General features: G+C 30.3%; 1 protein-coding gene across 1 annotated transcript; it reads right to left on the bottom strand.

Annotated features, from left to right (window-relative positions):
- Positions 1-37,586: 37,586 nt before the first annotated feature.
- Positions 37,587-65,021, bottom strand: Smp_162760 (prospero-like protein; the record flags this gene model as incomplete). The annotated part of the gene is made up of 7 exons (XM_018790022.1): positions 37,587-37,772; positions 39,297-39,441; positions 53,177-53,331; positions 57,982-58,228; positions 58,352-60,278; positions 63,001-63,981; positions 65,003-65,021. 7 exons carry the CDS (start codon positions 65,019-65,021, stop codon positions 37,587-37,589), a joined length of 3,660 nt encoding a protein of 1,219 aa, XP_018655406.1.
- Between the last annotated feature and the right edge of the window lie 7,068 nt (positions 65,022-72,089).

The raw sequence follows: 72,089 nt of genomic DNA, 5'->3' as shown, positions 1-72,089 counted from the left end.
ATATGTTAATGTTAGGTGACTGGAGGAAATTAAATGGTACCCTTGAACCTAGATTTCGTACTACTTGGGATTTGTCATCAGGAAGGACCTGCTGTCTTGACCGAACTGATATTTTCTATGATATTCGAGACTGTTATCTAACTACTCTGTGCTGACATCTCGGATTATGAATCTGGGTGATAGGATGTTTAGTCACATGAGGATAATCAGGTACCTCAAGACCACATACAGACCTTGATTACAAGTACAAACTAGCAAGAAACCTAAACATAAAGGCTCTTACTGATTTCCTTTAACCATGTAACCAAAAAGTACAATCATGAATAATAAGTGGTGTAGTGACTGAAGTCTCCTGATCAAAAACTGTAATATAGTCATAGTTCCAATTAATTTTCTTAGGAATAAAAACAAAGTACATTGCATTGAAATTTCATTTCAGTTATAATCATGATCGAATTGCGCCATGTGGTAGGTAGACTTTGATCAGGACTGAAAAATATAGAATGCTCAACACCCGATTATTATGCGTTTGGAATTATTTTACCGAAGTTCTATATTCCAGTCTTTTTTAATTCAACTCGAATTGCTTATAAAAATACTTCAATCAGATATTCATTCACCATGGTTAAATCATGGAGCTGCCTACAATCAACATTTAAATTAAAGTGTTTTAAGAAATCAATAATAATCAAGCAGAAATTAAGAAAAAGGAAAATAAGCCACACAAAGCGATCACTTTCCAAACGCATCTCAGAACACCATCCAGCATGGCTTTTAAAAGGAGAATGTAAAGCAATTACTAGTTCTATACAGGAGCACTTAATCAACTGTGGACAATTAGCTCCGAAAGAGTCTTCTTTTAAAGTAATCTACACAGTCAAAGGAATTGGATCGAAAGAAATTCGAATCAATATTTTATGCACTGTTGAGGCATTGGCAATCCACGAACTGAAGCTCGAACGATTCGTTCAATCTCTCATTCTTCCTTGGCCTTAATTCCCTTTATTGATATGTTTCGGTTTTTTTTACCTTTTCTTCATTTTTATTTGATTATTATGGATTTATATAAGACGGGATTTTTGTGGATATTATAGTAATTTTGATAGCTTTAATAGGATGAAACGGCCGTCCAGTGCGTCCAGGTTTTCCATGTGGTCTAGCTTCAATTGACTCATGATCCCAACTATTAAAATTACTAAAAATCACAAAAATCCCTGCTGATATTAATCAATATATGCCACTGGTGACTGCATTCAAGAGGTTTTTTCTGAAGTTCTAGTGAGAAGCAGTGAGCAATAGAGTTCAACCAGGTCTGTTGTGAGATATCAACTCACTGAAGACATTGATGGATGTGTCGCTCAATTTCATGAATTAGTTGGAGTTAGAAATTAACGTCGTTGGATGCCGGCTCAGTGGTCGCGAGGTTAATCGTTCGAGTGCGAGACCGATAGGTCATGGGTTCAAATCTCGCGAGGCGGGATTGTGGGTGCGTACTGCTAAGGAGTTCCACAATAGGACGAAATGGCCGTCCACTGCTTCCAAATTCTATATGGTTGTCTAGATTCAATTGACTCATAATCTCAACTGTTGGAATTATTATTGATTTCTCAAATTGTTGTTTTGTAATTTTGAACTCTGATCAGTTATTATTATTAACTTATACAAGTTTTCTTGATTATCATTCATTTTTTATTATTATGACCTTTATGTTTGTCATTTTTCTTCGTGTCGATCAACTGCACAACTATCTGACCCATGAATTATTTCCAGCCTTATATTCTTCTCTTACCCTTTGATTAATGCGTAACCTCATTTGATAATAAGAGTCTTGAATCAATTTATGATGCAATATTTTCTATCCTTCATTAGCTATATATTTTTCACATAGTTATAAATACAAATGTACAGCTTAAGTAAATGATTTCGTCGAAAAGAAAATTTTTCCTTCGCTGAATTCTCTTTATTCTTATTCACTGATACAATGGGTTATTGTAATTATCTTGTACTATTTGTATTGACCAAATACAGAGAAGTAAATACATACTTGAAATACATAGTAATCTAGTTAGAAAAACATGAATCTAACAACGCTAATACATAATATTTTACATGTTACAAAGTGCACAGATTAACTAGGATGTACCTTTTATCACTGATAAGAATTACCGACAATCGACAGAGTTTATCTGTAGAAATCAGTTCAAGTTTCATTAGAAATTTAAATAAATTTTATGCGTTATTTCTATATGACGTGAACAAAAATATTCATGAACCAGTAAATCTCCAGCTTATATTGATTTTTATAAAATAGAATGTAGCTAGCAATGGAATTCATGACGCGTGTTTCATAAGTTATTGTTCACTTTGGGATTCGAAACCACCATATCTGGCTGACGAGTTTCATATAAGACGAAACGTGCCTTTGGGATTCCACCACTAGTCAACTTCCATCTATTCTGTACCAAATTGTATCTTAATCGACTATATCGAGGCAATTAGCACAGGAAGCACATATACCAGCTGAGAGTGATCACAATCCAATCAATGTATCAGAAATACGGTAATCCACTTCGCTTTGAATGGGATATTCGTTTTGTTTGTTCTTTCATGTTATTGAGTATATAATAACTTCGAATTAGCGATGATTTCTAACTAATTTCAGAGTGACTGTTTACTTGTAAAAGTACTAGACCGACAATCATCTGGATGTATGTTTTCACAAAACTATTAGGAAGAAAACAAATAATTTTATTACATCGAAGATAAAGATGCTGTAGATACATGTATTCAATGACATTGTACAGCTTCCCATAAAGATAACTAATTCAAACAATACAGAACTTTATAAGCATCACTTCTGAGATGGTGCAAAAGATTTATTTCTCAAATAGTTGGTTTTTCTGTCTTTCTGTTCTCTGAGCCGGATTGTTTAATTGAGAAGCTTCCATTGTTTTTCTGAACAACATCATCAGCGCAAAATTCAGGCCAGACGAACAATGACAGCTTCGCAATTAAGCCAACCAGTTTAGAGAAAGAAACTCCACCAAAAACAATGCTTCCGTCTAACCTGATGAAAATTTTAACAGCACACTGAAATAAACAAGGTGAAAAGAAATATGTCAAATGATGAAAATAATCATAGTACCATTCTATTCATTATTAGGGTTAAATCCAAAAGTTAATACTGCCAAGGTCAACCAATTATGGGGTGAAAATCACCGAACCGCGTTGATAACAATGATTTCACTTCTGAAATGTCTGAATTTCAACAGTGAAGACTTCATGTTAAAATATCAGGCACTTCATATTTCATAGAAATTCATAAATAAATTTATAAACAAATGATAGTTTTAAGTTTATAATAAATTTTCAAATGTTCAGTCATTTGTTCAGTGGCTTGTCTTTCAGAATCTATTTGATTGGAATTTAGAGACCGATCCTATGGATGAACCATCCGGCCACCTCAGACAATTCATTTTAATAAATCTATTGGCCAGTCACAAAAACCTTCAAAATACTAATAGTAAACATTTATCAAATTGAAAAAACGCATAGTATGTGAAATTTAAATACTGTGTCATTGTTCGCTTTCGAGAACTTTCTGAATCTTATAGCTTCAATAAAAGACTAAAACTCACATTATATCACTTGTTATGGCTTTCATTATCATGTATATGCTAGACAGTGCTGGTATGTCAGTATTTTAAGCAGGTTTCGTGAATCTACAGAATGTCCTTTCGAGTCGGTAGTTGTATCAAATTCATAGTGTTAAGTACGAATATTTTCTCAAACTGATTCAAAAACATATGAATGAATACCTTCTGAAGATGTATGAAATATTCTCATCCATTTCGAAAATAATTTTGATAATGTCCATAGAAGACAACATGAAAGGTTTTTAGCACAATATAGCGTTCACTAATTTGATAATCGCTTCATCGAACCCCTAGGGTTATATGTTACTAATAGTATACAGTTTTAGAATAGCCTGTTGTTATCTTTGTGGATGTATTTATGACCCCTTCACTGCCCACCAAGTGTTTGAACAACGCCACATGTATCGTAAGCATACAATCGTCGCACTTCTTAATATCAGGGACATCTTCGACTTGTTGAATTGGAATGTGATCTGCGCTTATCTCCTGAAGAGGAGTGTGCCTGAGAAGTTTTCTGATGTCTTAAAGGCTGTGTATCCAAACATTTCAGATAGTAAGAAGGTACAACTTCATCTCTTCGAGTCCACCAGTGCAGATAGACACAGTTCTCCAAACTCTTCATCCTTCTTTAACTTTTCAGACGATAGCATTGTGAAAACATCCTTGAAGGAAGCACTTACTTGTGTAAATCTGTTTCCTGAGGGATAGCTTTTCGATGTTGAGTACATGGATGATATTGAATTTCCAAGGGACGATACGCAGTCTATCTAGATCACACTTATTTACTTGGCAATTAGTGTCCTTAAGTATGGCACTTACTTTGTTCCTTCGAAATTCAAATTCTTTCTGGAAGACTGAGAGGATCCAGTCACCCCGCTCACTCTTTATGGTAAAACGTTGAAAGTAGTCAAAAAATTAGTATACCTTTGTTCCTTCGAAATTCAAATTCTTTCTGGAAGACTGAGAGGATCTAGTCACCCCGTTCACTCTTTATGGTAAAACGAACTAAAATATTGATGATTAACAAATGTGAACGTGTGTACGGATTTACTTGGGGTACGATTCACAGTTCTTCCAGTGTGTGTTTATAGATACAGCAAAACAAGCTTTAATCGTCTGCTTTCTCTCAGTGTCCTATTTTTATATGATCTGATATAATTGATCATTAAAATAACCTGTTTTATAATCAATAATACAACTGCTTCGTCTGATGAAATTTTAGCAGAGGTATAGAAGAGTTCATTAATATCGACGTACTTAAGTCGTCAAGATGTCCTGACATAAGTCAGACGCTTACTATAACGTTTAACAATTTATTATCTAAAAAGTTAGAGCTATAGCATATAACTGCTGAAAATCATAGACTTCAAGAGACTGGATATGATATTACTACACCATGTATCCATTCGAAGTGTTGTTCATGTATGATGGAATTATTTAACTAAAGATATTACATTTAGATGTAAACTCTCTTACTAAAAAAAGATAAACTATTCATCGTAGTCGACAAGCTTCACAGCCTCCAGTGTCTGATTCATGAATAACTCATATAGGCTTAACTTCCAACCTAACTTTTAATTTAGGGTGAAGAATGTACGAGGTAGACTATGGTAAGAGTAACGAGAACAATAAATCCCAAGATCTTTTGATAATCTGTTTTAGTGATATCTTTTTATCTAATACCTTTTATTCAGTTGTCTTTATAGATTTTGTCCTTTTTATTGAGAAGTATAATAATTCATAGTGAAGAAAATATCCAACAGTATGGGGTTGTGGAGATTGTTGAATTTTTGACGGAAATCATGAATTAATCAATGTTAGACCACTAGTGAAAACCAGAAAGCACTGGACGACCGTTTAGTCCTAGTATAGGACTCCTCAAGTTTAACTGACGTTCTACTGTTGATATGATAGAATAACAGACAAACTGACGCTTTTAATTTAGTATGACTACTGTGTCATTTTAATTTTGTTTTCAGTATAACACTAATTCAGTAATAACAATGATTCATTTCAATGAGATGTATATTCAGGATACGATCCATTTTTATTCATTCAGTGTGAAATTTGTTCAGTAGTTGTAATTCTGTATATTTCACTTGTTTATTAAATGTTAACTAATAATCGGGGGTTGAGTAAAGTCAATATATGAATGAGTATTTGTTTATTATTTCGATTTATTTTCGGGGTCATGTAAATCCATATCATTAATATTTATGATCTCAATAAACGTAATCGGATTCGGAGTTTCATTGTCAAGCAGAAGTCAGTTAAGCATTCTTTAGACTTCAAAATGGCCTCTACTTTCTGCTAGGTATATATATATATACATTTGCATAAGCTGATTTGTAGTAAAATTTCGTAAAGTAGTTTAAGAATAATCAAAACATTGACAAACTGTTTAGATGCAATACAGTCTCATACGGTTATAATTTCGACACTATCACCTCAGCAAATTTCAAGCTTAGTAATATATCATTTATCAAAGTATTTAAACCTCTCTATAGGTTAGGTGTTTAATGGAATTAGGTACCTAAATCGTGTTACACTATAGCACTAACCGTGCAAAAACTAAAATCTTTACCATATTCCGAAAGAGTGTATCAGACAAATGTGAACAGTTATATCTGACTAAATGGTTTATTATCAGGCTGATCAAACACCATAGAACAATTATGTTCTGAGGCCAATTAATGAAATATTTCAATACTTAGAAATGTTTTTTATAGCTAATGTTTCATTGGGTTTGTTGTTCCTCAGGTGAAAATTAATAAGTATTGAATTTCACAATTAAATGTTAGTCCATTGAACATCCTTTCAAACACTACAGTACTATTTATTAACTCAATTAAGTAAAAAACAAGTCGTTTATTCTACCATCTACCGATACAACCTTAACAACAAAAGGCGTAGAAAACCCAACTCATTTGAGGAATACTTTAAGTGCATTTGAAGAGTTTATAAGAATTAGTTGGGAATCACTAATCTAAATTGACACATATCTTATTTGGGACTCTAACCTCGACTTCCTAGTTTAATCGCTAAGCCTTAAAATGTTTTATTTTCAAAGTTCGAACTAATCACTTTGTTAATACTTCAAGAATTTTCTGAAGTTCAATTTGGATATCCTTAAATTAATCTTCTACTAAGAGGAGAGTTGTATAAATAATCTAACAAATTAATTTATTTTTTTGATTGAGATCATAAATTGATTGATGTTAGATCATTATTGCAAACCTGGAAGTACTGTACGGCCATTTCGTCCTTAACTTGACAATCTCCATAATCCCATACTGATAATCAATTTATAAATGAACTCAGGTAGTTTAAACTCTATTATCAAACCAAGTTAACCACTTCTAAAGTATCATCAAAATATGAAATCTTCAAGACCATTCATAGTACTTCCAGTTGATTACCAGTGTTCAAATAATCTGAATTTCCATAAGTATCATCTTTTAATGGTGGTTAGAATTTCAATGTCAACTAAAGGTCCTCAAACAGATGAAAAATACTTGGAGATCAGTCTATCATCAGTATTTTTGCCGTTACTACGCTAATGATCAATTAGGGAAATAAAAGACATTTCAGAACTTTGTGTTTGTCACCGTTTATCAAAGAGAGGTATTTTGGACAATGAAAATGTTCATGCTTCTATAGAGCTGTTTTTCATGAGATGTTATTGACGAATCAACAGTTTTAATTAGCTGATCATAAATGTGCGGACAGGTAGACGTGTTTGAAGTTCTGGTCGAAGAATAAGGTTCGGTAACAATGATAAGTCTATTAGAAACATATTATATTTCAAGGTTAGAATTTTTAAATTAAAAATGATTTGAATGGTCGTTTTCATAACCTCTAATGAAATGACAGAATCTAATAAGTAAGCTTCGTAACAAAACATAAATGTGTTTTTGATGGAGTTTTGTTCTCTGGGCACAAACTTCGGGTTTGTGCTGATGATGTCGTTCAGAAGAACGATAAAAGCTCCACGACCAAACCATCCAGCTCAGAAAACAAAACTCCATCAAAATCATCCACCTGAACTACAAATCTTCTCCACATCTCATAAATGTTGTTTATTAAATTATAAATGTCAGTGAGTTTGAAGCATCATAAGGTAGTCTGTTTCCTTTGTAAGTTAATATTTTACTTAGGACCGAATCTCCTCACAAACTTGCATTAGGTGGTGAACTAGGAAGCAATATCTCGTCCTAGTTTGAAATGTTTTCAATGTTTACACACATAACTGCATACTAGAATGAACTACGAATCATCAGATTTCACTGCTAGTTTGATTACTATAAATCAGTGAGTCGGCATTAAGTAGTAGATATTTTAAAACGAGTTAACACGATATCTTATCCAATATCACTGATGAGCTACTGTTTCTCCCTTGCCGTAATTAATATAATAAGTCATGAGTTCCCTTTAGAAATTTATTCTAAAGTTGGTTACTAATGGGTGTAGAATTACTAACTATTAAGCTGGTTTCATCGAGACTTTGTGCAAACTGTAGGTGATGACAGTGTATTATAAGAAAAATAATCGGATTATATTCAAATCTCATGAAACTACTTAAACTGATATTAACGTTATTGATTTTAAAACATTAATCCATTCTACTGGACAACATAAATTATTAAACGTATTGTAGTGTTATACCGACAGCATTCAATAGTTTGGAAACAAATCTTTCATTCTGTTCAATATGAACTTAGCATAGAATCTATGGTGAATATGTAATGATCAATACAATACATCTTATCACCAAAAAAAAAAAAGAAAAATCCAGTTTTAGTGCTATAAAATCCTTTTTTGGTGAGACATTGTCTGAATGATGGATGGATGATCATTGAATCATGAATTTTTCATTACCTTTCTAAGCACTTCCAATACCTCTAACAACAAATTCATTCAATTAACTTCACAACTACGATATTTGATAAGTTCCTTTAATCAATTCTAAAATTCATATGATTTTCAGATTATTCAATATCATGTTGATCAAAGTAACAAGTTAGTAAATTTCAGATGATTATTCTGTTGTTTTTTTCTTTCTTCAATAATAAAAAAACAATGAAATATTAGTGATTAGTATAGTTACATATATGTGAATATCAAAGGTGATTTTTTGTGAACTGTGATAAGAATGTCCATCAATGGAAGGGGCAGTCAGTAGTACAGTAAGCAATTATATATATGTATATAATATTTAACTCTTAACTTAATATGAAAACTTGAAGGAGATTTAGAATAATATGAACTTTGAAATCTTTATTTTCTAGTGAACTTTAGTCCTACTTCAAATATCATTAGTGATTGAATATAATCAAATTAATAATAACTAATTGCATGTTGATAATAGTTGTAAAATAATAATTATTATAATTATAATAATAATTATTATTGTTATTATTATTTTTCGATGTATGTAGATCCTAATTGTTATATTTAGAGCTTTGATTCTTTCTATGCCACGTACTACTAGACTACTTGAACGATTGAACCCGCAACGTCGCAAGAGAGAAGACAGAAGACTAGTAAGTAGGAATTTTATTCCCCAAAACAGTGTCAAATATAGTACAAAAATCTCATATATTTATAGTTTTTTGGCTGAAAGTAAATCATCATTTCGGATAGCCAACAGGCATATAGGAGGCCCATCTTATTCATCCAATAGGGAAGCTAAATGTCGACATTCTAGAATGTTCCCCTAGTGGTGATTGGATGGAATGCCTTTGACTCTTTCTGGGCTTCTTGAGGCTTCCTTGAGTTTGTCAACGATCCATCCTTACACTAATGTTAACTTTTTCTCTATTCCTCTCTCTCACTAAAATTATAGCTTTAAAAATCAGTAAGATAATGGCTAATATTATTTACTTAGATGTCCACTCAAAAGCTTGAAGGTTTTTGCTTCTTGTTGTGATCACGAAACTTCTGTAATACTTAACACTGAAAACCACTGCAGTTCCAATAACGAAAACAGGGATATGAAGACTGATATAGATAAAGATTTATTTTACCCTTCAAAACACGTCGATAGTTATTGTAACAGTAGATAACTAGCACTGAATAGTCACATGATACAACTCAAGACATATAGGAGTTCGATGAAGACTTAGTTGACACCCGAAACGAATCAAAATGAAATCTGAGTACACTAGTTTTTGTATTACTTATTTATCGTCAAATTTGTACAAATTGAACAGATCAGTATTTAAAATCGATTAATGAACAATTTACTGCATAAACATAGATATTCAATATTATACAGTTAATCGTCTATAGTCAAAAGATATAAGTGATTGATATTTCAATCAATTAAATTATTGTTCACCTTTTCAGTTTTATGTAATGTGAGGTCGTAGGTGTACAGTACTGAGAAATGTCATACAAGAGAAAGTTGTCCCGTGCTTACTGGTTTTCAATGTTGAGGTTATATTCATGTGAACGTTTTCTTAAAATTTAATGGTGGAATTTCTTTTAAAAAAAAGCATCAATAAATAAATCACCTAGATGACTAAAGCTACAGAAGAATCTTGTCTGTTCGGTGAAAACCATCACTTATATTTTGGTGAGATGATTATTTTTAATTCATAGCCAATAGTGAGTATGAAATGTATTCAGTGAAATTAATACACATGAGCTTCAAGTATCAAATAAAACCAATTGTTGCTAATTTTAATCATTATTTGAAGATAAATCTAGTATGTTCTAAAGACCAACCGGTGTAGGATACTTGAAATGTAACTATAATTATAATAATAAACCAATGAAGTTAACTTTAAGAAATTTAAGGCAATTAGCCCCTTTGATAAATTTGGATGGTTGAAGTATGTCATAAGATTGATCTTACTTGACACGGCCTTTGCAGTGTTGTACAAAAGTTTTAAAGGGCACATGCTAAAGTTTATTGAAGCCTTGGCCATACGAATATTCAAACCCCCTTTATGTATTCAAAAACAGTTTGTTCTCACCTGAAATTTACCCTGATAATATTGGCTTATTATTCAGAGTGATGAGGTTTTCAATTGTTTTCATTTTATTTTCTTTATTATCTTCGTTTTCTCTTACCCTCCATTTCTAGTCTAGTTGACCTTTTATTTTTATATATAAATGTTCTCAGCAATTACATGTGTGATCAGATTGATCGAAATGTATTGAGCTAATATATCGCTTAGTTCTGATAATCTTCGTCTTCCTAATACATTATCCAATAAAACTCAACTGTTTGGAGATTTTCCAAAAGATTCACAACTATCGAGGTCATCTGTGACAAATATAATGTGATCAATAATCGAACTTAGTAGATAGATTAAATTAAACAACGTATTCCGACGGAGAAATCTGGATAGTTTAAGGAAATATATTATCTTAATATCCAGTATTTTTGTGCAGTGTTAGAATTTTCAACCATAAAGCAAGTCACAATGCAAAATATAAACCATAATTAGAATGTAGATAGGATATGGAAATAAATGTACAAGTAAAGAAAGGAAATGATATTGAGTTAGAAAATAATCGATTTTGGATGTAATAATATCTTCATGCAACGAATGAAGGTAAATGATTAACAAATGCAACTCCACATCAGTCAGCAATGAATGAAAGATTTCGATTGATATTTGTTCTGAACTGGTAAACTTTGATTTTCATAGTTGAAAGCATTAGTCAATTTGAGTCAACTTTGATTTATTCAAAGAAAATGGATATATTGTTAATGATATGCAAGCTGAATTACCGTAATTAACGATCATGGATTATTTTATTCATAATCTAAGTATGATTACATTGATTGTGGTGTGGGTTACTTATATCCACACAAGTAGTATATAGCGATGGTCGGGCATTGAATGTATTTCAGTAGAAGATCGACAAGAAGAGAACGAGAACGGGACGCAGATTTTAGTAATATAGTCTGTAATTGTCATGACACATACATCAGGTTGTCCCCACTTGTCTCCTTGTTTACTATATGACGAATTTAAATTAATCAACGATGGAGATGAGGCCGAATCTTCGTATCGATTATGATAATAACCGTCTTCTTATTGTTTATAATCCCATAAATATTTTCACAGTTTAAATTATGAACTGATCTTGGCTAGACCAACATTAAAAATATGAAAATACTGAATAGCCGTTTTATTCTAGTATAAGACCTCTTAGCAGTCAATGAATGATAAAAATCAAGAATGGAAAAGTCATTGAAGTGAATGAAGACTTCGTGGGGAGAACCTATTTGTTGATCAATGTGAAATAACAGAGTGGTTTAGTAAAATATGAAAATCATACATGAAATACATCATTCGCACATCTTTCGTTGTCCATTATTCCATTAATTTGCTTGATCTCCGATTTCTTTCCTCATGGTGTGGATAAGAGGACCTTACGGAAATCTCTTCGACACTATGGTGTACTTGAGAAGAACGGTTACATCATCCGGAATTCACACGACAGACTACAGTGCAAATGATGCATGGAGGAAAGCTGATAGACGCATTTTGAGTAAGGACCAGAGTAAGATAAGGCTGATTGCTCTCCCACTTCCTCTTTCTTCTGGTGGTCGACTGTATTATGAAGATCTCGACATCTGAGGGAAAGCACGGAATACAATCGACAGCTCAGAATCAATTAGAAGATTTTGACTTCCAGATGACCTGGTCCTTCTATCCAATACACACCAACAAATGCAGGTCAAGACAACCAGTGTAGCAACAGTCTCTGCATCAGTGGGTAACAACATACACAAGGGGAAAATCAAGATCCTCAAATGCAACACGGAAGCACCAACCCATTCGCACTTGACGGAGAAACTCTGGTGGAATCTTTCACACACCTCGTCAACATCATCGACGAACAAGGAGGATCTGATGCAGACGTAAAGGCGAGGACTGCCAAAGCTAGGACAGCATTCCTACAGTTGAAGAACAACTGGAACTCAAAACAACTGTCAACCAATATCAAAGTGAAATTCTTCAATACGAACATCAAGACAGTTAATTCTACTGTACGGAGCTGAAACATGGAGAACTACAACTATCATCAAAGCAGCACAAGTATTTGTAAGCAGTTGTCTGCACAAGATACTCAATGTTCGTTGACCGGGTACCATCAGCAACAGCCTTTTGTGGGAGAGGACAAATCAGCTTCCATTTGAGGGCGAAGTTAGGTGAATACACTGGAGGTGGATAGGACATATAATGCGTAAATCATCAAACTGCATCATGAGGCAAGCGATGACTTGGAATCATGAAGGGAAATGGAAAAGAGGAAGATCGAAGAACACACTACATCGGGAATCGGAAGTAGACATGAAAAGGATGAATGTCAACTGGAAAGAACTGGAAAGGATTGTTCAGGACAGGATTGGATGGAGAATGCTGGTGGTCGGCCTTTGCTCCTCCACGAGGTGCAACAGGCGTGAGTAAGTAAGTAAGTAAGTAGGTAAGTTAATTACCATTCTATTTTAAGTCTAGTTTATGTATACTGACCAGATACTAGATAATAATCATTATTACTTAATTCAATCAGTTAGTTCATAAGTTCTCATGCAACTGTAAGTTGTTTCATAATAATGATTTGTATTATCAGTAATATATATTCATTAAGTATGTTGGCAATAATTCAACAAATTTATTAGTATTTTCTTCTTAAAAAACTTATTCAACCATGAATAGTGGAACATCAATAAATCAAAGTACATTTATTATCATTTTAAAGTCAATAGTATTTTTTGGATTATGACAAATAAGAATGAACAAAAAACAGTTTTAGATTTGACCGAGAATTAAAGGACTTTCAGTAATATTTTATTCCATATGATACAATGATCGTTAGATGTTTTTCAAAATAAAAAAACTGAAAAATTATTTCATGACAAACTTTAATAGTATCAATTAGTAGACTTTAAGTATAATGTGGTAGATCTTGATGATAGAAATACAATTAGATGCTTAACTAAATATATGCATAATTGAAAGCATGAGTCAATTGAAGCCAGACCACCATGGAAAACCTGGAAGCACTGGACGGCCGTTTCATCCTATTGTGGAACTCCTCAGCAGTGCGCATCCACGACCTCGCCTCGCGAGATCGTTGGTGACTGACATCAAGAGATAATTCTTAGAGTTCTAGTGAGAAGCAGTGACCAGTGGAGTTCAAACCACGTCTGTTGTGAGATAGGAACTTACTAAAGATAATTGGTGAACGGTTGCTCAACTTCGTGGATTGGTTAGAATTTAGATGCCGGCCTAGTGGTCTAACAGTTAAGTGCTCTGGCGGGAGACTGGTAGGTCCTGGGTTCGAATCACGCGAGGCGAGGTTGTGGATGCGCACTGCTGAGGAGTCCCATAATGGTATGAAACGGTCGTCCAGTGCTTCCAGGTTTTCCTTGGTGGTCTAGCTTCAATTGACTCATGCTTTCAACTATGCAAATACTAAATCTCCACAAAAACCCCCTCTGATTAACTAAATATCATAATGAATTATTGAAAGACTTCATACTTAACCCATTTCTAATATAAAAAGAAATGTGGCTTTGTTCAATTGCCGATATTTGTAGATTAGGGAATTTGAGATTAAGTTTTGTGAATCTAAAAGTAATTTGGGTTTAAAATCCAACATATTTGTACTATGGAATAAATTATATTATTAGATATATGGTTGAGTTTTGAGAAATAATTGACTTTTACTGAAAAACGAGTTTCTCAATCAAGCTTATTTCTCAAATACTCTTATCAAGAATCATTTAGCTAACTAGTTTATCTAATTAGAGTAGATTTAGATTGAAATAAGAGGATGGGGTTGTACAGTTAGTTATCTTGGATTTTTATAAAACAATCTCATAATACAGTCATTCAAACATTTGCCAACTGAAATGAAACTTAAATGTGGTTATTCGTGATATTAAACTGGCGTAAGTAAAGATTTACTCAGTAAGATAAAAGAGAAAGTACTTTGATGAATTTCTTAGTTATCATGGTTTCTACTTAAACATTTATCTAATGAAAGAATTCTTGTAGGATAAACTAGCACGTATCCACGGGGTATTTTAGTTTATACATGAACAGTAGTTAACTAATTATTATCTAGTTAAGATTGTAACCAGAAAAATTTTTTTAAGAATAACATTTAATGTATGATAATTCTACTAATCAGGGAACATCGGAGGATCACCCTGACATTGGTCAAAACTTTTCATGTATTGAAAGTGGTATAATTATTTTACTTTGGCGATCAAAACGATAAAGCAAAAGTAGAAGACAATGAGGGCTTCGTTCAGTAAGTTTTAACATTGACAGTGGATTCTTCATCACTAGGCTTTTCATGGAGGTAGGGAGCTTCGGAAAACATTCAATATTTATATACTCGTCAAACTTGCAGTGTCGAAATTATCAGATTGTAGGCGAAAGACAATGAGTAATAATCTCTCATTTTGTTTGTTAAGCATGAGTTGCTTTATTTTACTCCTCCAAATTGTTTGACATGTGATATACAATAAAAGACAACTGAATAGTTGACTAGTAACAGTGATTTTGTAGATCTCAAATTCGCTAAGCAGAATATTTGTGCAGCAATAGGCTTGTGTCGCTGAACACTCTATCAATTGGGGCACGTTTGGTAGTACGAAATTTTTATCTGGATAAGAAAAGTATTTACACATTTTAAATAATCCAGAATTAACTGATTGGGTATTCTCATCCTACACTGAACATATTACGTGCAGACTGATTGATTTATACTAATGATATGAATTGATTTTTGATTTTGACAGTGTAATAAATCTAAGTTAAGATTTGATGCAGTGGTCATATGAAGGAATAAAATCTGTTAGAATGTTGCCTAAGAGTTCTGATCAGATGATTAATTTTCTAGGTTGGTACAGTAATTTGATCTTGAATCGATATTGACTAAAATGATTTTGTGGTTGTATAATGCTCAACTTTCCCACTTCACGAATGTTTAACAATAGTTGCCAGATTAAGTGGCAAAATCTATTTTACTACTTATAAATCCTGAGTAGTTAGAAAAATATCTAAAAATAACTCAGTAAACAAGTTATTTTTCAGTATATCTACAAAAATGTCCTGTTTAAGATGCATTAAAGTTTTTGTGATAGGTCACTTGAGTCAAATCTAGATGAATAATGTATTTCTCCTTCTATGTGCACAAACTCAAATGAACCTGGTTTGCTACGTCCGTTCTAATACTGAGTCTTTACTTTAAAAGGTATGAATGCTATAATTTCTCTTAGATTTATATCAATTCGAACAACGCTGACCCCTTGTTTAAACAAATGACCTATTGAACAGTTGTCCAGATAATTTACGTCAATGAGGCCAGTGTTTATGAATATTGACTACATTTATATTCTACGGTATTTAATTATTTTTTCAAACTTAACCAAAATTTTTGGTGGAGCTCCTCGTGAATAAATGAACTTTTGTTTCTTCAGTTTAGTTTCAGCTGGTGTCTTTCATTGAAGTCAGCAATAGTTAGATACATTCAACGAACATACAAAGCTCTACAAGGGGTCAGCGTACCAGTGCACTCTACACTTTGACTGGAAGCATGACACAGACTGTAACAGAGAAGAAAGAGGCATTGCGAGAAGAACAACCGCGAGAGTGACTTTCGTTTAAAGGAGGAACGAGTGTGGTGTATACTACTAGAGACGATAGATATAAGTGCTATGTAGCATCAATTGGAAGTGAAATACCTGTTAGCAGAAGACTACAATGAAGAGAACAGAAAGGAAAACTGAGAGCAATCGAAATAACAGAATGAAGGGAATAATGGAGTGTGTAAAGGACAACAGAAAGATGTGCAAATGATGTATTTAATGTATGATTTTCATATTTTACTGAGCCATTCTACAATTTCGCATTAATCAATTATTTGGCTTCCCCCACCTGAGTTCACGTTCACTACACTATTCTATGCTGGTTACAGAAAAGTGTCTTTCGAAATCAAATATCGCTATTAAAATATTTAGATCTTCTAGTCTTTTATCATTTTCACCTAACAAGTTTGTATACTTCGTCTTTTCGAAGTTACTCATTAACTAACAAAGGTCCTTGTGGAAATTGATTATTTTGATGTAGAATAAAAACATGATCGATACAAAATCTACCTAGTCTCTTCATTCCTCTAGTCCTCATTACTGTTGATAAACGGCCAAGACAATAGATTTTTGTTCTTATTTTTAGAAGAACCATAGGGAGTGATCTAGTTCCCTCATGAGGCGAAATATTACAAAAATCGTGGAGTGATGCCCAGCTTTCCGTCTTTTCAAAATCCTTGGATTATTAATTTATTTTCTGCATTTACAACACTATGTTAAAAACCAATTAAATAGCTTTTAAAATTACCAAGTTATAACAACTTTTAATAGCTGCTTTTTGCAAATGAGGAGATCGGGGAATAGGATATAGCAGTAACATCTTGGTGCCAATCCGATCCGTCTTTACACATATGTTCGTTGCTTATGCATTTAAGTTGTGTAAATATATATTATGGTTGTATTTACACATTCCTTTAAAGTTACACAAATGCATGCTTATATCCATGAAACGTTTGATTTGAATTCAGTAAGGGTAGGAAGCTTTACAGTGTTCAACTTTCATAAGGATCAAGGCCACAGCAAATCTGGGTCTTTTTGTGTGACCTGTAATCTGAAGTATTCTGAATGAGTAATTAGAAGTGATAATTCATGTCCAGTTTTATGTACCTTCGATGAATTTTAAAAGTCAACAACTGAATCATAGAGGATCCAATATCATCAATATGACTTTCTTGAGCTTTAAATCATATTCACCATGCTTAATGTATAGTTTATTTAACTCATAACCCGTGAAGTGACTAAAAATTGATAAGTTGTCATAATTTGTATTTAGTTAACTTAATATAGAAAACAATCGACACACTTGAAAAGGTTTTTTTAATTTTGTATTCTATGAATTTCAAAGAAATAGAAAGACTGTCAAGTTAGCCCATAATATAGAAACCTGCATATATATATGTGAATGAGTTGGAATGTACAAGTGAAAGGATTGTATCGAACTACAACACGAACAGATCCACTTATCTACACAAAAATAACAATATGCAAAGAATAAGAGATAAATTTTCAACTCAATGTAACAAATAATGAAAAAGTGGTCATCAAAACAAAAAAACAAACTTTTAAGTGGTTTAAACTATTAAAAAAAATGTAAACAAAACACTGAGAACAATATGAAAACTCAAAGAAAAGAGAAAAATAGTTGTGACAATAGTATGCGATAATTGGAACCCAAAGTAAAAAGAGACTTGTTATCCATGAGAATTTCAAAATCATAAAGATGAACGTACACTTTTTTGTCTACGGATAATAGTTTTGTCAAAGTTGAATAGTAGCATTTTTACAAGGAGTTCTTATTCAAGCAATTATAAAAATTTAAATCTATCGGTTACTCAGCAAACTTCAGATACTATATGAAGCCTTCTTTTAGTTTACTAACTAATTTCTAATGATTACAGTTTTTATTTTCCATTCTCAAACGTATATAGAGCATTTAATATTAGGTTTTGGGATTATCATCATAGATATGTTCGCGAGTATATCATAGTACTGAATCAGTAAGTTTAAATTAATAGTTGGTTCTTAGTTGGCTAAATCATATCATTTCTTGTCATCATTCAGTGAAGATACTATCAGTACTTTGTCAAGTTGAAATAGAGAACCCGAGGTTCAATTGAATTCTTGTTAAAAATTATCAACAGTTTTTAGTAAACTTAACTGGATCACACAGTTTTATATCCACATGTATTATTCATAGAAATTTAATTAAAAAAATGAAGTTTAAATTGAAAACAATACAAATGTATACCTGATATTTTTAGTAAAGTTGGATAGTGGTTAACAGCTTAATCAAGGATGCGCGTACCATCCTGTTTGTGACTCGTCAGTCATATGAATTTGTATCTCATTGTAGTGCTCATACTTTGCCTCAAACCCGATTCCTTTTACTACAAACGCCCAACACGTCATTCACTAAGCTATTGAGACTATTTACCCACTGGTTTGTGGAACAAGGATATATTTCACTTGTAAGTATTTGTATCTTCCCGTTAATGATAAGGAATAATCAAGTGATCAATTAGATTCTTGAATATCAGCGAGAAAATATGAACACTTACAGATTAGGTACATGATTGCACTGAAAATTTATATTTTTGAGATGGTGGAGAGCATTCGTCACTTTTTCACAGACATTCTCAATATTGAAACAGATATTTTTTAAAAAACTGATGAATAAATTACAGCCAGTTCTTTGCTATGTACTATTAATTGACTATATTGACTAATTGAACATTGTTTTTGTTATAATTACCTATCAGTAAAAATTTAAAACTCGAATTTAAAGTACATTTTAACATTTTGTTAAAAATAGTTTATTACCTCTTATTACTAAGACCTTTCAATCATTTATTTAACTGATCATAAAAAAGAATACATATCATTATATCATAGCCTTTTATTCATATGGAAGTTACGCAACAAATACAATATTCATATTTATTTATACTGAATACCTTGAGTAAATTGTAATTCTTCTTAAAAAAAAAATTTCGTGAGCATAACAACAACAACAGAATCCAGTTCCATTTCGGCGCCAAAAATATCTATAACCCATTTCATTATTTGAATATATTCATAATTATCTCATTTCTCTATCATCTTTCATACAAACCTTTCCCCCCCCTTTATGTTTTAAAAAAAAATTCATCTTTTTTTAAAATTTATGAACCAATGAAGTTTATTCAATATTCAATATGTAATGAATTCTAATAAACTAATATTGAATAATCTTTAATGATAATCATTTTCCAAAATAAAATAAAAAAGAAATTAATTTTCCTCCTTAACTAATTATATTTATGAAATCAAGCCCTTTATATAATAATAATAATATTATTAGTAGTATTAGCAGTAGTACTTTAAATTATATTTGAGAATATGTATTCTAATCTGAAAGTAAATTAAAATACTAAGGTGATATTAATATAGTCATATGATACTATATCACTAAGTGATTCAGTTATATTTAAATGAAAAAATATTTATTATCAGAAAGGGTTTTGTGGAGATTTCAACTAGGAAAAAATATTTAAAATGAATTAAAAATTTATTAATTTTTCCAATATATATTTCATCTCTATAGACAATTTGTTTATAGTCTACAATTCATTATTGTTTTCCTCTTTTTTTTGGCCTACCCTCCTACTTACCTACCTCCCTATATAGTTGTTGATAATTGTTATTTTAGAAAATTATCTATTAATCTGGGTTGTTCTTTTTCAACATGTACATTTATACACGTGAATTTTAGAACATTTAAATTCTATTTATGATTATTATCTAGAAAACTTAATAATCTCTTATAGTGTCTGTCTATCTATCTATCTGTCTGTCTATCCATATCTTTTCTGTTTTTCCTTCTATCTTTTGAGAAAATAAGTAATAATAGCAACAACAACAACAACAACAAAAAAGCACATCCAATCTATTTCTCATCATTTTCCTAGTAAAATTTCTCTAAAAAGTATTCTTTTTTGCAAACAACCTAGGACTTAGTTACTTCTCATTAACTAAGTTATAGTTAATGAATCGAAAAAAAAATTTTTAGGGAGTAATTTTTTTAGTTGATAATTTAAAGATAGAAAACGATTTTGTTTTTTCATGGCGTCACCATGAAACTAATAATAATAATAATAATAATGGCAATAATAATAATAGTAATTGAATTGTTATCAGTAACTATAAACTATTTCTTTTATTAGTACAATTTACTTAGTTAATTGGATTTTATTTTAACCCTCATGAATATTGTTTTTTTTTTCACTAACTTTTGTTTTACTCCTAAGATTGCAATGAAAATGAATGTCATTCTTATTTTTTTGTATATTGGCTATTGATACTACTACTACTACTACTCATTACTAGTAGTTGTATTTGTTATTTTATTTATTTTTTGTCTTTTTTTATTTCGACGAAGAATCACGCAAATTTAAACTATCTTCTAAGATAAGATAATAACAGGAGAAAACAAGGAAGAGTGACAGAGGATAAGCATTGTTAAGTAAGATGGATTTATATATATATATACTTTTTTTTCAAAAAATGCATATTTTTCTGTACACTTAAAGCATATGTCATTATATTCAAATTCTATTTTATATCTTACTAAATAGTTTATGTATTGTGTATTTCTATCACGGTTAGAAAAATGAGGGATGCAAGTTCTCTGTCCTAGATTTTAGTAAAACAACTTCACTAACTTTATTTTTGTGATTGTCCAGTTTATGAATTAAAATAAAATATATAACAATCTTTATATGAAGTAGTAGTAGTAGTAGTAGTAGTAGTAGTAGTGTAGTATAGTGTATATATTTTAATAAATTTCATTTCTATTGCTTAAGTGTAGCTCGTCTCTTATGAAAATCTATCTAAATTGTATTGGCTGAAACACTTGTTCCTTCAATTTATACTATCGATATAATTCAGGTGGAGATATGTCACAGTAAAAGAAGTGTAGTGTTTAATAATAAAGTTTTATTATCACATGTATTTGGTTATTACCTCAATGTTTTCCACAGATAAATAGCATATCAATCAAAGCTGTCCTTTTAAGGACTTAAGAAGCGGTTGGAAGTGATTGACTCTTAATTTTTTGCCACCTGCCTTTGTTTCACATATCTTAGGTAGGACTTAAAAGTACAGAACGGTTACAATAGTAAAACTTCTGGTATAATCGTGAAGCGTGTGAACTTGTGACGATGATATTTTTCAAATCAAATCACATTTAGAAGATAACCTCGATACTAAATTAGACTTGACATTTGGCTAATCACTGATTGGTGACCAATGATATGTTTGTCTGATCATTTTAATATTGATTGAAGTTTATCCATTAAGTTGCAATATGGTTACTATTATAGGTGGCCTGGAATCGTCTCCATTACGTTAAGATTTTGGGTGGTTGTACGTTGTCTACAGGAAACCCTGGATCTAGGTTTTGTGTTAGTTGGAGGTAATGAGCAAGGTTTTACCAGGAAACTTCAGGGAACAAACGAAATAAAGGACTGGACAAACATGCCATTGGTCACTATCCAATGGTCAATCAATGTAAATATTTCAGTCCTACAAGTAGTCGCTAGCTGTCTGAAAAGCTCAATGGTGACGCTTCAGACTGCGAGACTGGCACAATATTGAACCCACCAGAGAGCACCAGTTTCCTTAAGATTTCAGGTACACTTTTCTGAAGAGTGCAAGGTAGCACAAATCCTGGATCCAGAGTATCCCAATGGCTACTTTATACTACCTATTGCTGAAAAAATTCACGGAGCACCTTTAATCATTTATAATGTACTTCACTACACTGTCAAAGTAGTGATCACTGACAAAGACCAAACAACTGGTATAGGGTTATAAAATCTCTCAGGAGTTCTCTTGATGTAACCAGTGAATACTATATTTTGTGTCTTATTCAAACAGGTAGGCGAACAATTATGTAAAGAGGTTGTCAGTCTTAACTTTCGCTCTTAAAAAAAGTCTATTTGCCTTTCAACTTTTATCTGTCACTATCTATATTTCTAAACTAAGAAACATGGCATAAATAAATTTTGAACATTTAATTAATTTTGGACACTGCATTTTCACTTGAAAACAAAAGGTTTCGAAGCTGTGTATAAAGTTTCAGAATCTTTAAAGAAAATTGTGGGAATGATAAAAGTTTCTGGCTATTGACCCTCGATGACATAGTTTAAAATTACTGATAGTGGGATAAATTAGCTTAATCTTTCTCTTTTATTCTCTAAAACAGTATTTACGGAAAGTATTCTAGGATCACATTTGCCGATTAGATTTCCTCAATGCAAATATGACTTTTTCTGTCTACTCGTTTGCTTTATTAATTGTTCTGACCGTCCATTTCCGTTGTTAGTGTGAGAAACTCTTAGCTGACCGCATCGAGCAGTAATATGTCAAATATATCGAATTGTCTTTGAAATTAAGAGAAGGATCCCTTGATGCATTTAAAACATAAGTAAATGAAGTAATAGCTACTGACATAATACACATGTAGAGCTTCATGTGACAGAACGTAAGACTTATGCACTTCTGGAGTATACTTTATAAAATTACAATAAATCAGCTAATTAACACAAGTACAACTTATCAATAAGTAGGCTGTAGTGTCGGTTGATATGTTAAGCCCGTATACCTTATTTTAGCTTCAGGACAAGCCAATTTACTTATCCATCATAAGTCCCGTTTTGACCTTGTTAATTATTCACTTATTTACCCTGACTACTTTTTATACGTGTGTGTACACTTCTTATCCTATTTATCACATGTCTGTCATTTATTTTTATTTGACTATAAATATTGATTAATGCTTGATAAAAGTGAGTTGGCTTACCCGTCATCTCTAATGTGTGTCATTTTTGCTTCGCTCGCTGATATTTGCTCATGTGCTCACAGCTTTCTGGCCTGCGTCATTTGTCAATAAAACTGTAGTTACCGCTTCTCTTTGCCTCCTGATTTTATGCACCGTTAAGATTTGTATTATAACGATTATCGTGGTAAACGATTAACGAATCACGGCACTACAAGGCCTTTATCACATCTGTAATTCGAAGTTATAAATAATTAAGGAAAATGCTATGAACCGACTGTATAAAATTAAAATGATTACAAAAATACGAAGTTAACAGTTCATCAAATCATTAATTGAAATATGAGTGTTCAAATTCACCTGAAATCAGCTTATAACATATTATTGACAATTTAACAATTTATTATTCTGTTCACTAATGTAATATTAATAATTCGTAGAAAAAGATACCGAATGCATTGAGAATCATCATTGTAGTAACTATGTCATATGTGATAAATGATGAGTGACAGTTAGTTACACAATGAACAAATAACACAATTACAACTTAACACGAAACACTAAGGTGATTTAAACATTCATATCATGTTTAACTGGAGGTATGATATATATATATATATTATCTGATGAAAGATTTTTGACAAATTGAACTAGGTGTTAACACGTGATCAAAGATAACCGGAGGATATGTAGCTGATCTACATATTACGTAATAAATAAGGATACACATTTCTACTGATTGTTGCTCAAAACAGACAAACACAGATTAAAGGAAGCTGAAATAATGTCAAAAGGAAGTGAATTAGTGTTATTCCTATAACAATAATAATAACACGATTATTATTGTCATTATTACTACCAATGAATAGTAATATCTAGACAATTAGTTAAAACAAGCGTATTCAAATGATAAAACTATGACAACATAGGAACACAACTGACATTGTAGGTATTTTGTAAGAAAATAGTAACCGTTTTTCCTGTGTGGTTTGAGTTCAAGTTGATGAATTAGTTCTTATCAAAAATAAATGTTCACTGAATAATTGTTGAAAGTAAAAAAAAGAATAGTATAACGTGTTTTTAATCTGTTCTAGGATCGATCACAAGCAGGAATGTGTTGTAGTCTCCATGTAAACCCGCTATGGCGTAATGCTGACAGTGAAAATATAAAGCTGTGTCTATAATGTTGTAGTGATGTGCATTCTTTAGGAGTCCTATACCAGGACGAAACTTCTATTCATTACTTGCTGGATTTTAACAGTTATCTAACTATGATCAGTTCATGATATAGACTATAGAAATTGCTTCATTATTTTGACCTTAATCATCATCTACATACAGTTTTATCCACCTTCAGTTGACATCAGTCTACAAACTTAAACCACACAATTTTAGTGTATTCTATCTTTTTCAGTTTAGAATGTCAGCTAATACTAATAGTCTTTGTGGAGTAGATGACTTAAAGACTTAAAAAACATAGAACGAATACTTTTATGTCGTAAATTGAAGCAATTCATATTTGTAATCTTAAAGATCTACAAAACACTAAAGTAAATAAAAGATATACTAGTATTTCTAAGCAAATCTAATGGAATGTTTTTCTATAGTCTGAATAAATTAACCATTCAAGTAAATTGAAGGGTTTACTTAAATAAACAAATATCTACATAAGCAAAGATGGATAGCGGTTAGCAGTGGAATCCAGGACGCACGTTTCGTCCTATTTGGGAATCGTCAACTGGATGTGCCTGCATCTCAGAGTTGATGTTCACTCTGGGACTCGAACCCAGTACCTTTCGTTTCAAACTCCATCTCGTTATCCACTCGGCTACTGAGTCCTGATAGCCGCTTGCTTGTGCAAGTATATGATCATATCATTATAGTTTTATACATACTATAGTCGTGGTTTTAAACGATAAGAAGTAGTTCAATGTTTTATGTTTGCTTTCTGTCCAATGCATCCAGGTTTTCAATGATGGTTTAGCTTAGAGCGAATCGTGAGTTTAACTGTTAAAATACTACAGCCTTCACAAACCCCTATACTGATTCTAAGAAATAATCAATCATTTATGTTAAATATATAAATATACGAAATAGTAATTAGAATAAAAATAGCTAGAAAGAAAGAAAGGAAATAAATGTATTTCCTTTATATAGAGATCATTGTAATTTCTGAAAAGCAAAATTGATCAGTGTTGCTTCATGTTTATTGAAGCTGAAGTTATTAGGAATATACTTGAATGGACGTGACTAAATATTAATTTTATAAGTATATAATTAAGTTATTCATATATTCGAATGACACACTAGTTAAGTTTATAAGTCAGCTTCATAATCGTACTTTATTCATTTATCATTGTACTACTTAAATACAAATCTGATGAATGATATTTATTAAGTAACACATTATATTGGTTATTATGATTATGAATGTAAACAAAGTACCCACCAGACGAACATTTAAAATACATAACATTTTGAATATATAGATATCAACTTGCTAACTTGAAGTTACTGATTACCGATTAGTAATGAAATAAGATGTTTTCAGTTGTTTAAATTAGCTCACTAGATAATGACAATGTGTTTAGGAGAAGCCTGAATTGAATACTAATTCTTTTGATACTAGTTTTCTGTCTTCTATAGGAAACTCAACAATGTGCTTCCAATTAAATACGCCTACGCATGAGATTTAAAAGAAATATATCGTGTTTTGAATTTGTATTAATAAGTTTAGTATCTATATAATTTTAAAATTGCTTTCAAAGTTAGCTGGTTGTTATTCATCTTCCCCAATCGGTTAGTGCACTTCATATCATATTTCGTTTGATATTTGTTATGTTCTTATGGCCTGTCAATATATCACGTGCCTAAATCATTCGTTAGAACACCGACTTATACACCCTTGGTATTGTGCCAAACCAATGACACGTTAACCGGCACGAACAGTCTAGAGTCAGCTCTGAGTTCATATTGGCACTTTTCGTCTAGCCCGGCCTTTTTGAGTCCATAACACAATCCCAGCTTCCACTATGTGAATCATATATTTCAGACATAATTGGTTTATATACAAGCAAACCAGACTGCATAATGCCATAAAATAGAAAATAACCATTATACAAGATCAGACCAGACGTGACTGTGAGTGTGAGATATTGTAACTAATAGATTGAGGATAACTTAAGAATAGTAAATCATATAATGGTAGTCAATAGGTCAAATGAAAGCTTATGATTGAGAAATACAAATATATATTCATCATCTAGTTACTTAATAATTATCCAGTAAGAATTTATGTAATAATAGTTCATAAATAATTCCTAGTAGTTGCCACTCATTTATTCTTCTTTTGAAGATAACAATACTAGCTACTTTGCTATTTTGTGGTTTCCTCTACTTTTTTCTGAATTATTTTTGTAGGTCAGATGTTTTTGAATAACAACAAAAATTTCATTCATTATACTTCTACTATTCAAGGTTATCGAATCATTATTCAATGTTTACTGGTAGAACATTCAGTCTTTTAGAAGAAATGTAACTTAAGATTTACCTAGACTTAAAGTTCATCACAGACAGATATTTGTTGCAGAATCAATAAAAACTCAATGAACTAAAGATCTTTGGGATTTCATAGCAATGAACACTGTTATTTCCACTAAAGAAATAAATGAGGTGTTCGAGATTAAGATAAATCAACTGACCGTGCACTCTCTCCTCACGGAAAACTTTTTAATGAGCATTTCAGGTAATGACAGATTTTTGATGGCAATGATTTTTAGAATGATCGGTGTACTGCATATTATTTAGTTAACTGTAATCAGAGACTTACATTTTCAAAAGGTTATTTCTGTATATGGAAATCAAGTACATAAAAAGTGAACATATATAATAGATCATGGATTGATTAGAGTTATACATTAACGCCGTTGAATGCCTACTCAGTGGTCTAGTGGTTAAACTTTCACGCGCGAGACCGAAGGTCCTGGGTCCCATTCCCGCGTGTGAGATTGTGGATGCACACCGCTGAAAAGTCCTACGCTAGGGCGAAAAGACCGTCCAATGCTTCCAAGTTTCCAACGGTAGTCTGGCCAAAACCGACTCGTGATTTTAACTGTCAAAATACTACAATCTCCATGAATTCCCACGCAGATAAAGTAGATATTTATAATTTCATTAGAATTTTTTAAACCGTAAAGACATTTTGTAGAACAAAAGGCGTTGATTCGACCTTAGGTTTTTCAATTTAATCCGTAAGAAAAATCCGTAAGTAAAGCATATCTACTATTTCGGAGAAACTGGTTTAAACATGAATTACCCAATTTTGTAGTCAGTGACGTTATTACTGCACTATTTGGAAAGCGATTACAATAATAAATCATATAATGTCTTATCCTTGGAGCTCTTGTAAATCCCTCAATCAACTTTCAATGTGGCAGCTGGTTTAAATTACTCAACATTTCGTACACTGTACCTAGATGTTGTCTGATAAAACCTTATGATTATTAATTGTGGTATTTACTCAATAATCAATGTTGGTCATGCTATTTCTGTATATTAAGTCAATTTTGATGTGATAATTCTTTTAGCTACGATGGTGATTTATGTAGATTGAAATCTAAAAGACCATTTTAATATTACTCGTAATAACACAAACTTCACTCTGTGAGTTCAAGCGTAAAACTTGAAAACGGTGCTTTTACAATCTTATTTCCGACTATTCAGTACAAAGTTCAACTTATTCGAATATTGAATTATTCATTTTTGATGGGATATCATGTAGGCTGACTTTTCTTAACCATTATGATTACTAAAGTTGGACAGTGACTAGCAGTGGAATGAAAGACAGGTATTCTGTTCTATTCTAGTCTTGTCAGCTTTTTGCATCAGGATTCTAATGCTAATATCTACTCCGAGACTTGAGTCCAGTGCCTACCGCTTTAAATGCCCAATTAGCCATCTATCGAGCTTCTGGGTCAAGATAACCACTGACTTGTGAAAATCAGATGAATGTTGCTTTGATTTGTAAAGGTTTGAACTTTCCTGTTGTTGATGTTACGCATTGAAATTGACCTGTCTCTTTTGGTATATTCAATTCTCAAGTGGATTGCCTAGACATTGTCGTACAGTCACATGTTTTAGTGAGTTAAATGTTAATACATATAGCTAATTAGTCCAATCCATTATTGGTCATTAAAAAACCTTGCTAAAACTTTCAACTGTGAGCTAATATCGATGCAAACCTTTAAGGATGCATATATACCAAAAGCCATTGATCATTTGCATTTCTTCATAACAATAACGACAAGATTCGAAATCTGTACAAATGAAAACAATGGAGAATACCGTTTGATACTGATTATCATTTGATAAATCATATGAATTTTAAAAGTATTTCGAAGTTAATAATAAAAATGAAATTACTATGTATCTATGTATAAGTTGTTTACTTTGAAAAAATTGTAATACCTTACATGTTTTTTTTTTGGAAAATTTCATCTGAAGGGTTTTTTGTGGAGATTTAGTATTTTCATAGTTGAAAGCGTGAGTCAATTAAAGCTAGATCACCAGGGAAAACCTGGAAGCACTGGACGGCCGTTTTGTCCTATTGTGGGACTCCTCAGCAGTGTGCATCCACGACCTCACCTCGCGAGATTCGAACACAGGACCCAGGATTGGTTGGAATTAGACATAAATTTTATCTGTTTGTAAAACTACTTAATTGTAATTCCTTCTCAAGACGAGGAGAAGAAGAAATGGAAAATAATCGAAGTGTTCATTTTGTTGTCAGTTTTTTCTCTTATCTTAATTTCACTTTAACATAAAAATAAAAATATATCCTAATAGTTGTCATTTCAAAATACAGAGAAAGTATCCTAATTGTATCCTGTCGTATAGATTGTTTTAATTAATCAAATTTTAATAATGGTAAGTGGTAAATGACAATTAATAAATCTTTCTATTAAATGATACACTTTTTTGTTAGTTAAAAGAAATTAATTAATGTGGTTTATTTCATGTGTGTGTGTGCGTGTTTATATACAAATAGAAGTTAGTGGAGGATAGATTTATTTGAAATTAGCATTAGTAACAAGGGAACCTAGTTAAAATCTAGGATAATTTAACTAATCTACCATTATAGAAGTCATGACCAATATCAACAATTAAACATACACAGAAAAACAACATTCACACATAGTAACGCTAATGTTTTGTTGTTCATTTGTTCCAATATGTTGACTTATTACAAAAGAAACTATATTTAATATATCATTCCTTGTAATAGAAAAGTATCCATTTGACTTAACGCCAACAAAAAAAAAAGATAAAATATAACACAAGGGGGTAATTCTCTTAAAAGGCGGCTTATCATCAGTCATTTATTGAACAGAAAAAAAATGTCGAAAATCATTTCTCTGACCATTTATTTTCACTTATATATGATCAATTATTTTCAATCATTCACATCTTTGTGTAAAAAAAAGTTGTTTCAAAATGATTCCTTTATGTATTGAGTAGTGTAGTAGTAGTAGTAGTAGTAGTAGTAGTAGTAGTAGTATATATGTATTCGTTGTGTATGTATGTGTGGTATTTTGAAATGTCAATAAATAGAATACAACCACTTTCTATCACCTTCGTCTCGAAGTATTCATTTTGCACTAGTTTTCTTCACGTAAGACAAATTTTCAAGAAGGAAAACAAACAAACTCATTTATCTAAAACTGTCACATTCTTTACGTTATTTCGATTTCTTAGTTATCTGACTTTCATGTAATTTTTTTTTGTAATATTGTTTCATCTATTATACAGTGTATAGGTGTGTATGTGTACTCATGTGTATAAGTGTATTTTTAATTCCTTGATCTATTGTCTTTCATTCTTTTCTTATTTGTTTCACATTTTTTTTCTTTTGACAACATGATCAAAAGAGGAATAGGAGAGGAAAGAAATTTTCTTTCAGAAAAAGATGAGTACATATACCTGTCTGGTGTAAAATAAAAAGAGAAGTAAAAGCAAAAGTAGATATTATGACAGAATTAAAACAAAATAACAATCTTCCTTTTTTGACGATGATAATGATGATATTGATGAAGGATCGGCTTAAAAAAAAATAAAATAAATTGAAAATTGAATTAATTTGACAAGATTTTGATGAAAAGCACACAGTTTTAAAGAAGAAGAAGAAGAAGAAGGTATTAAACAAGAAGAAGTAAAGTATCTGTCCTAACTGACAAACGATGATATTGTTGTCATGGATGCTGATACATTTAACATTAGTTGTTTACAGCCTTTTGTATATCTTCATAAAATAGTTTCGAAGATTCTAATCTATAATTTTCATCTCCTTTTTTTGTTTGTCATTATAGATTGTTTTTAACTCTAATTTAATATTGAATAGTAATAAGTATTTGTATTAAATTAGATTTTAATAAAGATTAATAATCAAATAATAGTTGATATGGAATAAATCTATATTGTTATTGTTTCCATCCTAAAGATTTCCGAAATCAATTCATACTGGTAATGTTTATTTGATTAGTAACTGAAGTAAACAATCTTTTAGTTAAAATTGAACAAGTGATAAAGGAAAATAATAATAACAAGAGGAAATAAATAAACTAGAATGAATCATAGTTGTATGATAATCAAATATTATAAACATTCACACCTTTAAAAGAAATCTTTGCTTAAATTAACAAATATATACTTAAGGAGCCTAGTATTTGACCATGAACTAACACTGATTCAGGTCTCAATTCACATTTTTAAATTTATACAAATATTCACAAACATATAAAAATCTCAGTGCTTCCAGGTTTTCAGCACTACTCTGGCTTACATTAACTCATAAATTCAACTATTAAAAAATCACTACAATATCCACAAACCTCTATTCGAATAATAATCATTGTGTGCTCGCTGGTGACTGACGCCAAGATGGATTTCCTGGAGTTCTAGTGAGAAGCCATGACCAGTAGAGTCCAATTTGTGTCGGGCAGAGATAGGCATCTACCTCAGACAATGAAGAAATAGTTGTGCACGATCATAGATCGATTGAAATTAGACATAATCAGCGTTGGATGCCGGTTCAGTAGTCTAGAGGTTAAATGTTCGCGTGCGAGGACGAAGGTCCGGGGTTCGAGCCCCATATGCGGGATTGTGGATGCTCACTGCTGAGAAATCCCGTACTAGGATGAAATGATCGTCCAGTGTTTCCACGTTTTCCATGATGGTCTAGTTTCAATTGACTCATGAACTCAACTATTAAATTACTACAATATTTTGTTTTAGTCTATGGCTTTCAATAAATTTGCATCATACGTTTATGATAATATTGCATTGCATATTTCTATATAATATTAGATGATGTTAACAACTTATTGGTAATTTGCCATCTATTGTTTATCCCAACTTTATTAATGGTAATTTTTAATGATTTATTATGATTTTATTCTCCTATATTATTACATAACCTAATCATAAAGAAAATACGATATTTCAAAGTTTGGGATTATTATCGGCAAAATGCATGAGTTGATTCGCTCTAAATATTGATGACATAAATTGCCTGGAAAAAGTAATAACTATACTTTTAATTACTTTTCCAGAAGAATATTGACTGATGTAATAGATCATATAGGTAGCGATTAATCATTTCTCAACTCTTTTTGAGTTGTTTTATCTGTTTTACTTTCATTTCAACAATTTTACTCTGCTGATCGAATTTCATGTAGATATAATCATGTATTCTGTAAAAAGAATTGTTCTATCTTGGAAACTCCTAGTTTACAAGCTTTTCAGCTTCAAGTTTTTTCTCTGAGCTGTATCATACTTATCCTCTGAACAATCAGATTTGTATGAATCCCGTCAAATACAATATCTTTAATTAAAATACAGTTATGCCATTTACTTCGATCAATCCTCCTCTGTACATCAGTGTTTTTAAATAATTCACAGACATGTTTTAGACTGTTAACGATTAAAGGGTATATAAAAACAAACAATCACGAACATCTTGCTAAAAACTATCCTCCTTCGTCAGGGAAGATACTGTACTACCTATCCATTCAAATATTCACCAATGTATATTGAAGTAAAAGAACTCTAATGTTTTATTGTTTGATGTGATGTTAACATGAGTGATATGATGTAATGTGATGTTTGGAATATAAAGAATATTACAATTTGGTAATGCAAAGGTCATTTAGTTATATCAGGTCAGGTCAAATGATTAATTTATAAGAAATATTTGAAACTGTATTTATGAAAATACATAATTTTTAACACTGTAAATGTAATTAATTTTTAAAATATGCATGTTATCAGTCTGTTGTTTTTGAGTTAAACAGTTGAAAAGAGAATATTTCAGTGTTACATAATTTGAACATACAATTTAATAGAAACATTCTACATTAACAAGAATATTTATCTGATGCTTATCGGTCAGTGATTAGTAACCAATATGATGTTGTCTAGTCTTTAAAACATTTTACCTGATGAACAGTAATTTTGAGCCAACTGGCCGAATTGCAACTTGATCGATAGCATTCAATTAGTGCACTGGTCTAGGAAACATGATATTTGTCTCTATTCAGTGATCAGTTAGTTTTAATATCTTAGTTGTCACACGAATAGATCAGTGGTAACTCCTCTAACGGTTATAATGCGTTACGTTTATTGATGGAGAAGAACCGATTTCTTTAGGATCACAGATGCACCCAGCTGGCTACTGCTAAATAGCATGAAACCACAACAAAGAGCTTCGTGTAGACTGCATCTGTTCATCTGGCATTTCTGTTTATGGACAGATAAAAATGTTGATAAGTTGACTTCAATTTTTACAGATTATTCTTTCGTAGTAGGCTTATACGTTGTGAGATAAATGCATCTTAAAGCCAAAATGTACTGTAGCACTCTCTCTACGATAAAAATTAGAAGTATCTATTCCTTGTTTTTCTTCCGTAAAAATAACTACTCCAACAATTTTGTTAGGAAGTGGCTGGTGGATCAGCTCACCATCTCAAAATCAGTCTCAGAAAATAGAAGATGGGTAATCTAAGGGTATGTGAAAAGCATTTCAATAATTAAAGCGAAGATTTTAAAAACTTCTGGAACCAACGTAACTTATGAGATAATGAAACCATCTCACTCTATTTCATCCAGTCAAAAGCTACGGTGACAGAAGTCGAATGTAACTTTATCTACAAAATAAATTTTTGCGACTGCGACTAAAACTATATTAGACAAAGTGGACTCCCTCTTCACTTACGCATACATTAAGGCAAGCTATAAGCCAAGCAAAACAATATGTTATCATTTACATTACCGAATATAGATGACTGTGAACACAGATGCGACCGAGAAGATGTCTAAATTCTAGATCAAGGATACTCCAAGAATGTCAAAAAGTTTCCGAGAGCTTGAAATGCAGATCAGTCAGCGATGAATAGACATGGGATTATACACGGTATGTCAAATAATATGAAAAAGGTTGATCAGCAACATAGTCAGAGATCAATGGAGCTAAACAGTCAACTAGAATACAAAGAAAAACGAAAATAGTGACGGAGTTATAATCAACCTTCTCTCAATGTTCAATTAAGTGAAATGTCTAATATTTTGAGTGTTTTTTTTCATTCATCTGATGGATCAGCACTGTATATAAGTGTAATTTTCATCGGGGATTTTATTTCGGTCATTTAAAGCTATTTGTACATATACTCAGTAAACGGGACTTTATAGTGCATCCCAACTTGCTGAGTGAGTAAAGTGAATAAAATTTACTGGGTTTTGAAAAGCAGATGAGCTACAAATTCATGGACATGTATCTTATCACTTGAAATCAATTTCCCATCTTCAAAAAACTAACTGAATTTATTATCGAAGTACTAATGTTGAAAAGAAGAAATGACAAAACATGTAACCAGTTGTGTTAGATTCATTATGGTCATCAGAATAATCATAACTAATTATGTAAATTATCATAGCTTTCAGAAGGAGATTTGTGTAGATTTCAGTATTTTTCAAAGTTGAAATCATGAGTCAATTGAAGCTAGACCACCATCGAAAACCTGGAAGCACTGGACAGCCGTTTCGTCCTATTATGGGACTCCTCAGCAGTGCGCATCCACGATCCCGCACTCGCGGGATTCGAACCCAGGACCTAACAGTCTCGAGCCACAGCCCTTAACCGATAGCTTTCTTGTACAGATTAGTATAAGTCAATAAATAATTTCTTACTCAATGATCTTTTAAAAATAATATGCTCACATTTATTTTACTATTTTATCTTAGACGTTTATATGTAATGTCTGTAGTGAAACATATAGTAAGAATGCAAAATGCACTGTCCGAATTAACTGGTTTTATATTACTGATATTTGTTTATAAATGATTAAGAGAATACATATTTATAGGTACTGAACGTACTCATATAATCACATATTTACATGCATGAACTTGCATACATGCACGTGAGACCCGCATTTGATGACTAGGCAAAATGTATTTATTATTATTATTATTACCATTACCATTAATAATATGATAATTAAGGAAATGGGCCCAACATTGACACATTTCGTTTACTCTGTATTGAATATATATTCAAGCTAATTTGATTGCAAATTTTAAGCTCCTTTTTAATTGTTTGGCAAAATCCCTAATATATATATATATATATATATATATACTCCATAAGCTTCCAAAACTTTCCGGAAATAAATAATCATTTTTATCAAATGAAGAATTTATTTTTCTCATTTTTTTATGCATCAAAAAGTTAATTATCTTCTCAACTACATATTTTAATAGTAAGTACTGAAGAAAGAATTGGTGTAAAACACGCAAGAAAAATCCAAAAATAAAAACGTAAAATACTTGTTAATATCCTTTCAAGATTATATTTAAACGTATTTCTTTATTGCTGATGAGCGGCCTATGCTCCTCGACGAGGGGTAACAGGCGTAAATAAGTAAGTAAGTAAGTATTTCTTTATTGTCTTATAATACTTTATAATAACGCATACAAACAAACTTTAAGCCTCAAAACTGATTGGTAACAGTAAACCATTTTATTCATAAAGTGAATTATAGTTAATGTTTCGGTATTCTACAAGTAATTATCTTCAGTTTGCTACTAATTTATTGAGTTATATATAATGTAATGAATATGGATTTAATTGTTTCTTTCATTTAAGTAAACTTAAATTAGTTAAAAATGAATTGTACTAGCCATTATATTTAAATTGATTTATGAAGCATAGTTCACTAAACTCATCTTTAGAGAGTAATAATCTTACAAAAGTATTATTTTAATTATAATTGAAAGGATCTTTAGGAAGATCATAGTGATATTTGTAAGCATATATAAAACGAAAATACTTCACTGTGTAATAAAATTTATAGAACTGAACATAGTAAATCAGATTTCTACTTTATTCTTATGTAAAGAATGTATAGATGCAAAGCGTCGGTAACGTAATGATATATACTCAAGTGTTATTAGAATAATAATAATATATTCTGAAAATAATAATTACAGAATTCACACCAGTTTACAGGTATGATCAATTCGATATATATAGCAACATTAGATGTAGAGAACAAACATGTGTTTTAAGTACAGTAATTGTTAGGTAGTTTATTTATGACATGTCTCACGACAATCCAATTAATCGGCAGGGAACTATTAATTTTTTCTTAAGTGGATAGCCTGATGATTTATGAACAGTGTTCTTTAAGGTTATTTCCAGTGTCAGGATGAATTATTGATAATTATCTACAACAAGAGAAAGTAAAATTAAAACAGAGAGCATGGAACAATAAAGCAATGATTGCCAAAATATGTTGGTCAGGTTTATCACTGTTCATGTTAGATATGATTCAAATAAGTTAAGGTTGCTAGGGACAGTGTTAATGTAAAGTGACAGCAGGTAAGTGGTTAAACATTTAAAGTTCCTATAATTTCACTTATAGAGTAGGATACACTTACAGGAGATACACTTACAAGAATGAATTATCCTCTCTTATGTGAATAAGATGAACGTTTCATTCATCTTACAAATTAAATTATCTGATAGTTTACTGAACATATCTTTTGATGGTTGGGATAAAGGTCAGATGAAATTAATAGTTAATTCCATTCTAATAATAAATTGTCGACAATGGAAATCTGATAGCAAAATTACTGTATTTAGTATCATTTTCCATATTTCATCTTGGTTTTCCAACGATATTCCAACTAATCTTTTAAAAATACCGTAAACAATAGGAATTTGAGCCAAAAATTGTAATCTTTCTACTCAGAAAATTTTATAGTATCGACTGTGACCGAGGAAAATTTTTCAAATGACCAATTTTTTTCAAGAAATAAATTATTGATTAGTAAGAAGTCTTTGAGGAGATCAAACTTCAGACCTGAAACAACATCTATTTTTTTAGTCTGATTCTACAGTATTCACTATCATTTATAGATGAATATATTTTATTGAAATCATGAACCGATCAATATTAGGCCACTATTAATCTTAGAAACACTGAAAGGCTATTTCGTTTTGGTACGAGACTCTTTAGAACAACAATCTTCATGTACTATTAAATTAAGATGAACTGCATCGTGAACTTTTCCTTATATTTGAAATATAACTGGAACTAAGAAAAGATTTATTTTGTTATGGACTAGATTCAAATGTATCGAAGATGTAAACAAAACTTTTAGAGGTTTTTGACCCGAAAACCAGTTGTCTTATTAGGGCTTGTGATGAAATGTTCCTAGGATTGACAACTGCAAGTCGTCTTCGTCGGGTTTGAACACAATGATATCTGACTGATATCTGATCTAATGTTTAATCTTAATATACATCTCAATACTGGATATAGTTATACTACTGAAAAAGGAACAATAAACATTTTATAATCAATCAATTTTATTTAAATAGTTTAAATTATGATAACTGTACACATGTAAAACTAATAATGATACACATTAAACAGAAGATAAAAAAAACATCTAATGAAGAATTTTAAAGGGGTGAAATAAAATATTATATTCAAAGAAATATGATTGTTATAATAGACTGTTTATTCTAACAATACAAGTACAAGTACAAATGATCAAAATTGATTAAATTTTTTTTCTAATTTTTCGATTGTTTTAATTATTGATAGAAACTTGGTTATTTTTGAAAATTAATTTGAATTTACAATTTTTTTTTTAGAAATAAAAGAAATTTAAAAAAAATATATCCAACTGTTTTGTCAAGTTTAGTTGCTAAGTAATGAAAGAACAAGTAATTGATTTTAAAATACTAAATTCTAAGTTGTATAATGAAAAGAATGTTATTTATAATCATTTCAGATCATCAAACTGTCATTCGAATAAGAAGATCATGTTCATTAGGTAACACGGGTTTTCATACATATGATGTAACTGGAATGTAAAACATAATTGTAAGTATGTAACAGACTACGTTTGATATCTTTTTCATTTATCCATCAGCTAATTGATCCATCCAATTAGGACTTTTGAAAAATTCTGGAACTGGTTGATCCATTCTAGCTATAACTTTATAAATTGGTTTTTTCCATGATTGTTCTGAATCTTTACCAGTATAAAGTGCATTGAAAAATTCACGTAATGTTGCTTCAACAACAATACGAAAATGATCTGGTACCTATAAGCAGTAAAATAAGAATTTTATTAGTATAGGAGATTTGTGGCAACTGTGAAATTCCCAAGATTTAAATTTAAAACTGATTTAAACCATATAACTATTGAAAACCTGGAAGCATAGAAATGCTGCTTAATCCTAGTGTAAGAATCTACCACTGAACCGCATCCTACAACGTAAATGTATAACTTCAACCAATTCTTAGTTATGTACTGGTTTGTTGATCTAAAGGTTAGGCATTTGAATGTGAGACGGAAAGCCCAGGATTCGGTCTCTATTGGGGGATCAGGTTATGCACTTCAGAGGAGTCCCATACTAAGACTGAATAGCCGTTCTGTGCTTCCAGGTCTTAAATAGTTTTCTGACTGAGATTAGTTGGTGACGTAAGCTCTGATAATAATTTTAATTGACAAAATGTTCATATCAGTGTGAATATATGTTCACTGATTTGTGCTCAAAAATTTACATGATAAAGGATCTGACATCTGTTCAGGTGGAAACCATGCTATCGTCTCGGTAAAGCTTAACGTAGGTAAGTAGCTACATGTGGCTCTTTGTACAAGTCTGTGGATCATATTGGATATAATATGACCATAACTGATATGATCTAAACCTTTTAAAAATAATCGAGAAAAAAATTTCATGATTTATTGCACCATAACAGGATTTCGGCACAGGATAACTTGGTAAGGTAAGTCACAAAGTGATGTAAAAAGAACACTATTCCAGTAACTACAATATGCCACAATATCAAACTAAAGAATACTGCTTCGACAATGAAGTAGAAATTATGCATGACATGTGTGATTTCAGCAGATCTTAAATAATCAAATGATTTATCAAGTCTATTGCTCACACTCTGTCATGAGATATAAAGTTTCAAGTTATACCAAGGAGAAAGTTTTAATCCAACAATTTTCCTTTCATAAAAGAGATATAGTTTATCAATAGATTAAGAGAAAATAAACTAATGTACATAACTTGACAATTCATATAAAATAAAATTTACATGACATGAGGAATCATTACGACATATTAAAGTATTCCTATCATGTTACGTTTTCTTGATGAACACATTTATAATTTAAGAAGAAAGTGTGTTACATATCATAAAGTTAGAAAATAAACTAGTTTTACTTTCATCGGTATCACCATTTGTAGCATCTTATCGAAATCAGTAACTTTAATCGTAAACTGTTTTGGTTTTTTAATTAATAATGTTTATCTGGGTGTTACAGATAAGTGTTGATTCGGTTTCTTCGATTTTCAGGTTATGGATTTGTTAAATATTCCTTTAATTCTGTTCAGTTTTTAATTCGTTTGACTTACCTACTACTATCTAAAAATACATTCTAGTAACGCTAAATGATTTGGAAATTACTGACAACTGCATAGTTTAATCGCTTGTGAAGAACTACTGTGATAACATAGATGTACACACAATACTTAAGTATGAAATATAAGAGCCTATTCAGTAATGCAAAGTAAATACGATCATTAAAAATATTTTTTAATAGTTTCACTTACCTCTAATTGTTGATTACGATTATAATGTAAATTTAAAGCTCTGTAGATTTCAGATTCAATTGTTACATGTATTTCATCAGCAATACGTATTCCTTCAGATATGGCAACTCGTGCATACTTTTCCATTTGAATGTAATAAAATTCCCTATGAAAATAAAAACATATACAAACAAATGCTATTAATAATAATTTGGAGAACTACACTGATTATAACCTCTTCATAGTCACTTTTCAACTAATCTAGATACATACTATCATTTAAATGTAAATTCTAATAAAATGTTGTTGAGTTTATGTTCAAAAGAAGTATTGTGTAATATGAGGTTGAATTTACAATGACAGTATTCATTGTCAAACTAGTTTCATTTTAATGGAACTACTATATAAGTTGTCAGATTCAACCACTTACTGACTGAATAATTTAAACTGAACCTCTACAATAAATATTTTTATGGACACATCTTTTTAAAATTATTCTGGTGAGCAAACAAACTCGACTTTATGCAGTCAAAAAATTGTGACTGAGAGCCTAAGTCATTGACATAGCACTAATTAAACATGTTCATTAATGTAAGTAGTGTTTAACCATCAAAATTATATCATATTAAATTTTTACTTTTCATAGTTAAGTTTTTTATGCACAGTAACATTTCATTTATAAAAATCTCTTTAAATTATTGTATTTATTGTCAGTATACCACTTTGAGAATCGAACCTAACCCAATTCTAAACACCCAGCACATGCAGTGTATATACTACTACTGTGGTATGGTCTACTTATATCCATATAAGTAGTATATGGTGATGGTCAGACGTAGATTGTATTTCGGCAGAAGATCGATAAGGAAAGAACAGGAATGAAGAGTAATCGGTACGAAAATGCATGAACAATGAAATCAGAGAAGACGAACTGATATTTGCAAAAGGAAGAATTAAGATTGAGACGATTGATTGCTATTTTGCAAATCAACTATTTACTGTATGGTTATCAGAATGTAGTGAGATAGTCTGTAATTTGTGTTTAAATGCATTCGATTGTCCCCAACTAGTGTTCTTGTTCACTACACTACTACTACTACTTACATATAAAATGATGAATTAGTATACTTTATTTCTAGATTATTTAGTTCGTTATGAAAATGGAGAGTAGAAGGATCATGCAATTAAAACAATTTCCTAGTTCAATTGTATTGTACATTTCTTCCATTTCTAAAAAAAACCATTATTATTTTAGATAAATTAAAACAAAATCCCCGTTCTCCATATAGGGGATTCAAATAATCAATATTTTCAATAAGTGGTTGTATTTTATTTATATTTCCCATAAAAATAATAATACTAGAAACAAGATAATTTTATTATAAGTTTGCATCGTCAATGCCCTCATATTATTTGTCTTCTCAACAGAATTTACGAGAACACTGAAAATCATCATCACATGCGATAGAAAAATTTAAATGAATAAAAAGAAAAGAGATAAGCAAACGGGGGGGGGGAATTACAAAGTAAGAAAAATACATTATTATCATTAAATATTGAAGAACATAAAATTAACAAAATTATTAAAATGATCTCATTTACAATGTTATCAATATCTCTATTATTGTTGATTAAAATTAGATTTTATTCTTTACCATATTACCTATTTTTTTTCTAAGATTAAATTAGATTACTTATTTTTTTGTTCTTATTTATATCGATTAAACATTATTACTAGTTTATAGAAGAACAGTTAATGAATAATTTATTCCCTATTTTATTATATATATATATATATATAGTTTTTGTTACTTGGACGATACAGGCTGAAAAAACTAATTCTCTTAACTTATATGTTTTACTAATCTGTTTTCAAAAAAAAAAAATTTTTCAACTAGAAAATAATAAATTAATCACCATAGTGGTTTTCCACTTTGCAGTGTCTTTTTTTTAAACTTTTGATTCATTTTAACTCATGAGGCTATTTTCATTACTATTTTCACAAATGAAATCTCGTACTTATGGTAATAGATTGTTTGCTACTGTTAATTAAAAATAAAACATAAACAAAATACAATTTTTTTATAAGTTTATCACTTTAGTCACGAGTTTCCATGAAATGGAGAAGGCTGATCAATCAATTACAATCCAATAGCTCAAAGTCTTAATGTTCTTTGAGAGATTTAAATGTTCTAGGAACAATTATGTGTGAGATTAATGATATACAGTTGTTAAGTATGTTAGCTTAAAAGAAAAAAAAACGTTAACAATCTTTTTGGTTTCATAACAGTACATATCTTCTTCGAATTAAATGATGATTGAGTTGAATAACAATCGAAAACAGTGAGTAATATAATAAAACATTCACTAATCTATTTAGTCAATCCTTCATTGAACTTTTTCATTTAATTTAACTACAATCTAATCAACTCAACAGATTAACTACTGATATTCATCAACAAACAGACTTCAAGACACGTGGCCATATATATGCATACATACACATTACTAGTTTTACTTTTGACCTTTCTATACATTTCAATTATATTTTTTTTTAAATTAATAGACAAATAAGTAAACAGGTAAACGGACATTTATTCAATTATTAATTCAATCTTTCATCATATTTTTATCTAAATGGTTCATCATCAGCTCATATATTTGTTTATTTAACTTAAGTTCGAGGTTAACTAATAAATGAAAGAAATATATATATATATATCGGTTTATATTACTCTTTTCAAAGTTTCAACCACCCATCCCCCCCTTTATCCACTTTAGCAATTTACTATTTACTAAGATAATTATAAGTAGTATTGATAAATTTAAGTGATCAACTGTTTTATATTCTATACAATCTGTTCTCTTTATATATTCTTCTCATTTCTTTTTTATACAAAAAAGAAACGTGCAATTAGTTTTTTTTTAAATCTCTAATAAATCTTTTTAGACATGATACATCTTTGTAATTTTTTTTAATGAATCTATTCAAATAGTAATTGTAATGTATTTTTGTTTAAAGTTTTAAGGTGAAGGATGTAAGATTTTAATCTTAACTTATGTTAAGGGGTTTTATATAATGTTACAATTTTAATGAATACATTAAAGGTGGAGTACAGGTAATTGTTCTCGTGTATATAACTACAAATGAACATATTAATGCGGTTTAATGTAACCAACACAGTGTTTGTATTGATTTGTTTCTTATTCTTCCTTTTTTTATTTTTCAATGTTTTTCATGCATCCTACTCACCAATTGTTTTAAATATTTATGTTAATTAGGAGATAGTGGAATAATAGTCTTAGTTAAATAAAATGAACACGAGAACAGTTTCCCATTATCATTATGAATAAAACAAAAAAGATCACCATATGCCCTTTTTTCTATTGTTAAGATAGATTTCTAACTAGTTAACTATCGTTTTTGAGAGAATTAGTACAAAAGTAGAAAGGGTTATGTACTGATAGCTAAATCTGTTAATAAATAATATTTCTACAAAGATCAAAACTTTTATCATATATTTAATTTTATATAGTTGAGATCATGAGTCAATTGAAGCTAGACCATTATGGAAAACCTGGAAACACTAGACGGCTGTTTCGACCTATTATGGGAATTCTCAGCAGTGCGCATCCACGATCCCGCCTCGTGAGATATTTAATTTGTTGAATATAATGATGAATTTATTAATAAAATCTGAATACGTTCAGAAGACATTGATAGTAAACTATTGTACTTTAGTTCTATAATGAATGAAAGTTCTTCTTTATATATCTTCAAGGAATTTAACAGACATTGTATAAAAATTCTTTCAAGAATAATTTATGATGAACAGAGATTAGAAATTAAAGATTATTGTTAATATGCAAAAAACTGTTGACTGTTTAGTTTGTTAAAAATTCCCAATTCAGCATTTATTGTATCGAAATTTATGAAAAGAAAATTATTCGCTTTATTTTTTTCTTGTATTTAGTTCATGTTCAAAAGATCGAAACAATCAAACCTAAAAAAGGATTCGATATCGGATTCCTTTTAAGTGGTACATAGCAAATATATTCGCATCAACACATGAAAACTTTGAGTGTAATACAGTGCGAATCTGAGAGAGACCACTGATAAAGAATATTAAATTAGGGCTAACTGACATTCCAATGTCTCTTGATTTATCCAATAATTCACCAATTAATAAGCTACAGAACAAAAAGTTGAATTCCAGTTTAGTTCTATCGAAATGCAATGTTAATCTGACTATCGATAGAATCCGGTCAGTAGTGAAGAACTAGACAAACATGACAGTGATCACCACTCAGAGATCAATAGAATACCTCAACCCTACAAGAGATCATCAGTCACTCAATTAGCTCAATAGTGGCAACTCAGGTTTCAGAGCCAAATGACTCTGTTTCGAGCCATACAAAAAACATCACTTACTTCAAGATTTAAAGTAAACATTGCTGATGAGTGACAACTAATACGAAACCTTGGTCCAGAATTTCTTATCAACTACACTCAACCACCTAACTCCATGGATTCATTATTATTATTAATATATTCAAGTAAATAAATTTTTCAGTGAAATAAATTGCAAAATTATATAAAATTATTTAAAATACAAGCCTATCGGTTAAGTGCTCTGGCACGAGACTGGGTTCGAATCTCGCGAGGCGGGACCGTGGATGCGCACTGCTGAGGAGTCCCACAATAAAACGAAACGGTGGTCTAGTGCTTCCAGGTTTACCATGGTGCTCTAGCTCCAATTGACTCATGATTTCAACTATGAAAATACTGAAATCTCCACAAAGCCCCTTCTGATGATAAATGTTACCTATTACTAATATTACCATCATCAATATAAGCCCCAACAATTTGATTATATAAATATTAAGATATGAATTTATATAGAAGTTGAATTTTAAAATCACATGAATTTCAACAAGTACATTTTATACTCCGAAAAATTGAATTACTATTAGGTCAAAATAATCATTCAATTATGCTATTTATTTTACATTATTATTATAACTACTATGGATACATTTTTTTGAATTATAGAATATCCATTAAAAAGTACACAGATATTTACCTTCATGATTTTATTTCCAGTATTATTTTTAATATAAATTAACAGTAAGTTATCTTTTATTGAATGCTGAAATTCGGCTTTCCTTTCAATCATCTGACATAATCGATTTTTCGCGTTAATTCATACATATTAGTTGAATTTACTAGTTGATTTAATTTAGACCACCATTGAAAACCTGGAAGCACTGAACGACTATTTTGTCATAGTATGGGACTCCTCAGCAGTGCGTATCCACAATCGCGCCTATGGGACACGAACCCAGGACCTTTGGTCTCACACGAAACCCCTTAACCTTTAGATCACTGAGCTGACATCCAACAGTGTTAATGTCTAACTTCAAATAGTCCACAATATTGTGCAACCGTCTATCATTGCTTCAGTGAGTAAATGCCTCACAACAGACAAAGTTGAAGCTGTGTCTGTAAGTGAGTACTCATTATTGTACCGGCAAAGGATAAAAGACCACGACTGTTATTTTCCTCAATAAATATGAATAAAATTTGACAATATACTGATTCTGTCTTGATCCAAATCAATTTACATTATGTTAACTTGACCATGTAGATAATTCAAACATAATAGCACACAATGTGTTTGTAACTCGTTCTTATTTTGAAAAGGGAAGTAATAGTTATAATCTAGATGAACCTAATTAGCATTCTATCTTATTGCATGACTATTCCTGCCATAGAGTAAAATTCTCTGGTTGTGATAAGAATTCACATTGTCTATTGTTAGTTACTTTAGTATATCCACAATACATTATGATAGATAAAAAAATATCGCTAATCAGTTTATATAAAATGGATAATGAATGATATAGATTTAATCCTTTGAAAATTTAATTTATTCTCCACACAATCTTAAAACTTTAGCTTTCATCATTAAACATAATGAAAGTTCTCATATCAGCTATTTGTAACTAGTTTGGGCAACCGATATTGAGCTGTGATAAAATTAATTTTTAAGTTACTAAAGTCTATTAAACTATTAGTTTGACATAAAAGCATATTAAGATACTCATGGATAATTTATTATTTACCTCTACATAAAAGGGAGTTTTATCTATGAAAAACTGTTCATTTGACTCATGTAATCTTTATTTCTTTAATGGTTTTTTACAAAGTAATAAAAATGTCTTTATTAATTGAAAATTAAATAAATGAAGACATGTTTAGAATAAGTAAATAGTATATAATCACCAGTGTTTATTAAGTATACAAGTGAGTACGTCTATGCATACACAATAAGAAAACAAGAAAATAAAACGTAAACAACATTGGACACAATAGTAAAGTAACAGTTAAGCAAAAAAAAATAATTTGACATGGTAATCTAAAAAGATATAGTGTCTTTAAATGTTATAGCATTGTTTATTCGCGGTTGTTGACTTACGGAATTCTCTGATAATTCACAGCAAAAACAATCGTAAAAGTTATTTTTTTTATAGAAGTAATCAAATTAGAGATAAAAACAGGAAGACATTATAGAAAAGACAAGAAGATAGAAGAAACAATGACAATCTGTCTTTTCAAATGTGTTATATGACAGTCGGTTTTTAATGATTTGCTTTTTCTCTTTATCTACCATTAGGGGGTCTAGTTGTATGCATACGTACGTACGTACATACGTATGTGTCAAAGCACTTATGATTTACTTAAGAGATTTTCTATGTTGTTTGTTTTTTTATCGGTGAAACATATAAAAGAATATTAAATCTTAACAAAAATAATAAGTAATGAGGGGAATGAGGAAGGATACTGTTTTTAACCTGTAGAAAAATAACATTAAACTAAATTCTATAATTTTCCCTTATGAGTTGACATTTATGTTGAAACTATATAGTTATGTCTTAAATACACACTTGTTGGTAAATATGGAAATTTATAGATTGAGTTTATATTCATATTCAATCATTCAATGGATTTAGTTGTTGAAATAGTGAATAACATTTTAAGAAAATCATTTGTTTACTCTACAAAGATTACAACTATATTAACATGTGTACATATGCTTGTGTTTGTGGAAGTTTGGAGAAATATTTAAACGATATTAGACATGTTCCCTGTTGTTGTTTTTTTTGTCATATTTCTTTGGAGAACATATTTTTATCTGAATTGGGATGTACATACATACATTTACAAGTAAACAAAAAACGTGTTGGATTCATGTCGGATTAAATAAATTTTGGTGTTACGTGAGTTTGTAGAAACTCTTGTGTAATTCGAAGGCGATTTTCATCAACAAATAATATTTTCTAAAGAATTGTAGGAAACTAGAGAATATTGAGTAAATGGTTCGTCTTAGTTTTGATACCCTCTTGTAGTAAATACAGATGACTATATGTAAGATACAATAGAATATAATCAAATCTTGAGGTGAGAATAATACATCGAATCCACTAAGTTAGGGAGGAAAAAAACCATATTTTCAGCTACAGTTATTTTTTAAAATAAGGCAGTAATTCATCAATTAGATTGAATAAGTTCCTGTCATGACACCTAAGTGTATTGAATTCGAACCCTTTTTAAGATTGTGGTTGCCTATCACTGGAAATTCTCTTACTTTGATAAACCAACCACCAAGTGCTCCATGATTTCTAATGATTTCATAATTTAAATCCCATGTAATGAATTAGAAACCGATGTTATTTACTAAAGTTAAGCAATAAATTGTCGAATTAACTCTATATCTTAACTCTTTATTTAACTCATAGGTTAAGTATGAATAAGGGATTGAAACCTAGAAGTTTATAGGTTCGATACCCTTTAATAATGTTTTATCAATAAAAAGTTGAACGTAAACTAATAAACCTATCTAATATAATATCTAATTTCGTTGTATTTAGTTTTAATCTTTTGAAAGCTATATACTCGAAGCTATGAACTTAATCATTTTTCCTTTAACTTTTTCATTGATAAACATTGACCAGGATAGAAAACGACATTGCTAACCCTTAAGAAATAATCTTAAGTAATCAAGATTCTTATTACAGCCGTACTATCTTAGCTATGAGATACTTTGTCTCATCATTGAATACTGAAATGTTTAAAAGTGATTTATGTACTCTAGAGATTGAAAAGAGAATATTGCTGTTAGGCTTAGAACATAAAATTTCTGACTCCTATATATCATTACCAAATTAATATCGATTTTAGTCTTGATATTAATACTACCGACAGATTAACTTTTGAGTTTAAACCTGGTATTTTGTTCCCACTATTTTAAAATTTCTGATGTATTTAAATGAAAAGAAACCGTTTAGATAGAGTTTTGTTCTTTGAGCTGGACGGTTTGCTCATGGTCGCCTGCATGAACATCAATTAGCAGTCAAAATTCATAATATATCCTCACTCATATCAATGTATGTGGACATTTGTGGACACACATTATACTGGGAAAATGTTCAAAGAACAAAACTCCACCTATATCATCCATCTGAGCTAAAAATCTTCACCATCTCAAAAAGGAACAGTGGTAAACTAAGGAAGGGTTAATTGGAAATAATCTTAATATTGATCATTTATTTTACTTAAAAAATATAATATAATAAAACGTCGAATTGCATTATTTCTAATATATCATAGAAACCAAATTTATCACACATAGATATATATCTACTAATACTAATACTAACGGCCATCCGGTGCTTTCAGGTTTTCCATAGTGATCTGGCTTCAATTGACTCAAGAATTCAACTATAAAATTTCTATATTATTTGTAGAACTATATTTAAATTATAAACTAATACTTAAAATTACATTTTCCTTTTGGTTCATTGAATTTTCGTCAGTCTTAAGATAGTTGTCAAATCAGTGAAATAATACTGAATCTTTGATAAATTATAGATCAAGATGAATGTGTTGCTACTTTAGAAGATTGATTACTGAATATTAAATCATTAATCAAATTTGTCATTATAAATGATGATCAACGTAAATGGCATTTTGGAATTGTTGTACGCCTTAGGTTTTTTTCTACTTATTATATATTTTACGTTTTATTCTTTTCATAGCTGAGACACATATCTATCATGTAAGATTCTATTCACTCTCTAATTGTATGTAAGAAACAGGATATCCTAGTCTAGTCAGGTTGGTTTGACGTATACTTATATAAGCTAGGTATTCATAACATTCCAATTAACTACTTCAGCCTAATATCTACATACTTATCATTAGTGATTGAAACCAATTTCCAAAAGTCTTGAAAATTAAAAATCACTAAAGTTGCAAAAAAAATATGAAAAATTAGATTTCAATGCTGAATATCTGAATAACATTTTACTATCTACTAGACATGATTCATTTGATCTTTGTATAAAAGGTCTACAAATGAAATAAAATAACTGTTCAATGACTTCTTTCTAGTGGTTGTTTTTTATTAATTTTATGGTTCTGAGAGGTTTTAAACTGAAATAAAACAACTAGTGTTTCTTTTTTATTTTCTTCAGCTAATGTCAGTATGGAATGAAGATTTATGAAACAAAATGAACAACTAATTACAATTTTCAGAAGGGGGTTTTGTGGAGATTTTAGTAATTTCATATAGTTGAGATTATGAGTCAATTGAAGCTAGACCACCATCAAGTCTGGCAAGTCGGGATCGTGGATGCGCACTGCTGAGGAGTCCCACAATAGAACGAAACGGCCGTCCAGTGCTTCCCGGTTTTCTATGGTGGTCTAGCTTCAATTGACCCATGATCTCAACTATATATAATCACAATTTATCTAAATAATTATTGAATTTATACTTATCGGTGAATGGGTTTTAAAACTTTAAATACTGATTATTTTATTTTAACGTCGAACGTTAAATGCTTTAGTATAATTCAGGATTAGCTCTTGAATATGCAATTCTAAGGACTTGCAAAATAAAACTAAAATTCCATTCATCTCTACTTGACTCTTATTACTGTTTCCTATTAGTATTAGTTCGCGATTAAAGTTACCTTCAAAATAATTCATTTTTTCTGTAACTACCATTTAATTTGAACCTCATTAATACATTATTATAGTCGACTTTACTATCAATTATTAGGAGTTATCATATTGATGATATGTTGTACCACGTCATCTTAGGCAATCCCTATTTGGCTGCACATTAAACTTTATAACTTAGAAATGAGCCAAATGATTTGATATACACACTAGTTTATGATAAATGAAAGTATTAAGTACAAATTTTTTTCAGTATAAGAGGTATGGAGATTGTTGAACTTCATTGAAATCATCAACTGATATAAGTCAGACTACCATTAAAAACCTGTGGTCACTGGTTGACCGTTTCGTTCTAGTACTGGACTGCTTAACAGTGCACACTTGCGACCTCGCATGTAAAACTCGAACGATGAACCTCCGGCCTCACATGCGAACACTTAACCTTCAGACCATTAAGTCGACATTCAATGGTGTTAATTTCTAATCTTGATCAATCCACAATATTGCATGACCATTTTCTATTGTCTTCAGTGGCTAACTGCCTCATACCGATTATTATTATTATAGAGAATGAATTTTTCTGATGGTTTATTAAATAAAGATGGATAGTGGCTAGCAGTGGAATCCAGGACGTGCGTTTCATCCTGTTTGGGACTCGTTAACTGGATGTACCTGCATCTCAGAGTTGATGTTCACTCTGGGACTCAAACCCAGTACCTTTCACTTCAAACGCCACTGCTAGCCACTATCTATCTTTGCTTATAATGCTTGTGAATCAAGGCTATATCGAGGCAATACGCACAGTATGCACATATGTCAATTAGAGACTGACCAGTTGCAGTCCTAAACATCAATGGGAAGATTAAAACAAACAATACTAGGTTTAATAAATAGTTTGATAGAATTTTCTTCAAGGTTCAGACAGTTGAGTGAAACAATTGAATCAAATAATTTTAACTTCCTAATATTTTTACACTGATAATTTATATCTCGTAGTTTCATTACAATACCATAACAAAGTTCTTTTATTTTATTTCATCTTACCTAATTCAACGCAATATATTCAAATGGAAAGTAATCAATTCATATGTAATTGTAATACATTAAATAGGAATAATATATCTTTTTAAAATCTCATCGAATGAATTTAAAGTAAATCCAACGTTTCTCCTGGCAATCTGGTCCATATATACAATCTGGTCCAAGCTTTTTCAAGGAAATATATCTATGAAACTATTCAATCTAATTTAGACGAAAGTTCTTATGTACTTGTAATACATTTAAACTTCAATTTATCAGACGAAATTTCTTCATTTACATTAATTATCTAATACTAGCAATATCAGAAATAGCGTTCATTTAATTTTTTTTCTTTTTTTTATATTTTAAATTATTCATTAATATATCAAAAAAAGACATCAATTAAAGCCAAATATCTATGTCAACATTGAACATGTACCATAACAATATATAACCAGATGAACATAGAAAAAAAATGATTTTGATTAAGATTTTAAGGAAGAAAATAGAAAAAGAAATGGGAATAAAAGAAAAGTAGGGAGTGAGGGATGGTGTAGCGTAAATGATTAATTGACTACATATAGGTTTATCAGATTGAATTTCTTTATGTTGAAATCTTTTTTTTTTTGTATAAAAAATTCATTGATTAGATGTTCCCATGAGAAATTATTCATAAGATTGATGTTGTATAATTCTCATGAGTTAACTGTAATATTAAATCTTTTTTCTTGTTAAATGTATTAAAAAGTTATGCATGATATATGGTGATATTAAATCTAACTAACAATGAACAATACCTTATTTCATGCAATTAGTTCCCTTTATAAATTTAAATAAAGCCAGAACAAATATTGAGGGATGTATTCTACATGCATAGATGGCTTTGGTAATTTGACGAGGAAAGCAGCTATCATTCAAGCACTGTTCCAAAAACTTTAATCTTGTTGTTTCTCTCGATATCCTGCAACGGACTGTCAATATTTGTTCTGGCTTTATTTAAACAATACCTTACTTCACTTTAACAGATCAAATGATTTTTAGGTAATGGTTTAAGCTTGTAATATTAGAAAATGAAATGGAACCAATAATTTAAATGAGTTGGATTCCATTTGAAGTTCGTTATATGGTTATGATGTAACGAACTCAACTAACAAGACTGTTTGTAAATAGTTCGTAACGAAATATGGTGTCAAAGTTGTAACAATTATCAGACGGAGTGAAGAGTTTAAGTACGTCGAAAGTACAGTTTTGGTATTACACATAGAGACCAGACGAGAAGACGGTGCAGCCGTCAGGAAATGCTGAAAGATGCAAATGGAAGATTAAGGACTATGCATGTGTATTATGTGAATACATTGTTACTTCTTACTCTAAATATACATTTCTTCTGTCTGTTGTCGTGTTTCACAACAGTGATCTACAAGAATTAACAGAATTTATTGTTCTACATGTAATTTATCTTCTTGTTACTTATCACTCTGATTAACTCTTCTACTCATTTATATAACAGACCGATCTTAGTAAGATAACCATTTAAAACCAAGAAAAAGGACAGTTATCTTTTCCCAGTACCGAACTCTATTCAAGCTCTAGAAATGTTATCTAATGAGCTACTGAGTTTGGAGAGCTACTAACTTATTTATCCTGTATGATTTTATCTAAAATGTACATGTCTTAATTATCCTGTTGTTGATTTTCTTAACTGGATTTTGATTAGGATACGTTGGCCTATGTGTACCTTTGTGGTAAATACTACTAACAGGACTAACTGTAAGTATCATGTGGCTGAACGTGGTGTCGAAGCTGTTACAGTCGTCAGACTGACAGAAGAGTTTCGGTATGTCAAAAGCACTGCGTAGGCAGGAGACTTGAAGACCAGAAGAAAAGACGGTTCGGATAGGAGAACACACTGTAAGACAAAAATGTACGATCGAAGGCTATGCATACATAATCTATAAATAATTTAACGTTCGGTTAGCTATTACTTTGTAAAGATATATTAAAAAATTTTCTTTTCAAAAAGTGGAGAATAAGGAGCGCTGAACGGCTGTTTATTCTGGTTTCTGTACACCTGAAAACCGTCATGTGATTGAACAAAGAAAAATGATTCATTGTCACCCAGCTCATTAGTTTTATTGATCATTTGTACTGAGAAGTTTAGCTTAAACGTATACCTATTACCAAAGTAATTTTATGTCCGTAGAGTAAATATTATGTTAACCAAAATACCATCAAAAAGATAAGGTTTTAAAATGTCATTTCTTAGTAAAAAAAATTTAATCACTAGTGAAATTGAGGTATATGGGATTATTTGTGTATTATTATTTATCAAAATTAATGGATACTGATTACGAAGAAAAAACCTTTTATAGATCCACACCGGACTAGTAACTATTCTGAAACAATGTTATGCATATCGGTTAAGGCATATAAAGATGATTTCAAATTTCGAACATAATTGTGCTTCATGAATCTGTATATAATTGATAACTTGCATTCAGTTGACCTGTTTTGTATGGTGTTCATCGAAGAAATCTTTAACGTTGCTTTCATTATGATATTTAATTTGATATATCTTTACATCTACCAACGGAATATTAATTTGTAAAGATAAACGAGATAAAATATTACACATGATGAATACTTAACTATAACTAAACATTGTTTATGAAAACATGGATACTCGTTGAATAAGTGAATAACTTACATGATTCAACCATTATATAGACAATGATCTATTGTTTGAAGTTCACAATACTAAGTTCGACCCTAATTATACTGAATACAGGTATATTTATGTATAAATAAGTAAACTTTTAAAAAATTAACAACAAACTTGAAAAAAAGCTTGACTTACCGAAAATTGCTAAACCATTTCACTAATTGAGCTGTATTATTTTTATAAAATTTCACATCAGGGAAATACATTTTAATTAATGTTGAATTAGGATAACGTGTATAAAAAAACATCAATTTTGCTTTACGTAAATGTACCGGTGTTAAAGTTGTTGTCTAGAAATTGTTTAGATAAATAAATAAATAAGAAAGAATTAATGAATGAATGGATAGATCTTTCTAAAAAGAAATTTGGTTAATAATATTTTTATAGAGTTGAGATCATGAGTCAATTGAAACTAGACCACCATGGAAAACCTAGAAGCATTGGACGTCCGTTTCGTCCTATTATGGAACTCCTCAGCAGTGCGCATCCATGATCCTGCCTCGCGAGATTCGAACCCAGGACCTACTAGTCTCGCACCAGAGCACTTAACCGATAAACCACTGAGCCGGCATCCAACGGTGTTAATGTCTAACTTCAACCAATCCACGAAATTGAACAACTATTCACCAATGTCTTCAGTGAGTTGATATCTCCCAATAGACCTGGTATGGTTTTTCATGATGGTCTAGCTTCAATAGACTGATGATCTCAACTATATAAATATGGTATAAATTTGATAAACTGGCTTCACTGTAAAATAAAATCTGGTACACATGTTCCATGGTTCCGTGTATTAAACCTAGAATGATTCATTTTGTTAGCAAACAAATAACTTTCAAGTCAAAGGGTTATAATTCAATATTTTCAGTATTTAGGAAATGAATTATTTTGATAGTTGAAAGCATGATTCAATTGAAGCTAGACCACTAAGGAAAACCTGGAAGCACTGGACAGCCGTTTCGTCCTATTGTGGGACTCCTCAGCAATGAATTGGGTATATTAGATTCTATTGATTTATAGTGGAGAATGATTTGATTTGAAAGGCATCAAATATATTTATAATTTTCTATATCACATTATTAACTGAAATGCATAGAAATAAGTAGTCTAATGAATCTACAGTGAAATTAATTGTAGAATTTACCTACACTTTACATGTCATTGATTTAGTTAACATTCAGACAATAAGCAAAAAATAACCATGAATAAAATTATTTTCTTAATTTGCTTAGTGGGATACATTTCTAACATTTGTCAAATTAACTAAACTATACTAAATTCTTTAAAATTTATTCTTATAAAGAAACTAATCAACATCATTGATGTCTTTGAAGTAATTTGTAAATTCCTTTCTACTTTCAGAGAACATTCGGTTTATGACTAAAACTTTTTTCTTAATAATAATAATAATAATGTCAGTAGTACTATTCATAATTGGTACCGTTTGATGGTTGTAAAAAACATTCTTTGTTATAATCTGACATATGCAAACGAGTATTTTTTATTTATTCTAAAATGAAACAAGAAAGAATAATCTCTCTATATATATACAGAGATAGGGGATATTCTTTCTTCTTTTCAAACCTTGTACTATCTTAAGTTGTATGTATTTTTACAACAACGAAAATTCATAACATACAAACATAAATATACGTAAACTTATATTCATATATGACTCAAAAGGTCCGCACAATGACAGGCACCCACACATGAATATATAAACATACAAACACAACAAACAAAATAAGAGAATGGATAATAATAATAATAATAACAATAATAAATTTTGTCCTAAAAACGTAAGAAAAAAAGCAAATGAAGATTTCCCCAAAAAAATGTGCCAACTACTACCAAAATGGAAAGTCATTCAGCTTTCTTTGCACATTTAAATGAAAGATTCATCTACCTCCTCTTTTTTTTAACAAAAAAGAAAGAAAGAAGAAATGGAAATACCTCTGCTTCATTTACATTGATAACTTAGTAGGAAATGTATCTTAGACAAAGTTGTTTAACAGGAAAACAAGTTATAGCTTATATAATATGTATATATTTATATATGTGATCGAATGATGTTGTGGAGAAAAAGAAACGGAAATGTTGAAAAATGAAAGAAATAACCTTTCTCACCTCTGTTATTATTTATTATTAATTTTTTATCTTTATTCTCTACTCGTCCTCTTTACATATACAGACTTACACACATACACTAATGTATTTGCATACTAACATACTCACACATCAAACGATGGGTGCCTGTTACGAACAGCAGGTAGGCAAGATAAAAGCATATTTATGTATGTGTATTTTTGTATGCATTAGTTTGATTATATGTATTTGTTAGTATTGTAAGGTATAGGCTATATTGTTATAAACACACTGGTAGTGGTTAGAACTGTGATAGCGATGTTGATGATGCTGTAGAAGTCAAAAGTGATTCTGTAAATTTGTTTTCATTTCCCGTTCATATTTTTCCTCTATTCAATAAATTAAAGACAAATATGAATGAATTCTAATAACTTTAGTGGAAGGAGAAGAAGAAGACGGAGTACAAATGAAAGAAACAAGATATTCCATCGAATAAGCATTATTATCGTTCTTATTATTATGACAATTATTAAAATAAAAAAAAACAATTATTGCAATAATGAACACTAGTTTCTTTCATTATTCCATTTTTTTTCTTCTCTCTTATATTCGTAACTATTCAATAAATATACTGGTAAAATACCAAAAATTTATAGAATATAATTTACAGAGGAGAAAAAAATAAAACGTAGTGAAAGAAATTTTATTTACTCCGGAAATGTATGCCAACTTGAAAAAAAAGGAGATGAAAATTAAGATAAAAGAAGAAGGATAAGGAGAAAAAATGGTAGAAATAATTCGATGACGAATTCGAAGAATAAAATATGACTTTTGTTTTTTGTAGATTTGTATAATCTTAATGTGTTTTCTTCCTCTTCAATTTGCTTTTTTTGGTTCTTTTTAACTCTTTCTGTGAATGATTCGTTTCGTTGAAATATTCTTTCTTTCCTGCTATTATACTCAAGTATTATTGCCAATTATTCTAGTTATTCTATCTTCAGACTTTAGATAAAAGGTATGAAAAATGAGAATAATGCCGGGAACAAGAAAACAAAATGAATAATCTATTGAGAAAAAATAGTTAAGAACGAAGTAAGAGATATTAGTCGGAATCTTAATTGAAGATCAAAATCGGGATCCAGGTATAATTCACTTGACGAGTCCTGAAAAAAATGGAACATTCACTATGAATTTCACCATTGACCTGAGTGCTTCCACAAAATATATTATTTGAACATCTTCCTTCAGTTGTCCTTTATATGCTTCATGATTCCTTTAATTCTGTCGTTATTACAACTACTTTCTATTTACAGTTCTGTTCTCTTCAATTAAGTCTTCTCAGTCTTCTACTGGCGCTACACACTACTTATATCCGTCAACCTAAGTAGCATATACCACAGCAGAAGTTTGTCAGAACCAATTGCTCTATCACGAAATTTATTGAAACAGTCAATACATATTTCTGAAGTTATCTTACAGTAATGGTAATGATGAAAGTTATGACTGAAAATATTTTTGTGAAATAACTCAGTAGTATTTAACAAGGAATGTTTAAGGCGCATGGAGGACAGCTGACAGATACATTTCCAGTAAGGACTGGAGTCAGACAAGGCTGTCTACTCTCCCCATTCCTCTTTCTTCTGGTGATTGACTGGATTATGAAGATCTCGACATCTGAGGGAAAGCACAGAATACAATGAACAGCTCAGAATCAATTGGGTGATTTGGACTTCGCAGATGACCTAGTCCTCCTATTTCATACAAACGAACAAATTCAGGTCAAGACAGAAAATGTGGCAGCAGTCTCTTCATCAATAGGCCTCAACATACACAAAAGAAAAAGCAAGATTCTCAAACACAACATGGAGAACACCAACCCAATCACACTTGATGGAGAAACTCTGGAAGAGGTGGAAACATTCACATATCTGGGAAGCATCATTGATAAACAAGAAGGATCGGATGCAGATGGAAAGGCGAGGATTGTAAAAGCAAGGACAGCATTTCTACAATTGAAGAACATATGGAACTCAAAACAACTGTCAATCAGTATCAAGGTGTGAATCTTCAATACAAACATCAAGATAGTCGGTTCTACTGTATGGAGCGGAAACGTGGAGAACTACTACATCCACCGTCAAGAAGGTACAAGTATATATGAACAGTTGTCTACGCAAAATACTCAACATTCACTGACCGGATACTATCAGCAACAGTACTTTATGGGAGAGGACAAACCAGCTTCCTGCTGAAGAGGAAATTAGGAAAAGACATTGGAAGTGGATAGGACATACATTGAGGAAATCACCAAACTGCATCACGAGGCAATACGTAACATGGAATCCGGAAGGGAAGCGGAAACGAGGAAGGACAAAGAACACATTACGTCGGGAAACAGAAGCAGATATGAAAAGGATGAATAACAACTGGAAAGAACCAGAAAAGATTGCTTGGGACAGGGTTGGATGGAGAATACTGGTGTGCGGCCTATGCTCCTCCACGAGGTGTAACAGGCGTAAGTAAGTAAGTAAGTAGGTAAGAACTTCCTTCATCATACTTTCTTAAAGATAAACGTTATCCAATCAGCCATACTACACTAAGAGTTAACGTGATAGCAATATTTCAAACAGTATATTCATTAATTGTAATAGTGGCAGTGCATGATATAGTTAGTCTTTGTATCACCAGATAAACTTTAAAAGAAGCCTCAGTTGTTGTGGTCAGATTCAGTAGATTACTAAACTCTAAATAAAAACCATTTCCAAAGATCCTTAAAGTTATATAATAAATATGGGAACAAAGAAACTAATAAATGAGTAAACTTTCTCATTACATAAAAACAACAACAAATTTACCATTCGTAGTTCATGTGAATAATTAATCAGTTGATTTTGATAAGATTCTGATATTGTCATCCCACTGGTTGATTCACCGCTAAAATTGTCGTTCAATAATAGTGATTTGTCAAGCTTTATATTGCGTAAATTTTCATTTGCATTGAATTTATCGTATAATTTGTTTATGTAACTCATGTGATTATGATGTCGTTTGCTATTTAAATTGGGGAGATTTTGTTGTAGACGCTGATGTTTATTTTGTAAACTAGATATAGTTGTTATATTATTATTATTATTATTATTATTATTATTATTGTGGTCAATACTGTTATTGGCAGCAGTAGTAATAACAGTATTATAATCGATACTTCCTATGACTGATGCTAACGATTGTGATGGCGAAAATATAGATGATTGTAGAGATTGTGAGTATGGACTGGGAGATTTGCGAGGAAGAGAAGATGATAAAGAAAGATTATGTGGATGAGAAAAGCTAAGATTATTTTTTGCTTCAAAACTATGTGAAAGCGACTGTTGTTGTCTTTCTTGTCCATTACTCTGTATACTTGTATGATCGTAAAAATTACCGGTGGAAAATTTATTTGTATTGTTGGTATTATTATTACTGATATGATTGAAATTATTGTTAATTGTATCCTCTGTAGGATTGAAAAAAATCGGAGGAATAGGTGGTAACGAGTTAGGCAGGCGTGAATTTAACAAACAAATTTGATTAAATCTTGACAACAATGTACGTTGATTAATGTCTGAACAAGCTGATGAACAAGGAGAAGTAACAGGCAGAGAAGTAGTAGACGATGAAGTAGGGAATATAGAAGAGATAGATAATGATGTTGAAGTGGTCACTTCCAATGACGTATTTATATCTTTGAAAACAGATGGAGAGTAAGTGGAGGGCGTGGAAGAGGAAACAATATTCATAACTGCAGGTAGTGTACCGATGTTATCAAGTAAATTTGATTTTGCAGATAATGGATAATTTTTCAATGTTTTCGTAAACATCTTTTCAAATGATTTATATTCCTGAAGTATATTCAAACAATGTAACTTCTCATCCGCTCCGTTAAGCTGATAATCATTATTCTTGTCTAATTCTGAAATGTCTACATTTTCATGACAGTGTCCTTTACGATTTTCTGAGGTATTATCAGTCAATTCTTTTGAATAGCCTGAAAGACGCAATGAAATCGGTGATGGACTACTATTATTACTACCACTACTATGAACCTGATTTTCTGATCGATACTTAGCGGAATAGAAGTCATCTAATTTTACATTACTCGTGTTGTTGATATTACTACCAGTAGTAGTACTGGTAGAAACAACAGAATTGCGATATTTGGCCGGGTTTATACCTGGTAAAAGACTTTGGCTTGTAAGTAAAGATTCTTTATCGTCAGCTAGCAATTGGTTCCCACTCAATCCAAAAGATGTCGAAGTTGATGTAACCAAATTTAATGCCTGTCCCAAGTCAATACTTTCTGAGTTTGATTGAAGAAATGACTGTTGTTGTGATATTGGTTGATTATGATGGTGTCGATTGTTTTGCTGCATGACAGAATTCGTCATCATAAAATTTGAAAATGCATTATTTGGACAACGTGAAACACGTGAATGAGTTAAACGTGTGTCAGTAACTTTAGTGCGCCTTCTGCGACTTATAGTTGGTCCATGAAATGAGTTACTCTCATTTGTTATTGGTGCCGTTGTTACGTTAGTACTAGTTGTCAAATTTGATGAACAGCTGTTATAAATGGTACCATTACTATTTATAACTGGACCGGATTTATTTACTTTTCTATCATGTCTTACTATTAAAGGTATAGCTTCCACCTGTTCATCTGATGATGTTGCTTGTGTTGACAAAGAGGTCGCATCGTTAAACATCATTATATTGTTTTGTTTATTTTCATCGTTTAGGGGAAATTTTGATTTCAGACAGGAATCCAATGTTGATTCCGGGTTTACTTTATTCAATCGCTCTATAATATTTATAGTATTATTAACTAGTGAACCGGATTGAAGAAGTGTATTTTGATCAGAATATTTTGGTGCATAAGGAGAATTAAGAAGTTTCCATGGCCAGTGATAATATGGATTTGATATTAATCCATAAGCATCTTGCACATCAGTTAGTATTTTCGGTGACCAACCGTATGGAATTGGAAATCCCAAGACATTAGCTAGAGCAGCAGCGGCTGCTGCTGCTGTTACAGGATTACACGATGAAGATGTCGAAGTCGTAGTATTAGTCAACATTGATGAGGTACCATTTTCAGATGAGTTAATATTAACTGATTGATTAAAATTAATACAGTCAATTGATTGGGTGGACGATGGAGGTGAATTATTCTGTAAAATGTAAATACAGACGTACCGAATAAAATAACGAATTTAATTCCAATCAAAGGAATTTTATATAATTTAATGTTTAGTTTTGAGACCAGTTGTTTTAGATCATAAATACATTGACTGAAAGTGAGACGTTTTTATTTATCATCTTTCAAATCAATATACTTTACTTTATAAACAGTCATTACCGTGAAACTAGAGAGCATTAAATATATATATTTCTCAGGAACTGGGTTTTTTGAACAGTTTTGCAATCGTCAGAACTTTCGAAATTAAGATGATTTACTCACAGTTTCAATACAGATAAGGTTATCATTACGGACACAGTATAAGTCTAAATTTAAGTAGTCTTTCTGACGATATGGACACATTCATTGCTCATAACTTACTTTTCTCAATAGTTCATGATTTTAGAAGGAACTTCTATAGACGCTTTCGAAGATAATAATGACTGATTTTTAAGGTTAACGATTTTAAATACTTTGCGAGTTAGAATAAAACTAAACCCATAATGTAATAAATAATGAGAAGACGAAAACTCTGAAGAGTAGTTTGTTTGCCTTCACATTACTGTTTTATTTCATCGAATATTTTTTATACAGTGTCGGTTTGTGATAAAGCTTCGAATGGTTACCAATCTGAAATAACGATCATAAATAGCGAATTGATTTATAGGAAGAAGAGAAGAGCGGAATACCCGCCAGTTATGAAACTCAATCTACTTCAGATTATAATATCTTACATAGTTGTATGAATGAATATTCGTTTATACAATCTATGGTTATTTATCTAAATACAAGCCAGTCTAAGTACTTCCACAAACCACATTATAACTGACTGAATCTTAGGGATAACACTCATAGATTCTGCTTCAGGTATGTGAGAAAATGTATTGAATTGTACTCTTATACCGTATTATATATATATATATATATATATACAGAAATGAACCAAGGTTTTAAAGTTCTAGAGATAAAAGCATTAGATTTAGGTCGCTGACTCAAGGTTCAGCAATCCACGCCTGCAATTTCAGTAACTAATTAAACTCCATGATCATCACTAATTGTTATAAATAACAAACATTTCGTTCCCAAAATGAGTAAACACCAGTGTCTTAGATTCCCACTAATATTTCTGGAATTTAAAATTAAAAAAATATTCACTAACTATCAGAGAGTTTTGAGACTTTTGCATGATTCCAAGGGGTACTGAATTAGAATAAAACAACTATCTAGTGGTTCATGATTTTCATTGGTTCATTTGCTAAAATCAATCTAAAAAGTTGTTGATTTTAAAAGTTTTGACATCATCTAGATAGTAAAATATTGAACTATATTGATACAAAGGATACTTTCTGAATTTGAATTTTTCATAGACTGATTATAACAATTATTTCATATTATTTATCTATTTATTTACAATTACATAATTATCAGAAGGGGGTTTTGTGGATAATATAGTAATTTTAGCAGTTGGGATCATGAATCAATTGAAGCTAGACCACCATCGAAAACCTGGAAGCACTGGAAGGTCGTTTCGTCCCATTATGAGATTCCTCAGCAGTACGCATTCACAATCCGACCTCATGAATAAGACGAAACAGTCATCAAGTGCTTTCAGGTTTTCCATGATAGTCTAGCTTCAATTGACTCATTACTTCGACTATATAAAATTACATAATTAACTAAAGAATAAATAAACTTACATCAATCACAGATAAATCATTCGATGAAATTCTTGAATATATTTGATTATTCTCATTTATATTAGAAAAAAATGGAAATTTTGAAAAATTTTCTTTTATACCATACACATTAGGTATAATTTGTTCATTCAAATTAGTTGTATCCATACAATTATTTGAATCATTACAAATTGAATCATCTATATTCATATGATGATCTATTGAATTCAATGTAAGATTATTATTATTATTATTATTAGGTAATCTTAATAATGTTTTATAATCTGATTGAATAGAGTCATTCGGATGAGTTATTATATTTGATAAATTACTTGAATCCATTTTTGATTTTTCTATATTTTCATTTATTAATAAATTTATATTATTATTATTATTTGTTTGTTTAATTAAATTATTATTATTATTATTTGTATTGATTGATAATATTGATAAATTATTTAAATATTGTTTTAAATGATTTGTTAAATAATCAATTTTTTCAAATTTTAAATGATCAATAAATTGATTATTTTGTTTTAATTCATGATCTAAATTCGATTTAATCAATAATTCAGAATTTGATTGAATTAAATTTTTACATGTTAATACTTTATTATTATTATCATTTATATGAGTAGTATATTTAAATAAATTTGTTGTTTCATTCAATGTTTCATTATTTGTAATTTGTAATTTTTCATAATTTTCATTATTTTTATTCATTTCATATTGATAATTTAATGAATCATTATTTTTATTTAAATTAATATTAATTTCTTTAAAATTAGCTAACATTTCTTTTTTAATTGTTTCAATACTTGTTCTTAATGATTGATCAACTAATTCAGTGATATGTGGTTCAAGTTTTAATAATGTTTGTTCAATAATTTTTTCATCTGTATTATTATTATTATTAGTAGTAGTATCAGTAGTAGTATCAGTAGTAGTAGTAGTGTTGCTGTCATCAATATCATCGTTACAATTGTTTCTATTCATTTCATTATCTAAACTATGACGTAATTTTGTTGATTTAATTGTTAAACTTTGACGAAATGCTTCTATAGCATATTGACTTAATTCATTAATTAATTTATTACATTCTGAATTCATATTAATAATAGGAGAGAAACTTTTATTGAATGATTTATCTGTTTGATTAAGTTCGTGATCATTATCAGCATGAATTATATGAATATCTGAATTCCTTTCCACAGCATCTTTATTCTCTATATTCTCTTCTGTATATTCTTTCCCCTTCACTTCTTCTAATTCTTCTATTTTTAAATGCTCCACATCATTTTTTGGTGAAGAATTAGATAATTTTCTTATTTTCAGTTGATGGCTCATACCGTCATCTAATTTACAATCTATGAATCTGGTCAATTCATTTTCGTTTGATGTGTCATTAACTTCCATCAAATCGTCCTTATTATTAGTTATAACTGGAGTGAAGTGAAAATTTTGCTGTGGCAATATTTGCTTACGTCGTTTACGACGAATTTCAAGTTCCTCTTTGTCAGTATTATCTGTACCGTCTTCTTGAATTTGGATGTAATCAGATGTTGATGTAAAAGAGGTTGAACTATTGAATGAATCTGTAAAATGATCAGTTTCTTGTGATTGATAATCAGTTACATCAAAACTTTTGTTCTTCTTATTGTTATTATTAGTGTTACTGTATTGATGATAATAATTTAAATTTTCCTTATCATTAATGATGGTATTAAATGAATTAGATAATAGTTTTATTTGAGAGAAATCTTGTTTTAATTTATCATTAGAACATTTTATATCTGATTTTGGTGAATTTTTTGATTCATTTATAGTTAAATCCAATGATTGACCTGTTGATTGTGATGATAAATTATGATGCTTTTCAATGGATTTCGAATCAGAACATGTTATACTTAAATATTTTGTTATTTGATGATCAGTTGATGGTTGATCATTTTGATTTAAACCTGGTAATAAATAATGCCAAGAAACAAAAGTTACCATTAAAAATTTTTTGATAATGATTAGATTTAATACAAACAATAAGAAATATTGTAAGCAAAGATGGATAGTGGCTAGCAATGGAATCCAGGATGCGCATTTCGTCCTATTTGGGACTCGTCAGCTGGATGTACCTGCATCTCAGAGTTGATGTTCATTCTGGGGCTCGAACCCAGTACCTTCAAACGCCATCGCCAAATAGGACGAAACGTGCGTCCTGGATTCCACTGGTAACCACTATCTTTCCATCCTGAAATATCTGATAGTAGATTTATTGTCCTATTAAAAAAAAGCTTTTCAGGAGACTGGGGGAAATAAATGTTAGTTTTAAAACGTCAAATCATGGCTACGTTATATTATAAATCTTGAAAGTAGTTGAGTACTAATGTTCAAAGCACCTATTCGTATTCAGTTATCATTGGACGCATTTTGAGACAAATCCTGTTTGTATAAACGTTTATTTTTTTCATTTGCTTAAAATTCAGTCAATTAAACCTGAATAAAACATTTTTCATATTTAAAAGACAACGTATATTACAAACTGAATGACATCGGAGAGTAGTTTCAGTTTAGTTGAGATTTTACCACAATATCCACCTAATATTCAATTGATGAACCGGACTTATAATTCTCGCAATAAGCATAAAAATGGTGTACTGAACACATTCCAATATTACATGTTATGGCATACACCTTCTCAGAATCTTATATAATTTCTTTTAAATATCGAAGCAGCTAAATTAGGAGGAATTGACTAAATGTTTATTTCTTATTACTATCAAAGTGAGCAATAATTTATTTTCTTTGATTCATCGTGAGTTATCTATGATTGAATAACTACAGAAAAAGTACTAATCTTTTTACTTTTACTGATTAACATCACATAAGTAAACTGTAGTTTTAAAGAATTCTGATGAGTAGCTATGGATTAGTAAATTATAACAAATTGCATCATTAAAATGGTCAAAAATAATTAATCACTCATACCAGAATCAGAGTCAACCATTAGGAAAAAAGTTGAATGATTTAAATTCTAATCTCATTACTGATGAGTTTTCCAATTCATAGTTCAATTATGACATCTGCGATAAACATGAATTGATTATCCTCATCATGAATGAGGCAGAAAAAAGCAGATTGTCTTTTTCACTAAAAACATTGTTACACAATAAATACAACCATTGTGGCTATTTGGTTGTCCAGAGAATGTAAAACTATCTACATAATCTGTTTCAATAATGTAACAGATTATTTGGCAATCTATTATACTTTTATTTAAATAATTACGTCACACGAAATCAAGAATTATTTAATGTCATACATCTTGATGTAAACCCTATTCTATATAGTGTCCATTTAATCTTCTGCTCTTCATTGACTGAAATCTAAATGAAATTCTATTGCCATTCAAATTTAACAAGTCATCTGTTAAAAGAAATGATGTAATATCACTTTATATTGTATGTAATGTTGAATAGTTAATAGAAATTGATAAGAAAGTTCTGAATACAGGTATATTAATATCTAGTAAATCCCACATCACATCAGTGATTTAAGTATCTCTATAATACAAGACATTACTATCCAATTCAAGCAGTACTTAGTAACTTAATAGACTGTTATTCAATAAATAATTAAGTATGAAGTAGATGTATAAAATTTTCAGCATCCAATCTATTGTGACATTAATATGTTCGTATAAGTCATGTATAGTCTAATGATTAAACTTTTTAAGTACTTCAAATTTAAGCCTTTAATGAATTGGGTTTTAGTTTAATTTCATAGAACGTACACAATTTAAAGTATGGTTAACTAGCTACTTCAATAAACACTAGTTTATTTCTTTACTTATTAGTTCAAATCTAACTTAACTAACAAAATTAACCAAAATAACATGATGATAATCACTAATAGTTTAACATTATTGTTTATTTTTTTTATCTTTGAACAAAGTTAGCTTTCGTAATGTATTCTAATAATAGACTAATATGATTTAACTGTATTACAATTACACAACACTTTATTGGTAAGAATTTCAATTTCATAATTGGTTAATGATCTTTTTTAAATATATAAATCATGTTTTTTATTGAGTGTTACACTTCTAATACTAAAGAGTAAAACTGTATTATTATCTAGGAAGAATATATTTGTAAAATCTCAGCGGATGAATTTGATGTAAATCCAACGTTTCACCTGGCAATTTGGTTCAAGCTTTTTCAAAGAATTATAATCAAAAGGTACATGGTACCTGTTTATATTCGATAATTTTGATATTTGATTTTAATTCCTTGAAAAAGCTTGGACCAGATTGCCAGGCGAAACTTTGGATTTACTTCAAATTTATTCGCTGAGATTTTGCAAATATATTATTCCAATTTAATGTCTTACATCAAATCAGCGCTCAAATACTGTGAAACTATTCGCTCTAATTTAGACGAAAGTTCTTATGTATTATTATCCATTCATGAACGTGATCACGTTCATCCAAACGGAAAAACATTAAAACGCCATGCACTTAACAAAATCGATAAATTAAATAATGACTTGAGGGAGATAAAAGTAAACATTGTTTGCAGAAAATTTGCAGTTGATGAATTAACAGAAGACCTTAAGTCCTAGTTTATGGATTACGTCACAAAGATAAATAAATAAAGATCAAACAAGAAACATATTATCTCTTCACCGAAACTTTATACATTATTTTTTTTCTTTTTACAATTTATATCCTTCTTTTATTTTAGTTATCTGACCGACTTTTATCATTCGGTAGTAAAATGAACCAAATAAAATGATGATAATAATAATATTTAATTAGATTATTCTTAATTATTGAATTAGACAAAAAGATTATCTGTACAGTTAGTTATTTCATAACTGTAACAGTTTTCATTTTCCCTCAAATTTATCTAAGTGAGAATTATAAGTAAAAAATTTAAGTTAACTTTATTATAAAGAGGTAATAGAGTAGCATTAATTCCTTTTATCATCGATTTATCATATTACGTAGGTAAGTAAAGAGGTGAAAAATAAATACAATTAAAGATATACATATATGTATAATATAACCATTTAAATAAATATCATAGTTCAATTGAAGTGAAAATTTTTTATTTAAATGTTATTAACATATGTGTACAGTTGGAGTAGTAGTTGTAGCAGTAGTAGTATACACGTATTATTTATAAAATAAATAAGAATGGAGGAGGAGGAGCAGGATGGGGTATTCATGTCTTTCGATCAGTATCATCATTTTATATTATATATATATCATATTTCAAGAACTGAATCTCGAGGGATAATAAAGAATATTGAATAAATAATGTTTTAATCATATTATAATATAAAAATGTAAGTTTTTTGGTAGGTTAGGAAGAGAACACAAAAAAGAAACAGAATAATAACACTAATTTCCATCTAATTTTTTATCTTATAAATTAATGTTCTCTTGATACAAATGGAAAAGGTATGATGTATGTTGATCAGTGAGAAAAGGCGAGAAAATAGTTTTTTAAAAAACTATAAAAATATATTCACGTTATTTGGTCCCTTAAGACCAAAAGAAAATGTGAAATATTTTTTAAAATTCTTTTCCCTCCTTAATTGGTTCGGTGAATTTAAGCGAATAAAGAACTATTCTAAATGAGATGAATATATAACAATTTAATATTTTTTTTCATTTAGGATAAACATGAATATTAGTAATAATGAAAAGAAGCTATAAAACAGTATATGGATACATATATCATTATGTTTAAGTCAACTTATCCACACACACACACACAACATATATATATATACTGCGTGTGTGTGTGGATAAGTCGACTTAAACAAAATGAAAGTGGCAAACTCGTAAAGTTAAATATATGCGTAAATTCTTCTGAAACATTTCACTAACTATTAGTATGAAGCAAATGTTCTTTTTTCAATGAACCACATGCCTTTGAGTGTTAGTAGTAGTAGTAATGATAGTCTTAGTAGTAATGTTAATAATATTATTTTCTAGCATAAGAAAAACGTTACCTGATCAACTAGTTTCTTTAATAAAGTTATTCATGATCTCAACTATTAAAATATTATAATATTCATAAAACCCCTTCTGATAATTAATGTTATTATTCACTATGGATACTGAAAATTATTATTACTGGTCAATGAAATTAAAATATCAATCATTTGATTTAATTACAATCATCATAACAGAAGGAAATTTGTAACACTCGAAATATTACTATTTAACTAAAGAAGTTCTAAATAATATTGAAATTATGTGAAACTACTTTGTGAAAATACAAAGAATAATTGAAATATTCAAATATGAATGATGTAAATAAACAATCGTTAATGTAATTATACGGTCTATTGGTCTATTTAACTGAGTGAATAGTAAAAGTACAAATAGATTATTATAATTCATACCTTAAAGAATAATTGTACTTTATACACCATTGTATATTTAATCATTTTTAAAATTGACCCTATTAGTAGAAGTAATCATATTAACTACAATAAAGGAATGGTCCTTTTTTCAGATATCTGTATTTGTCAGAAGGGGGTTTTGTGTAGATCTTATTAATTTTGTATAGTTGAGATCATGAGTCAATTGAAGCTAAACCACCATGGAAAACCTGGAAGCACTGGGCGGTCGTTTCGTTCTATTGTGGGAGTCCTCATCAGTGTGCATCCACGATCCCGCCTCACGAGATTCGAACCCAGGAACTGTCAGTCTCGCGCGCGGTCACTTAACTGATAGATTTGTTTAATTATCATAGGAATTTTTCAATTATGAAAAAAGAATTATCTATTTTTTTATTATCAGTAAAACTCACAAAATAACTAACAAAAGAATAACAGAGACAATAAAGTTACTAACATTCTCCCCCCCTCCCCAACAAAAAGATCCAATACCTTCTATCAATGTTCTTTTTTGTTCTGGAAGATAAATATAGAGACAACTCAAAAATGCGAAAAAATATAGCCAATCAACACATTCAACTGTTAGCTAAATTTCTCAAAAGACTGGTTATACGACAGGATTTATTGTGTTTGACAGTTTGATTGACTTGATTACATATAACTAATATTGTAATGTTTATAGACACTTGATTGCTTTGTTTTTTTTTAAAGATATACATTAATATTAAAAAATATTGACGCCAGTAAATGTCAGCACTATCATCATCATCGAGGCCCGTCATATATCATCATTCCTATACATCTTATTGATGTATTTTTATTGAAATCTAAGTTATCTTTAAGAGTTGTCTATCAGTTGTTTTTTTTTAATTTGTCTCCTGTATTTTTATTTCTCCTTTTTCTGAATAGTGAGATTAAATTTTGACGAATTAGTTCATTTATCTACCAATCTATCATTTGTAATTAAATAATAAATAGTTACTTTATTTTTAGAAAACTAAACTGTCTGAGTGATTTAAATTCTTCACAAGTGAAGTAAATTAACAGGACAAGGACAAGTGTAGCATAAGGTTTTGATGACATGGTATGTATTAGTGTTAAACTGTTGAAACCAGTTTATCAACGTACAAATACATAATAAGAATATGAAATAATTTGCATAGTTACTTGAACTAACTCTAGAGCTAATTATGATATGGTTTTGATTAGTTGGATGATTTGAAACTTGTGTATATTATGGAAAGTTCACAATTTGAGAAAATGGAAAATAATTATGGAGTCTAACAAGTAGATTATTGGTGAAATTTACTAAAGTACAAAATTTTTTAATGATTAATAGCTATTAAGTACATCATTTTTAGTTTGCTTTTTATCGTGTGGCAATAGTTTTGTATTCGACCTTGAAATAATTTCATGGTGATGAATTTAAACACCCTGATAGTAGGAATGATTAGCCGTGTAATTCACTGGAGTCTACTCTTCGTGCTCTTCAAGGACAAGACATTTTAGTCTTTGTCCTTATGAAAAAGACTTTCAAATGTTGGTTTAATCTTATCACTATATCCGTATAAATAAATTTCTATGATTACAACAACCTAAATTATATAAGTCGAAGTAGGTTTTAAAATTTCGCATACAAATAAATCCTCTTCATTAGAAATCTGTTTATATAATAAATTTCTCCCGAAACATCAAGGATAATGTACTTTGTTTGTACTAATAACTTTGTCAAGATATTCAGACCAAAATGAACTAAATTTATGTTGACTTTTTTATATATATTTAACTAATCTTCTTGTTATATATAGTAATTCGTCGATGAATCCCTACCAATTCAAAAAGTCAATTTTAAAAGTGATTACTTCACTCGAAATTATCATGCTTATCAACATTCACTGGCCGGATATCATCAGCAACAGCCTTCTGTGTAAGAGGACAAACCAGCTTCCAGATGAAGAGGAAATTAGAAAAAGACGTTGGAAGTGGATGGGACATACATTAAGGAAATCACCAAACTGCATCACGAGGCAAGCCCTAACTTGTAATTCTGAAGGGAAGAGGAAAAGAGGAAGGCCAAAGAACACATTACGTCTTGAAATAGAAGCAGATATGAAAAGGATGAATAACAACTGGAAAGAACTGGAAAGGATTTCCCAAGACAGAGTTGGATGGAGAATGCTGGTGGTCGGTCTATGTTCCTCCACGGGGGGCAACAAGCGTAAGTAAGTAATCAATGAGATATAAAAGTATTGGTGTTATTGTACACCACTGATAATTATTAGTTCACATTAACTTCTAGTTGACTTTTACCCTTAGTTAAAAATAACTTTCAAATAGTATAAAATTCCTGCATTATCATGTCATTAAATATTGTAGTTTAGACAACCTCCAAACAACAAAAGAAACTAATTGCACTATAGAAAATTGGAAACAATTTAATAAAGTAACCGTCGAAGTGAAATATATCCTTTTCTGATTGGTCATTATCTTTACTGTAAACATGTAATGTAAAAAGACAATTAACTGAATTGTAACGTTTGCATGAGTTTCAATAATTAAAATGGTAATTCATACGACCGAGATATATGAATTACGAGGATATGTATCAAGTTGCAAATTATTATCATCATCATATGAAGTCTATGTAAACTTTAAAGCCTATGTTGATATCAATGATTTAAAACTTATGAAGAACTTTATCAAGTAGATATACCAAGTTGAAGATAGTTTATTACCGTAGGTCATAGTGAAGATAATCATATGAATTTTTTATCTGATCAATAATTAATTATCTAAACTTAACTTATTTTCTTTTCTATTGTATTACTTTAATGGAATTTTTTATGAGTTGTAGAGATGAATGAAAACTTTAATATAATGAAGAATCGGACTATAATGGTGTTATTCAAATTTTTGATAAATTTTATGTCTTCCATTTTTGAATTAAAATTATTTTTTCATCAGAAGTCAACATTAAAATATCCATCTTAATGGTTCCTTTAATATAGCACAGTTTAGATAAAAATGTTTTTAATATCAGAAGGGTTTTTGTGGATATTATAGTAATTTTAATATTTGAGGTCAGTTGTCTAGTGGTTGAACGCTCGCGAGCGAAACTGATAGGTCTTGAGTTCGAATCTTGTGAGGAGAGATCGTGGATGCGCACTTCTGAAGAGTCCCACAATAGGAAGAAACAGCCCTATAGTGCTTCCGGGTTTTCCATGATGGTCTAGCTTCAATCGATTCATGATCTCAACTATTAAAAATGTTTTTATTAAAACCGTAAATTCTAAAAAAAAGAAACAATTTTGTTATTTTTACATACCTGAGATTGTATGAAGGTTAAAAAAAGTAAATTTTTGAGAAAAATCAAACTTTCCTCGTTAATTATTTATTCACATCTGTAACATTACCTAAACTCATATAAAATTATCTCTGTGTTTACACAACTATACAGTAGTTAGTAAAATGAACAAATAATAACACTGGATGTTATCAAGGCTTTACAACTAATTTTAGTAGCTAAGAATGACTTTCACCAATCGGGACAGTTCACTTTAAGTAATCGGTTGTTGTTATATTCATTTGGCTTTGCAGTTATCGGGTATGTGTTGGATGGATGAGTCTTTCCAAACCATTTGAAATTTAAACACTATTT

This window comes from Schistosoma mansoni, chromosome W, assembly GCF_000237925.1.
Source record: "Schistosoma mansoni strain Puerto Rico chromosome W, complete genome".
NCBI classification, from domain to species: Eukaryota; Metazoa; Platyhelminthes; class Trematoda; order Strigeidida; family Schistosomatidae; genus Schistosoma; species Schistosoma mansoni.
This window is presented reverse-complemented; position numbering and strand designations above follow the sequence as displayed.